This window comes from Schistosoma mansoni (assembly GCF_000237925.1).
Source record: "Schistosoma mansoni, WGS project CABG00000000 data, chromosome 2 unplaced supercontig 0193, strain Puerto Rico, whole genome shotgun sequence".
NCBI classification, from domain to species: Eukaryota; Metazoa; Platyhelminthes; class Trematoda; order Strigeidida; family Schistosomatidae; genus Schistosoma; species Schistosoma mansoni.
In genome coordinates this window covers 203,340-275,428 of record NW_017386002.1, presented here as the reverse complement: position 1 = coordinate 275,428, position 72,089 = coordinate 203,340, and the positions used below count along the sequence as shown (strand labels likewise).

General features: G+C 35.5%; 4 protein-coding genes across 4 annotated transcripts in view; 2 read left to right on the top strand and 2 right to left on the bottom strand.

Annotated features, from left to right (window-relative positions):
• The window catches only part of Smp_090440 (DEAD box ATP-dependent RNA helicase, putative), a 9,503-nt gene extending 6,222 nt beyond the window's left edge, over nucleotides 1-3,281 (bottom strand). Inside the window, exons 1-3 of the mRNA XM_018791517.1 lie at nucleotides 3,234-3,281; nucleotides 397-462; nucleotides 1-358 (exon numbers count right to left, since the gene is read on the bottom strand). The exon at nucleotides 1-358 is cut by the window's left edge and continues 191 nt beyond it. Of these exons, the coding sequence (XP_018645325.1) occupies nucleotides 1-358; nucleotides 397-423 (385 nt within the window). The 5' untranslated portion in view covers nucleotides 424-462; nucleotides 3,234-3,281. The remainder of the gene's footprint in view (nucleotides 359-396; nucleotides 463-3,233) is intronic.
• A 10,737-nt stretch (nucleotides 3,282-14,018) lies between these two features.
• On the top strand, nucleotides 14,019-14,981 carry Smp_090430 (voltage-gated potassium channel, putative; the record flags this gene model as incomplete). The annotated part of the gene is made up of 1 exon (XM_018791516.1): nucleotides 14,019-14,981. The coding sequence occupies one exon, from the start codon at nucleotides 14,019-14,021 to the stop codon at nucleotides 14,979-14,981; it is 963 nt and encodes a 320-aa protein (XP_018645324.1).
• A 6,197-nt stretch (nucleotides 14,982-21,178) lies between these two features.
• Smp_090420 (hypothetical protein) lies at nucleotides 21,179-33,494 on the top strand (the record flags this gene model as incomplete). Its single annotated transcript, XM_018791515.1, has 2 exons — nucleotides 21,179-21,186; nucleotides 32,063-33,494. The coding sequence occupies 2 exons, from the start codon at nucleotides 21,179-21,181 to the stop codon at nucleotides 33,492-33,494; spliced, it is 1,440 nt and encodes a 479-aa protein (XP_018645323.1).
• Nucleotides 33,495-38,380: 4,886 nt separating this feature from the next.
• On the bottom strand, nucleotides 38,381-66,882 carry Smp_171580 (Aromatic-L-amino-acid decarboxylase (EC 4.1.1.28) (AADC) (DOPA decarboxylase) (DDC),putative; the record flags this gene model as incomplete). The annotated part of the gene is made up of 12 exons (XM_018791514.1): nucleotides 38,381-38,656; nucleotides 40,193-40,294; nucleotides 40,340-40,438; nucleotides 41,685-41,775; nucleotides 43,142-43,209; nucleotides 44,573-44,734; nucleotides 51,473-51,616; nucleotides 52,158-52,292; nucleotides 55,556-55,669; nucleotides 56,697-56,810; nucleotides 60,124-60,332; nucleotides 66,807-66,882. 12 exons carry the CDS (start codon nucleotides 66,880-66,882, stop codon nucleotides 38,381-38,383), a joined length of 1,590 nt encoding a protein of 529 aa, XP_018645322.1.
• Between the last annotated feature and the right edge of the window lie 5,207 nt (nucleotides 66,883-72,089).

Here is a 72,089-nt window from a genome sequence, read left to right as displayed (position 1 = left end):
CAACAATTACGTGGAATTTAAGTCTTTTTAAATCACGAACTTGATCTTCGACATGTTGGCCACCTACCAAACACACCACCTTCAAACCAAATTTATCACCTAGTTCCATAAAAAGACACTTGACTTGAAGAGCTAATTCCCTTGTTGGAGTCAGTATCAATGCAAAATTATGTCTAGGCTTTGAGAGTAGATCTTGCAATATCGGTATGGCAAAGGCGGCAGTTTTCCCAGATCCAGTTTCTGCAAGCCCCACTATGTCTTTTTTACGAAGAGCAGCCGGAATAGCTTTCAGCTGTATTTCAGACGGTTTCACCCAACCAAGAGTTGAAATAACATCACATATTTCATTGCAAACACCCTGGAAATTTATGATTATGTATAGCTTTTAAAACCTACTAGTTCCTTGAAACTTTTAGAAGACATATTTTGAGCTTCTGAATGTCAAACTGAATGGTGTAGAACCTTTAGGATAAAGAGAATGTGACAAATTGAAGGTCATTATTGAATAATGTAAAAAATCTGGCCTATTGAAACACTAGCAAGTCTTCGCAAATGAGCTGAAAAAACCAAGGGGGGAGTAGATTCATTTTTACAGTGGAAGTTTGTTTATATAACAACTTACTTATAAGATTTTACACTAGAATTATTCACTATTTCCATGTAGTAATCTAAACGAGATTGAAGGTGGATGTTTAGCCCCAAAACTTAATCGATGAGTACATTGATTTATCAAGGAAATTTAAAGAACCCTGGTTTTAGATGAGGTGAGCATATGTTCTACAATCCCTCAAGCAATAAATATTCTATGAACTTATCTTACAATCCGTTTACTATGAGTACACTCCACGACCAGTGGATTGTGTTTCAATTAGAACAATCAGAGTTGGGTACCTACCAGCTTTAATTTTGGCGTTTAGCCAATTATATATATATATATATATATATATATATATATATATATATATATATATATATTACATGAACTGACTAATGTGCTATTTAGAAAAGTGTGATAACATAGGTCAGTGCACTTAGCACAAGGTTTTAAACACTTGATTTGGGCCTATGGAGAGTGACTTAAAGTGTAGTACTGTGGTACGGTAACTTGAACTAATGCACACGTGTCAAATCCTACGTTGCGTATGATTGACTTAAGTGTAGTTAGAAACAACTGTACAGCTAATTTGAGCAGGAGTGAGGTTATATTGTAAGGTCAAGAATTTACTGGTAAGGGCAGTTAAAACAATTTTGACAAGCGAAGATTGCTGGTGTATGAGTAGGTTGAGCGAAAGCCAGAGGTTGTCAAACTAGTATATGGCATCAATTCTCATTGTTTTGTGTGGCGCATATATATCTGGTGCCCCCTTGTACCAATATTTGTGTTTAAATAAATAGAATAACAAAACTGACTGCTGGACGGAATCGGAGAGGCAGGTGTACACTACCTAGTTCAGGTTGGTATGATTTTCTTAACTGGTGATTTAAGACTTTGAGTGACATGGCTAAAAATCTTTCGCAATGATGTAGATGCATTCATTCTTTGTCATCCCTTGGATCCCCCTACATTTGTAAAATTACTGTCAGTTTAAGAGGTAGACTGAAATAAACTACAGACTTTTTCTACGTAAGCATACATCTGTCTCTTACATGATTTACTTTATTGTACTGAAGGAAGTGGCTTTAATCGTGACAACAACCTTAAGTCCATTATTTTAAAATTCACTCAGCCGAGATGTTAAGGACAACTGGAAGCTGGCAAACATCACTTTAATCCTTAGAGAAGACCAACGCAAAGATTTTTGCCGGCTAGCAACTCTCTTCTCAATACCTTTAGAGGTTATGGAATCTCTGGTTTAAAAACGGCCTACATAACTAGTTACTACATATAAATTTCTTTTCGCTCTAACAGTGCGACTTCAAGAATTACGCCTGTAACCCAATCTGACGACTGTGGTAGATAAACGGACCACCATCCCTGATCTGAAGGGGAAGGTGAGCGTAGTATACTTTGATTTCGTTGGAACTTCGGACAGGATCGATAAAATTCCTTGTCAGATAGATAGACTTTAGGTTACCATTAATAGACTGGCTTGAATCATTTTAGAATAAATTGACCATTCCCTCAGGTTACAGAGTCTTAGCAGGATCATACTCTTCCTGAGACCGCTTTTCTGTTTGACTTACATAATTGACTCTTCTCAGCAAACATCCTCCATGATATTAATTCTTCCAGACGATGTTGGTCTCAAAAGAGTTTGCAACCAGGGTGATAAGTTGGCACTTCAGTAGGGTCTGATCCGACTCCAAAGTTGGGCTTACCTTTAACACTGAGGTGTAAAGACGTCCAACTGGGAAATGTTGTAAACTACACATGTAATTTAAAAGATTCTCCCTTAGGTGTGCCCCAGACGGAAAGGGTAAGAATACTCTGAGATGTATCCAAACCCCAGCCATGAAATCAGTTCGAGGACTGAGACTCGAACCTTCTGAGGAACACCTCAAGCCACGGGATCCTTACTAATTAGAGCCTAGGGCACTTTTGATTGGCATATAACATCCCAGACACTTCTAGGCACCATATAAAATACCCTCTCAGGCCTAGGCTCAACATAAACCTTGGCGGCAATAGCCAGACACTCGGAGTACAACACATTCCACTCCTTCCGGGTACTGAGGTCTCAGAATCCTCCATCTACTGAGGTGATCTAAGCAATTTTCCAGGAGTCCTGCATGGTGAAATTTGATATCTTCTGAGGAACTCACAACAGTATTTTATGAAAACTTACAAATATTTAACTTCTGTTTTACATATGCCGATGTACAGATTTGGGAGCATTGTTGATAGACCGTTACTAAATACAGAATGCCATCAAGTAAAAGCTTTTTTGCTACCCTAACAACCTTTAGAACAAATTTGATAGTGGTTATCAAGATTACGAAAAATATCATTCAAGACGAACAAATTAACTATACACAAACATACGATTCGTCAACACTAGAGCGACATGATTTTTGGACAGCTACAGATCACATTGGCTATCCCAGCCCCATTACTATAGAGAAAGCCGGTCAGATACTTATCACTAACAAATTATTTGTTCAAATATGCTTATTTGTTATCTATTATGCCTAAGATTTGCACTTATACAGATATCAAAAACATGTAAAAATGACATGTGACTCTGCGGGCGAACTGGTTACGTTTAAAACTTGTCGAAGATGCCAATACTTACCCTACTATCGCACCATGACGTATGGGCGTCCGCAAACGAAATTCTGCCAAGATCTCAAGGTCTATGTTCATTCACAATCTTGCTTTGAAAAAAGAAGACCAAAAGATTGCCCAGATTTCGATATCATCAGTAGATTCTCTTTTCTAACTAAACTTATAACCTGCAAGTGCTATCTTCCGTAATTGACGAGCAAAATTGTCACCAGCTGTTTGATCCAAATAGTTTCAAATGGTTCTAGATGAAAAAGAATAAGTTTTCGCTTAACGGGTTTCCGTATCTAGTAACAGTGGATCACTGATGCTTCCAGATAGCAATCTAGGTTAATTTAACGATAAAAGAGAAAAACCATTAGTAAATCATGGTGAGATGCTGTCCTTAGTCCTTAAGTATACGCAAGTTTTCTCTTGAGAAGTCTCTCGGATCAGCTCAGCCGGTGGCGAATTCCAGAATTTGACTACTCCTAAAGGTGAAAGATGTGGCTACAGCCCATTCCATTATGTTGCGTCTCTAGTTTCTGGATGTTGCTACTAGGATTTGTATCGAGACTGAGCTTAGGTAGGTGTTTAAAGGGATTCACAGAAGTCTTTACGATCCTATAACTCATTGGGAGGTCACATAGAGGGGGACTGGAGCGGTAAACAAATCCACAAAGTCAATGTTTCTGTAGGTCTTTGACGTTGATGCTGGCCTCAAACGTTTCACTGGATGCACCCTAGATGAAAGGAAACGGTCACACATCCTCACCAGAGCACTAAGGGTACGTTGTGCTGATCATTCCTTACAACTCCCAGCCAGCTCAGAATAAACGCTTCTAAATATATGGACAGTTTTCTCAATATATCTTCGAAACCCTTCACTTCTTACTTCTGATCTGATCGGATTGACATGCTTCGATTACAAAGTATTAAGTCTAATGGTGTTGTCAAATTCCAACTAATTGTGGCATCTTTAGTGGTGTGCTCAACCTGATGTGGTACACCAAGCAATAAACCCTAGGTCTGTTCTTTGCTTTGACATCCCACGTAACCAGTTAGTTATTATTGATTTTATATTTCCGGATATTTGTATTTTATGTGTATGTGTATCTTATCTTCATTAAAAACTGAGCAGATACCTACTTATTTACTTACACCTGTTACTCCCAATGGACCATAGGTCACCGATCAGCATTCTCCAACCCACTCTGTCCTAAGCCTTCCTTTCTAGTTCTATCCAATTGTTATTCATTCTTCTCATATCTGTCACCATTTCTCAGCGTAATGTGCCCTATGGTCTTCTTCTTCTCCTTTGGTCTTGAGGGTTCCAAGTGAGCTGCTTAATATTAAGACCCTTCCGCCTCCCACCCCTCAACGCATACCATTGTGGCCCGATAGCATCGAAGCCTGATTCTGTGACGCGGAAGATAACTTCTATGTGCGCAACTTTTGGCAGTAGTGAAGGCACTAGTGTGAGAATTTACGAGGCACGACACACCAAGTATGCCTACTAGTGATGTTTCTGAACCTTACGATACTTTATAGGTTATCTTTAAAAGTGGAGATCTAACCCACCGACAAAGTTTAGACCAGACTTCCCACAGCATGGAGTTGGAACAAGGCTTAACATCAAATGACACAAAATGACGTTGCAGATCCGTAAGGCCAGTGAAATGTAACTGGGCCCTAGTCAAGCTATTCGACAGTCGAATCAGTGAATATACAACAGTCAACCAATCATTGTCAAGTTCAAGTTTAACCAACACGCATCAATTTGACACATATCACGGACTGGCCCAAGCGACGGTGGTCGCGCTCTTCTTTGTACCTATTCTTACTAATATATTTCTGTAATGACGTCCTCGTATTATATCGTCTTCAAAGCAGGCATAGTAACTTGGCGCGATGAAGAGGTAAGTAAATGCTGGCCGCGTGGTGTGCACTCAACGTTGTTTGGATGGTCACACTATTCCTATCTTACTCGAGTAGTCCCCTAATCATTCGATACACATCTACTTTACTGACATACACTAGTTCTATTGTTGTTGGGAAATGAAGAAATGATGGTTATTTCCAACTCCGGTTTATGGTTTTAGAAGATTACAGTCATAGAATCTGAAGTCTTCACCAATACACATAGACCTTATCCGGAAAAAGTACATTAAGACCTCAGTTGAGTTAATCAAAAAGTTTGTTCATAGACGAGAACCTCTGTTTGACAAGGTGAAATACTGTTGAAAACAGGGTATGTGAATGGTACGGAGTGAGTAAATATAACATACAAAAGAAGCTAAATGCATATTTGAACAATACTTCCTGAGGCAGGTACCACTGCTGTTGTTATAACAAAATAAGGTGATAAACTACATAACATTAGGTAATTATTACAAAGAATATGCATTGATTCCTCGGCAGTTAGTAAAAATACTGCTGAAAACCCGGCAATAGAGTGCTGCCCAAGAAAAACAGAAATATCTCTAAAGCGAGCAGTCAGACGTCTAAAACAATAAACTTTCCTAACACTCAGGAAATCAAGTGCTCATCTCAGCAGATATAGATTCAGTCAATCCAGCCAAATGGAATCATTCAAAGGGACGATCGCCAGTTATTCAGGAGCAAGAATTCAAAATGATGAATAAAACAGAAGTAAAAAATCTTACGGTATTGTGGTAAATATCCAATACACTTACTATACAATTTAATATTCTTCGTTGTGTTTAAACCCATCTTAATAATGCAAGACGATCTCATACTGCGTACTTCAAGTTTGAGTTCTTGATTATGTCTTGTTAAAGTTTAAAACTTATTGGAATTGATTCTATTTCGTTATATCAGTTCAAATTCGCATCTAGCGTCGCAATTCAAGTAGATTCAAGTAATTTGGGGAAACTGCCCATCAATATGCCATCTAGGGAAATGGAAGATTATTCAGAACGCTTTGATGTTTGGTGTTTGTCATATAACTTCTGGAAAGATATCATCAGCTCGTTAGAGAAGTCTGTAGTTTCTTAAAGGACCCTGAATATCATGACAAACTTATCCTACCTTCATTCCAAAAACTAAAGAGATTGCTAATAGATTATTACAAAGTAATATCATTTAAAACACGTAAAAGAGCATGGTTAAACAAAATAGTTCATTCTTCGAACCAGACTATTAGAGATTTCATACTAAAGCTTTGAACACAAGCTTCTAAGTGCAATTTTGTTAAAGAGCTGCATATTAAATTTTGTGACCGCCTGACTCTAAATCGGTGAAGCAGCTCATTAAAATTCTCTTCAGCACTTTTTAGACCGCTGAAGACTTCTGTTTTATTGATGAGGACGTTAAAAATGAGCCGCATGATGCAGTTACGAGACAACGTGAAGATTAATTATCTTCCATAACGTAGAAACCTTGTAGTGGTACCGTGATCTCCGGTTTGGCCGTATGGTCGAAAACTGCGTTGTTTATCGATTGAACGGGCTTCGCTGAGTTTGTTCGTCAAAACTGTGGAGTACAGAGGGTTCTTCATTGATGTCGCTGCGTCAGGTTTGTCGTCAGCGTGCTCACCACTTTAGTGGCCCGACATCTGACCCCAATCATATCGTATGAATGATAGTTATCAGATGTTGGCTGTCGAAATATACATCCTGGCTACTCTCTCGTCCTAACTCGCATTAGTGTATAATGAAATTAAATAAGTTAAATACGAGAATGGATTTTCGAGTACATGTATTTTGGACATTAATTGGTCTGGATAGGCAATGAGAGGGATGAAGAGAATAGAAGAGAGCGAAGCAAAATGACGCGCGGTGGAGAATGAATAAAAGCCAAATCCTATTAATCAAGAGGGAATCGACATTTATAGCCAGATGAAAATAAGTTACGGGAAGTGTACGCACATATGCTCATTTAAAAAATAGTAAGGGTTAATAAGTGGATAATTAGAAAGGTCAAAACGGGACTCAAGAAGAATAGATACATTAGCCTGTCCATAAGCCAGAATAGGTTTTGTGAGCTTAACATAGTAATGGACACTAGAACATCAGACTTTCAAGAGGGGCAATCCCGATTTATTTAGACAAGTGGCTAATTCGAAAAGTACTTGTAATCCGCCTCTGTGTATTAAGCCCTTTTCTTTATGTGGTAAGCTGAATTTTCGTAGTTTATATCGATTTCGTTAGGTAGGTTGCCATATGTGTGAAAAGGCTGGACATATACAAAAAGTTTGCAAAAGTTTCAAGTCGTTTACTACTAAAACTATGCATGATGGTGGATCAAGGCCAAGTGATCTGGACAGAAGAATGTATTCGTTATCACTCACTACCGCCTGCAGCAGTACTGCTAAAATTAACTTCAAAGATGCTTATCTGCAAATTCCATTAGGCGAACCCTCTAGCGAACAAGCTACCATGAATACACCATCCAAACTATTCAAATAAAAGCTCCTACCATTCGGATATTTCAGGTTATAAATCTGATTATTACTGGTCTTTATGGCTGTCAGTCGCATCAAGGTGATGTCGTAATTCGTGTTCAAAATATTAAGTTGCATAATTAACGACTTTTAGAGCTACTTAGACTCTATTTAGGATGATGTGAATCTCGCTCAAGCTGTGGTCCGAGATCCTCATCCTTACTCGTCAATCCAAGCTTCTGATAACACCTTCAAGATTTGCTACGCCTGAAGAGATTATGATATCACCATGAATAAGCTAACGGAACAATGTCAACAACAGGGTAAGCTTATGTCCTTGAGGTTCACTTTCACCTTGAACGTTTGCCGCCGTTATAGAAGTGGCCGACTTCTGCGACGCAGATCAGTTCGTTGTCGAGCGTTTTCTTGAGTATGGGATGCGTGGAGGTGGAAGGTATGCAACGGAATTTGGAGTGGAAGATTTCCTCCTGTTGAAGGACGGTCTGGAACTAGCCGTTTCTGCAGCCGAGTTCTGCCCCGAGTCCACTTCTCTCTTCCCCTCACAACCTCGTACATGACTTGCCCTGGCCTTCTGACCACACGTACTTCAGTCTAGGGGCCATGGTTTGTTTTATAGTCTAGATAGAAGAACTGTTATCCAAACCCGTACTTTGTCAGCTCCCAGGGCTTAGACTGTGGTGGTGTGGTTCCCGGAAGAATCAGGTTGAGGTTCGTCCTCGGCCTTCTTACTACGAGGATCTCTATTGAGGACTGCTGCTCTAGTAAAGTGCCATTTGGTGTCGTCCGATAAACAAATAGGAATTTCTCGTCCCAAAAGTATCCACAAACCTTGTGCTAGGCCATCTGACTGTGGATAGTAATAGGGAGTTAAAGTGTTTGACGGCTAGTCGTCAGCAGAGGTCTTGAAGCTGGCTGTAAGTGAAGTTCTAACCATTAACTGATACGATTACATCAGGCAATCATTTCCGGGATAAAATCTCCGCCGATCACCTCAATGTTTCGGTAGTCGTTGATGGCATGTGAGGATTTCTGGTCATTTTGTAAACTAATGAACTACAACTAAACAAGTAGTTTCATTTATTGTACCAGCAAAGTCGACATGTATCCTGGACCACGGATATTTAGTCTGTGGCCATGAGACACATGGGACTTTACGGTTAAACTTCGCCGCTTGCTGACACTGTGTGCATTTGCCTACCAACTCTATAATGTCCCGGTCCATAAGATGCCAATCAGCATAACTTCCATCTATGGACTTCGCTCGTTTCACGCCAGGATGACCAATATGAAACTGCTTCATCGCCTTTGATAGTATGATTTATGGCACCACCATTCTCCGAACGTCAACCATTCGTCCACGACGCACAATGAATCCTGACGATAGAGAAGCTACTTCATATCACCGGTAAAAACCAGTGGACGATCAGTTGTTGGTGACGCAGTTCGTGGTTTTCAATAATGGTTGAATGGTTCCTAGAAGCAGCTAGTATCCCGGACGTTGACAGCGGAAAGCACGAGCGGCAGTTGTCAGGTAACAGTCTTCATGGTCTTCTGTCGACAGCGAGGCCATAAGCATATCTTACTCTGCCGTAGCATGTTTACTGATAAGTCGTAACAAGGCGTCTGCCTGGCCAAAATTTTGGTTGCATCGTTTTTGAATATCGAAGTCATAACTCAAAAGTACCAAAGTCCAACACTAGAGACGGTTTGCAGAATGGATTCAAATGCTGGATTTCTAGCAGAAAATTGTTGGAAGGAGCTTGTGATCTGTTGGAAGAATGAATCCTCGACCGTACAAGAAATCGTGTAAACAACAAACAGCAAAGACAAGGGCAATTACCTCTCCCTCTATGTGACTGTACTTCTTTTCCGTCCAATTTAATATGCGGGATGCGTGCATGATAATTTTCTCTGTTTCCCTCGGAAATTGATGTGAGATGATGGCATCCGCAGCTACGATGATTGATATGAAAAGATCGTAATGCGCTGATAATAAATCCTACCTAATGATCGTCTTTGGCTTACATAAAGCAGCTTCACATTCCTTAGTCCAATTCCAGGTGGTGTTCCTTCTCAGAATACAATTCGATGAGGAGCGGATGTCATGCACGGTTAGAACAAAAATTAAAAAGTAGCCAGCTAATCTCAAAAGTGACCGGAGAGCAGAAAAATTGGTGGTATTAGGTACCAATTTAATAGTTCGGATGTTTTCAGTGTCGGGTCTGCAGCCCACAGCATCAAGGATGTAGCCAAAGTATTTTACTGACTATGATAAGAACCGGCACTTCTCTGGACGTAACCAGAACCCATTGTCATTGATGCAACGGCCTTATTGCGTTCCTGAAACCGTTCTAAAGACTTGGCGGCAATTAAGAGATCGTTGTGATAAGTCGCGACCCCAGGATATCCGATAAAATGACATCCACCAATTCCTGGAAAAATAAATGGGTCGGTCTTAACTCCAAATGGTAGACGATCATATTGAAGTAAACCACGATGGGCATAGTGGCAAGTAGCTCTGTCGATTCCGCAGCCATCATCAAGGTCTAGCTTTTCGAAGAACTTCTTACTATCTAGCATGGTGGAAAAATCTGTGGGAACTGGCAGCGAGTAGTGATGTTGTTCTAGGGTTGCATTGAGGCCTATAGAGAAATCTGAGCACATTCATTTTGTGTTATTTACCTTTTTATTAACTGCATTAGGTGCTATCCAAGCAGAACAAAAAAATACGCATCATAACTCCTTGGAGTTGGAGGCGACCAAGCTGTTCATCAACTGGTAATGCAGCACATGACACTGGTCTCTTTGGAAGGAAAATAGGTTTAAGCCCTGGCTTCAACTGAAGGGTTGCTTTCGTAGCAGAGCAGCAGCCCAAAACATACTGGAAAAGTGCTTAAAAGCTCCGACATCAGCTTCGTTGCTTAATAAAGATTGTAACTTTGGTATTAGTCAACAGTTATTTTGAGTTCCATATGTTGTTCAACTGCAGGAATGCGACCTTTGCTTTACCAATCCTCTCCTTTACGTGTGCATTGGATCCTCCTTTTCATCAATGATGCTGTCCAGGCACGTAAAAGATTCGACCTCTTTCAGAGCTTTGCTATTAAGTGGTTCTATGCTTTTTTTAAAAAGGTGCTTTGATAATCTTGGATCAGTGAGATCACCATTCTATAAGTGCATTACATACTTCTTTGGATAACATCAGAATAACTCACCGAGTGTGTGAAACATTCTCCTATTCGTGTTTGTAGTACAGCAGCATTTCTCCGGTATCTAGCCTTTGCTGTCCAGCTTGTGTCCAATGGGTTTCTTTAATTCCGAGAAGCGCCAAGTTGTATCTCCTTATTTCCTCAGCTATTTGGCTGGTATTCCCGGTCTCCCACATTGTCCAGAGGTTCCTTGTACCTATAAAAATTGTTACTCTGGTTGTTAGAATATGTATCAACTCACATGACCTTCGAAGAATCTCGGCTTTCATCCTAAGGTATCATAATTCTTCCTTCAAGTGCCAGGAAAGAGTTTAAATGGTTTAATCTGTTTAATGTGGTTGGCGTTTTTCTATCAATGTTTTTGTCTACAGTATGGGGTTGCCCACCAAATGACCAACCCTCTTCCTTTGTATGGGCTTGGTACCGGCGGCAACTGTAGGAGGTCTACAGGTGGAGTTAGAACGCTTATAGGCCCAGCGGATTCGTGGAGATCTGAAAACAGGCTCTTTAGTTCTGGATTGATTTGGTTTTTTATTTTGACAAAATCCATCTTTTCGATCAACGAATTTACATTTTCGGCAACGATGTTGTTTAGACGGACAGGTTTGTACATAATGCCATGCGCCACAGTATCATTAGGAGGCAGGGAGATTAGTCTTCGTCCGTTGTACTGAGCTCAGATGTGATGGATCGACAATAACAGGAGCGGAGTCGGCTGAGTTGGATAGTTTTGGACTACATGAACTTCCGAGCGATCAAAACCACCACAACGAAACACTGAAATGTTGATATTCATTTGAAATATCAGTAAGAGTCTGTATTGGGCCTTAGTTTAATCGACGCAGTAACCGTGTTCCAATGTCACTGGACCTTTGTGATTGGGGACTACAGATGAGGATGAGGACTGTAAACAGATCCTCAGTTGGTGACATTAACCGGAAGCATTCGCATTCGCAGTTGAAGATGTCCACATGCGTAAGGAAACCAGCATCTTCGTCCATAACCCGTCTCAACACATCGATAACATGTGTTGGACAATGAGGAGTTATCTCCGAACTCTTGGCTCAATGACTGGATGTGTCCAAAAATGTGCGATCACGTTGGTTCGGATGTGAAATCAAATTACGATAGCTGTCTAGCTCCCGAAGTAGCAACCGAACCTTTCAAGCATCATTATGGTTGGTAAAATCAAGTTCATAGCGCCAGAACCACATGACAAAAGTGACATCCGCATCAGGATCGTAATGAAATTCGGCAATGGTGTTTGTGATGCCGTCAGTTGACGGTGTGGTAGTAGAACTAAACGTGCTTGCTTGTGTGACAGGCGTGATTTTCGTACCGGCTAACATCTGGATAAGTCTCAGCCGCAGCTCCAGAAATAATTTCACTTTTGAAGGATCCATGTTTGCAAAAGCCTCATCGTTACTGCTCCGTTTGAACATATTATAATATCACTTAAAACCAGCGAACGAAAAGAAGTCAGCAACAACAACAGGACAAGCTAAAATATTCTACTACGCTTCATCCCTGTTAACTAGAAGACCAGATTTAGCTGAGGTAAATGTATATTCCAAAAGCACTCAGAAGCACGAACAACAACAAGCAAACAACACAAACAACAACAAAACTGTCTCTAGGAGACATCTCATATGGAATACTAAAAGAAAGAACGAACCAACAGCATTTAAGGTTCTATCAAGTGAAAAATACAAATTGAACGTAATAATAGGCGCTTTTGGCACGAAAATGAGATCAAGTTTCCAAAATAGAATTACTGAGATGAAACGTTTATTAAGTGATTTCTAGCAATCTAGCATCCTTAACAAGATCTAAGTGTTTCATGAACGTCCACACTTTATTACCATAGCATACGTCCTCAAGATTTGGGTTTTTCAGAATTCCTTTTATTGGGTGTAGAGAAAAAAATGTTTGGGAAATCCAGATCACATTGAGCTAGTACTCCTTATTCGTAAGACATGCGTTAAGAAACGCAGAGAAAGCAGCTAATTATTTGTGTCAGTTGTCAAAATAACTGTCCCGTAACATTTGGTATCTGATATGGGTTGCAAGCAGTGAGTGATCTACCGCCCGGGGGTAAAATGTATATTGAAAAAATCGTTGCAAAGGAGCCCATCAGTCTAGAGGAATGTTGGCAGATTAAAGAAGAATGTCTTTTTTTAGTACTCAATATATATCAATTGGCTGGTAAAGGTGCACTGCAAATGATTACTTTGGTTGCAAATTTAAAGCTCTAAGGTGCACTGAACAGGGTTTACTTCTTAGACTGAGTACTCTTTCGGCTGCTCTTTTAGCTGCAGAATACCAATGAGAAGAAACACTAAGAGGTTCACAAATAGTAATGTCTCGATCCTTTTCAGTGGTGTCTGTAATGGATTATGTGTCTTCTTCATAAATTCATCTTACATATGCTCGACAATGTATTGGATATAGACTCAGTACTGATAGACTAACCTGATTTCACATATTCTCAACTATTAATACTTTAAATTTTTGAAATTAACCAGGTAATACACATTCAACCAAAAAGTACATTTCCAAAATTATGGAATGTCCAATAGTTTATAAAGACAACCTTTTTTTTAAATATTCTTGTTCCTATGGATTGTTGGTTACTCATGTTCATTGCACAATTTTTTTTTGAAGAACAATCTTACCAATAATATTCCTGAATATAACCTGAGTGCAAGAATCTCTAAGTGTATGTGTGCATGTGTGCATGTGTGTGTGTGTGTTTGTGTGCATATTTTTCAACTTTTAAATGATTTACTTAAACCAATTAACTGTTAGTTCACATATAAGACACACACACACGTACATAGATATATAAACTATTAAATTCTTTTTTACACTATTTTGTTATCTTATAAATCAATTGTGATACCATTTTCTATTTCGTTTATTCTTTTATTATTCCTCATTTATTTGATGAGGGTTACTTACTTACTTAGTTACTAAGTTACGCCTGTTACCCCCCCCCCAATGGAGTATAGACCCACTGACAAGTATTCATGGTATCAATATTTCGTTTATACAACAATATACTACTACTACTACTTATTAATTTCATCAAACAGTTCATGTAATTCCTTCAAATGAATCATACTCTTATCATACTACTTATATAACTACTTATTATAAACAAAAAATCAATGAAATAAATATGCAAGATAATCATTGTACAAATAAAGAGGATCTATCTAAATCAATTGAAGGTATTCAACCGAACCATTTAAACAAATGTAATCATATAATAGAAGATATAAACCATACAAATAATAATCGTAATGAATTTGATATAATGAAACGATCCAATTCCTGTATATATAATTCATTCTATAATTCTCGTTTATCACCATTGAAAAGATCTTTCCCTTGTGATAAATCATCATATCATGTTTGGAAACCAGTCTCAACATTCGTTACAAATTTACAATCGAAATTATTAAATCATTCAAAATCTGAACAAACAAATCAACTAGTTAATCATAAACCAAATATAAATCATCTTGGACGATTCAATGTTGGTTGTCCTACTGGTTGTAATTCATCGATAGCTGATGTTTCCATGAATGATGATTATGAATTATATACAGATATTATACAATCTACTGAATTATTATCCAATCATGAACACCAATCTATTCAACCAGAATTAAATGCCCATAAATCTCATATGAGATCACCTCAATTTATGGAAAATGATCATTTATCTAAGACATATACAGGAACTACAAAAGCTCCGGTCATTGTAAGATTAAACGTGAGCGGTACCATATTTCATGTCAGGCATAGTACATTAAAACATGATCCATTTGTATATGGTAAAATGTTAGAAGATGCTATATGGATTGATAAAACAAAAGAATATTATTTTGAAAGAGATCCAGAAGTATTTCGTTTTATATTAAATTATTTAAGAAGAGGTGAATTACATTTACCCCATGGTATGTGTGGTCCGATTGTTGAAAAAGAATTAGATGATTGGGGTATAGCATTAGGTTTAGATATACAAAGATGTTGTTTAGGTCCTGTTATGGAAAGTAAATCAAAATTAGAATCATTACATAGATTTGAAGAGAAATTAGAACCAGATGCTGTACGACCTGATTATTGGATACAGTAAGTAGGCTATATTTCTATGCTTATCAGTTATTGATTATTGAATGAAATGTTTTTAATGTTAATATTGACATCAAGTTTATGAGTACTACACTGATGTTTTATATAGTTGAAATCATGAGTCAATTGAAGCTACATCACCATGGGAAACCTGGAAGCACTGAACGACAGTTTCGTCCCAGTATGGGACTCCTCAGGAGTGTGCATCATGAGATTCGACGACATTGGTGAATGGTTGTTCAATTTCGTGGATTGATTGAAGTTAGACATTAACACCGTTGAATGGCGGCCGGATCAGTGGTTCTAGTGGTTAAGTGCTCTGGCGCAAGACTGGTAGGTCTTGAGTTTGAATCTCCTGAGGCGGGATCGTGGATGAGAACTGCTAAGTAGTCCCACAATGGAACGAAACGGCCGTCCAATGCTTTTCGGTTTTTCATGGTGATCTAGTTTCAATTGATTCATGATTACTAAAATCTCCACAAAACCCTCTTCTGATAATAATGATAATTGTCAACCATACCATACCTTCTGCCGTAACTGTACACATGTTTCAGATTCTTTATTACGTCATAGTTTCTTACTTACTGAGTTTCATATTGTTTTATCCACTGAACTTCCATGAATATAAAGGAACTAACTATTACTCTTCTTCTTCTTCACTGGTGAGCTAAATAACTTAATGTATATTACACATATAAAATCATATTTGTAAAATATTTGATTTATTTATGCAAATCATCAGTAGGTATTTAAAAAGGTAAACGTACTTTCAAATGAAATGAATTCATTTCATCTAACAATGTTACTTTACTATGGTTTATTAAGGTTGTGAATTGAATGTAATAATATTATAAGAATTAATGGTTGAAGACATTATTGGGATTCAGGTATATTCAACTAATGAGCTTTGAAGTAGAATAAAACACATGTGCTGGATCCCATTGGCAGTTATTAACTCCATTTAACTAAAACGATGAAGTTTGAATTCACTTGGTATTGTTTGTTTGGATCTTCCCATCGATGTGTTTCGGACTGCAACTGGTCAGTCTCTAATTGGCGTATGTGCATACTGTGCGTATTGCCTCGATATACCTTAATTCACAAGCATGGTAAGCCGAGATGGATAGTGGCTAGCAGTGGAATCCAGGACGCGCGTTTCGTCCTATTTGGGACTCGTCAGCCGGATGTACCTGCATCTCAGAGTTGATGTTCACTCTGGGACTCGAACCCAGTACCCTCGCTTCAAACGCCATCGCGTTATCCACTCGGCCACTGAGTCCTGATAGTCACTTGCTTCTGCGATGGGGTGAAGTTTGAATTCACTTGGTATTGTTTGTTTGGATCTTCCCATCGATGTGTTTCGGACTGAAACTGGTCAGTCTCTGCTTACCTAAAACTATGAAGGTAATCCAATTAGGATAGATATTTACGAAAAGAAACTGATAAACTGGACCCCTTACCAACATATACAAAAAAACAATATAAGTGTCTTCGATAGGGTTGCTAACCACACACCTAATCCCCCTTTATCCGGAGTCGAAACAAACAGTAGCTTTGGGAGGACTCCAAGTAGAGTTATTTAACACGAACTTTGTTAAAACTATTTATTGTTCACTTCAATTTATTTCACTGATAATTTTGATAGTTTGATCAATTAGTATCTGTGTCCATTTGGGTCAAAAATGTAAACAACGTTAAAAAAACTGACTAGTTTAATGTAATATATCAAATAGTGGGAAATTATCAGCCGGAAATCAGTCAGTCAGTCACAACGTAGAGTTTCGTACGTACGTACAAAGTTCTCAACTAGTGAAGTTTCACTACTTCATCAATCGATTTGCCATCCTTAACTAGTACACGTTTCCTAACAACTGCATTACTTACCCGGTGGTCCCAGGATATACGAGCAATGCTTCGAGGACACCTATGATCGAATACTAGTAGCCTACGAATATCTTCTACTCTTATCGGCCATGTTTCACTGCCATAAAGTAGAACGGAACGAATTGCTACCGGAAATCAGCACCTTTTCAATAAAGGGAGTTGTTTCTGTAACTAATCAGTCTGTAAAATAAATTTCTATTTCGAATCAATTCATTTCAAATGAAATATTTAGTAGAAATTCATTCAGTTTTAATGTTTGAGATTAAACGCAATCGGATTACCATACAGTATCAAACTATCCGTTAAGATCGTTTGATAGTAATACATAATACTGAATACCTTTTAGAAGAGATCATTATTTATTCAACTTAGATACATCTAATAGTTGAATTCATGAGTTAATTAAAGCTAGACTACTATGATAAGCCTGAAAGCACTGGATGGCCGTTTCGTCCTATTGTGGGACTCCTCAGCAGTACGCAACCACGATGTCTTTAAACATAAGATGTTTGGAAATAAATAAAAATTCTGATTAATCATATTAGTAGAAGTAAATGGATATAATCTATCTGATATCAAAGTTGAGGCTTTTGATGTAGGTAAGAACCAATGAAACGAATAGGATATATAAAATACAGAATACTCAAGCTTGTAGACATTGTAATCATGAGAGATATGATGACTGACATTATGAATACAAGAATAGTGAAAATGACAAATGTGAATTCATTAGTTTTGTGGATTTTCTTGAACTGTTTACAACAGAGAAACAATAAGGTTAATTTTTTTTAAAACTAACGTACATTCTGCATATTATATAAATGAGATGATGAACCACTGAAAACCTGAAAGCACTGGACATCTGCTTCATCCTAGTATGAGACTCCTCAACAGTTCACATCCACGATCCCACATGTGGAATTCGAAACTCAAGATCTTCGATCTCTCACGCACTCTTGATCTCCAGTGCTTTCAGATTTTAAATGGTTGTCTAACATTGGTCGGTTTATGATCTCAATTAAAACTCAATAATGCTCACTGGTGACTAGCTTCGAGAGGAAATTCTCCGAGTTCTAGTGAAAAGTCGTGACCAGTGGAGTTCAAACATGTTGGATGTGAGGCAGTTACCCACCGAAGACAATCAAATATGGTCGGTTAGTATCATGGATTTGTTGATGTTAGACATTAACACTGTTGGATGCCGTCTCAGCAGTGGTCTAGAGATTTAGCGTTCGCGCCAGATTCTGGATTTTGAATCCCACGTGTAGGATCGCAGATGCACACTGTTGAGGAGCCTTATACTGGAATGGTCCTACATAGATAGATTTATGTTCTTGTTTTGTCCAAAGCACGCCTCATTACTGTGCTTTTCATATGATCTATTTGTGTAGTTTCTTATGAATAACCCAATTTATTTGCACAAATTTATTTTGATGAGAGAGATAATTTCACTTTTCACATTGTGGTTAATTCACTTAGAGTTGTGACGATATGTCAGTTTGTTTGATGTAATTCGGTCAACGTTCAGGGCTGGAAAAATATAACTAATTTTTTGTTTTAAACATCTTAGTCCTGTAGAAGGTTAGTCCACTAGTAGTCTTCCTAAAGTTGACACTCAAAAAGGAGAATATAAATCGGTGTATTGGCTTTTAATAAAAAAAAAGAACTAATCCATAAATACTGTTTACAATGATTAGATCCCAAACATATTTACTTACTTACTTCTGTTTCTCATAATGGAGGAGCATAGGCCACCCAAAAGGATTCCTTTAACAAGATTACATAATAAAATGATTTTGTCTCTGAAGATCTTAGTAAATACAAAAAATCAAATGGACATTTTGAGTCAGAAACTTTCATCAGCATAAAATGTTTCAAGTTAAAGAAACTAATTTATATATCCAATCGATCCATATTGATTATGAAGAAGTAGCAATTAGAAAATATGTTAGTTAAGTATATGGGTTGGAGAATGCTGGTCGGCGGCCTATGCTCCATTGGGAGTAACAGGCGTAAGTAAGTAAGTAAGTAAGTAGGTAGGTAGGTAAGTAAGCAAGTAAGTAAGTAAGTAGGTGTTAACCTGATATTTATTGAAAGTTTCTTTTTCTCATGGGTTGAACATAGTCGTTGAACATTTACTTGGTGGTTTATGATACTTCAAAATTGACCTTTCAGTTGAATATTCTGATATAAACTTATAAAATATACAATAGTATTAAAACAATCTAAATATGAAATATACATTAAAAAGAAAAGAACTGGTCAAATATATCAGTGAATAGTTTCAGTGGCAAAACATTTTCAACCAAAGGGATTATGAATAACTATCAGATTTCTGTGACATCTAATGCACTGATAGACTCTCGTAAGCTTATCCTATCAGGTACGGAACACGATGATGAGCGAAAATAAATTAGTTGTAGGCTAACCAAAAGTCTACGAAACGATCATGAACAGTGGTTGACAACGAAAGTAAAAGAGATAGAAAAGGCAGAGGTTGTAGGTAACACCATACAACTCTTCAGACTTATAAAAGAAACCGGAATTAAGAAGTCAAGTGTAAGTGAAACGATCTCGGAAAAAGACGAAACTCTGATCGGCTCTCAACTCAGACGTTTAGAATGATAGGCGTAACACTTTAGAGAACAGTTTACTTGGCCTTCAGCTACTCTACAACTACCCACCACTCCCAAACAATCTGAATGGAACGTTGAAGTAGGTCTTCTGACTCTAGTTGAAGTTCAAAAGGCTATAGCTAATCTGAAACTAGGAGGAACAGCTGTTCCAGATGTATGGTGGTCCAATTTGGCAATTAGGTTGATTAATATTTTAAATAAAATTTGGAAGTTGGACTTAATCCCATCTGACTGGTCACAGTCTCTGATTGTCTCAATATATAAGGAGTCAAAATCATCCTGTAATAACCATTGAGGTATTAGTTTGACTAATATAGCATCTAGAATACTAGCCTCAATAATTATCGGGCGCCTAACTATGACTCGTGGACTCCAAGCAAGAGAAAATCAGGCTAACTTCAGCACTGAATAACGATGCAAGGATGTTTGGGATTCATTTCTCTCCCTCTAAATGAAAATTTTCGCTTCAGGACTGGCCTGTGTCCACACCTGAACAAAGGGTAGGAAGTGAAGTAGTCGAATGCGTCGACAACTTCACTTTTCTTGGAAGTCTGATCAGCCTTAATGGATTGGTGTCTGATGAAATCTCTGCATGGATTCAAAAAGCTCGTTTGGCTTTTGCGAACTTATGTCACCTATGGCGAAGACAAGATATCGGTCTATCAATGAAGCGACGAGTATACTGTGCAGCAGTTCGTTCTGTTCTACTTTACGGCTGTGAAACATGGCCATTAAGAGTAGAAGATACTCGTAAGTTACTAGTATTTGACCACAGATGTCTTCAAAATATTGTTTGTGTCTGCCAGGGTCATTGAGTAAGTAATAGTGAGGTTAGATACTAGGGTATTAGAGAGTGGTGATAAATCAGTTGGTGAGGTTGTAAATCTTCATCGATTGAGATGGTTAGGCCACGTGTTACGTATGCCTGAACACCGATTACCACCACACACTATACTGACTAGTATTGTAGACATGTGGAATAAAGTTATTGGCTGCAAAACCAAAACATGGTATCAATCCATGAAGTCACTGAATTCTGGTGTGAACCATGTTGGTAGATGCAGACTACTTGGTTGGGGTCTTCGTGACAATCATAACCACTAGTGGTTGAAGACTATGTGTGATATGGCTCAGAAACGATAACAATGGCGTAGATGTATCCACTCTCTGTCTTTCCTTAAACTGTGAGATTAAAATTGCTTCATATCTTCCTTACACACAATCTTTCTTTTATATATTACCATCGTTAAATTAACTACTCCAATGAATTTGGTGTTCATCTTGTTGTGTTAATGAGATATGGCAACTTAGACTAATGCATACATATATATGTGCGTGGTACTACATTGTAGATGATTGACTGACTGGAAAAAAAAACAACCCTTAAATGTAATGAATCTAACAAGATATGATTCATGAATCTAATTCGATTCGAATATTGTAAGACAGTGTGTTAGTTGATTTTTAATATTGTACATTTGAAAATCCGGACACAAAAAAAGGAGTACAATTTCTAATTTCATTATCTCACTTTCTTATATCACTTGAATCTAAGTCACTTTTTTTTTTGTGAAATCATATACTTAACATGAAAAATTAAACCGCCTCTTTTTTTGTTTTTCTACAATCATGTATAATTATGTGAGGGCGGTAGGGGGGGAATCAAATTTCAACTTTAACTATGTTAAAGTGATCATTTTGAAATTGATATATATATATATTTTGGATCAAGTAAAATATTTCAACCTATTGAAGTGATTACTCATAATAGATTTGTAGTGTGATCTACTTATATCCATATAAGTAGTATATGGTGATGGTCAGACATAGAATGTATTTTGGCAGAAGATAGAAATGAAATGAAGCGCAATTGGTAGGAAAATGCATGAACAATGAAATTAGAGAAGATGATTTGATGATATTTACAGAAGGAACAGTGAAGATTGAGACAATTGATTGATAGTTTGCAAATTAAAATCATGAGTCAATTGAAGCTAGACCAATCATGGAAAACCTGGAAGCACTGAATGGTAATTTTGTCCCATTGTGAGACTCCTCAGAAGTACGCATCCATGATCCCGCCTCACGAGATTCGAAACCAGGACCTATGAGTTTTGCGCGTGAGCGCTTAACCAATAGACCATTAAGCCGGCCGGCATTCAACGGTGTTAATGTCTAACTTCAATCATAATAATAAATATATTTTTTTATTATATCCCAATGTGTAGAATAATTCTATTTATGACGTTTCGTGACCTAACGTAAGTAACCTCTTCAGAGTAAATAAATAACCGATCATTAAATTAACACAAGTTTAAATAGTACAAGGGAAACAATGCAAAATATTTTAGTATAATAAAAATAATAATGGGTCTGAATATGCTTTCTTGGTCAAGGTGAATTTTTATGCTCTATCACTGTATTAGTTCGTGTGCTAGAGTGTGAGTATGAAAAATGTATACATTTGTGATATGATGTAGTAGTTTGAGATTGTGTGTGTGTGTGTGTGTGTAAAAATAATAATTTTTTTTTCTGGTTAGCGTTTTTTAGCGAGTCGCTTTTCTACGGAGTTGGGTCGCTGACTTCATACCCAACCCTCCTCCTTTACCCGGGTTTGGGACCGGCAGTAGCCACCGGAGGAGCTATAGGAGGAGTTAAAAGTAATAAATAAAGTCAAATGTGGTTGTCTGGAAAAACAGTCCAGGTTGAATGAATATTCAGATCAACTTTCCTATTAAGAGCAGAAGGATTTAACAGTATGTGAAACGCTTCAGCTATTCGACCCTCTTGGTTGTTGTGAAAGGCTTTCTGAATAATTTTGATATTTTTAATATCAATTCGGTGATTATTGAAAAAAAGCATGTACTGCTATTTCTGATTTAACCTTTAAATTTTCCAATTCAATAGGGTTATTAGAAGATTTTCTTGCATAACTTAAATGTTCCTTGACACGAGTCGGGATCTCACGAGAGAAGACTCTCCAATGTCAAACGCATCACTGTTATATCTCGAACTTAGGCTCTTAGTATGTCGCGTATAACATGAGTATTCGAACGCTAGAACCTTCTCAAGTCGCAAAATGAGAAGAAAAAAGACAAATGGAAGGAATGTCATTCCATACAGTGTCAGTTATGGTACAAAACTTTCAGGTATTTATAGTTTTTAGTAAAAACGAAATCATCATTATAGTTATCCAATCCGCACACAGGGGTTATTAGCTTTTGTCCAATAGGGAAGTTACGCAAAGTGATTCTAGAATATTCTTCCAAAATCTGATTGGGTAGAATATGTTCGACTCCTTCTGAGCTTCTTAGAGCTTTCTTAAGTTCACCTTGAACTGCTCTCATAATCACACTCGACAAAACCTAATCTGTATCCACAATTTTGAGTGGAAGTAAACGGAATTTTATCTTTAATTCTAACTAAAGCGTTTCTTAAAGTGTTAGTTGTGTTATAGAAAGCTTTAATTTTGTAAGTTTTTGCATTGTTTCCTTTGTACTATTTAAACTTGTGTTAATATAATGTTCGGTTATTTATTTACTTTGAAGAAGTGGCTTACATTAAGTCAGGAGACGTCAGAAATACAACTATTCTACACATTGGATGCTGGCTCAGTGGTCTGTCGGTCAAGTGAAGAAGTGGCTTACATTAAGTCAGGAGACGTCAGAAATACAACTATTCTACACATTGGATGCTGGCTCAGTGGTCTGTCGGTCAAGTGCAGTGACCAGTGGAGTTCAAACCATGTCTGTTGTGAGATATCAACTCACTGAAGACAATTAGTGAGACTGGTTGGTCCTGGGTTTGAATCTCGCGAGTGCGGGATCGTGGATGCGCACTACTGAGGAGTTCCATAATAGGACGAGATGGCTATCCAGTGCTTCCAGGTTTTCCATGGTGGTCTAACTTCAATTGACTCATGATTTTAACATTGTGATATAACGGAAAAAATATATTTATTATTAACTCTCTATCCATTGCCTAATTTATTTGAAACTATCGATTCCAACCTTGGTATGGATACCTACTATTGATAAACTTATTGGCTTACTTATTTAAGCCTGTTACTCCCGATGGAGCACAGGTCAATGACCAGCATTCTCCAACCCACTCTGTCATGGGTCTTCCTTTCTAGTTCTATCCAACTTTTGTTCATTCTTCTCATGTCTATCTCCATTTATCGGTGCAATGTGTTCTTTGGTCTTCCTCTTCTCCTTTGGCCTTCGGAATTCCATGTTAGGGCTTGCCTTGCGACAATTGATAATAGGTTATCATTATTCAAATTAATCAGGGTATATCGGTCAGTATCTTGATTTTGATGAGCTACTAGTTCTAAATAAGGATCAAAATTTTAGTGTTCATATAAGTAAATAATGTGATTATCTAGTCCAGTGGTTTGTAGTAATGAAATCATCATGGACTGTGGAATAATTTAAAACTAGCATATATTTATTAGCTGTCTCATTGTTTTAGTATAGGACTACCAAACAGTATACTCTGATGACCCTAGATTTATTCGGATAAAGGACAATTAGGTTATTTGAACCACTAAGCCGGTATCGCATGGTTGATATCTTCAGTTTCCATCATTATCTGATAAAGGACTGATAATCCATAACGGCTAGTAACAGATATCTTTCTCCAGTGATGAGTTGATGTCAACGACCACAACGTCCAATTAGTGTTCCGCAAATTCATCTCAAAGCTTAACAATGATAAACACATGATAATTTCATAGGCAGGGTATGAGAAGTTCAAAGCAATGACAGAGCACGGATCCAGTGCTATATGGTTTTTGTGATCCTATAGTGAATATGATTTCATGATGAAAATTCGGACGTTCCATGTACCTATAAAAATTGTTGCTCTGGTTGTAAGAAGGTGCATCGGCCTCATGACTTCCGAAGGAACTCGGCTTTCATCATGAGACGTCATAATTGTTCCTTCTAATCCCAGGGCAGAGTTTGAAAGGTTTGAATGATTTTTTCTGGTTAGCGTTTTTTTAGCGAGTTGACTTTCTACGGGATGGGGTCGCTAACCCCATGCCCAACCCTCCTCCTTTACCCGGGCTTGGGACCGGCAGTAACCCCCAGAGGAGCTACAGGCGGAGTTAAGAAAAACAAGAGGTCATGAATAATAGGGAACTAGAATCAGGTAGCTAAATTTCAGAGGTCAAATCATGCTTTGTTTGATTTACTCTTGTGATAAAAGCCACAGATATGTAAAAACTGTCAACTAAGAACTATTTTAATTACAATAATAATTTAGATACAAATACACTTTCTCGATGAGTTCTAAACGGCACGAAGCCAATGTTTAAAGTTTTGTGTAAACATCCTCTAATCACCTAACATCTCATCATAGTGTACATGATATCGAATCCCTCAGACTGATGCCTACATCAGAACTTTATTGATAGAATTCAATCAGCACTGAAGGACTAATCAACTATGATATCTATTACTACTCAGTTACTGATCAATTGTTTATTCATATTCAGTTTCCTAAAATAACAAGGTTTACCTTTTAATGTAACATTTTCAAAGTTATTAATCACAATGCAATTTTAACTGTCAATCATAGTTCATAACTTAGATTTGGTTTCTTAGTTTCTTACCCATAGTTAATCTCAAATGGTTGGTTATTTAGTAACCACTAATAAATAATTTCAAAAAATCATATACAAAGTAACATCTAGTTATCAGTGATCATTGAATTACCTTCCTTGTTATGATCCAATGGACATTCATTTGTTTACCTTTAATTAACTAAATACAACACCTAAATATACCATCTTATCTTAACATAGTGCACTCAGTGTCGAACCACCTATACTAGTGGCCATATTGCAACTTGACCGATAGTATTCGATCAGCACTAAGAAGGACTTGACACACATGACATTGATCACCACCCAGTGATCAATCAATTGTGAAGGTAAAGTGTATTTAGTACTATGAATTTATTGTATTTCATCGTTATATTTTATAATATTTGGTACTGATGAAAACCTATTTCATTAGAAACTATTTACAGATGTGAACATTTCTGAAACTGAATTGTGATAGAAGTCAAACAAATGCAGTAGAGCAGTGCGTATCCAAGATCCCTCTTGTGGGATTCGAACCCTGGACCTATCGATTTTGAGGAGTCTCATATTAGGACGAAAAGGTTGTCCAGTGCTTTCAGGTTTTCCATAGTGGTCTAGCTTTAATTGACTCATGAATTCAACTATTAAATTACTAAAATCTTCACAAAACCCCTTTCTGATAACGCGATGGCGTTTGAAGCGAAAGGTACTGGGTTCGAGTCGCAGAGTGAACATCAATTCTGAGATGCAGGTACATCCAGCTGAAGAATCCCAAACATGACGAAACGCGCATCAAACTGGATTCCACTGTTAGCCACTATCCATCTTTGCTTACCATAGGTCACTAAAGCTTTAATCAACAAGATTATGATGATCTTGATATAAAAAGAAGTAAAATGTATATTTACATCCTAAATTACAAATTAGATAATTTAATTGAATGTCACTCAAGACTTAGTTGCTAATTCAACTTTCAAGAACTTACAATAACAAAACACTTCTGTATAATTATTCTTTTATTATTATTAGTAGTAATAGTCGTTAGATCGATTTCTATGTGTGGTTCATTCATTCATTTAAATACTTCATTATCTCGAATTTACGTGCTATTACTATCATCCAAAAATGTGTGATAGATGCGTACGTGTGTGTGTGTGTTCAAGTGATCACATTTATTTGTGCTAATTTGTGCTTTATAAGAATGAGTGAACTATCGAGAGAGCAAGAGAGAGAGAGAGGGGGGGTGGGGGGGGGTGGATAGAGAATAGTGAAATTTCCAACATTAAATAACTTTAAAATTTTACAAAATTCACTTTTAGTGGGTGGTTACAACAAACAAACAAAAAAAAAAAAATTTATTTTTAAAAAAAAAAAATAAATAAATTTGCATTGGAAATTTTCAGTAATTTTCATTTTGAAAAAACACAAAAAAAAATAAAAACCGAAAAAATGAAACAAACAAACAAACAACCAAAACAACAACTTGGTAATTTGCATAAATAGTGAACTAACTATTTAAAAGTGTAGTTCAATGATAATTAGTGGAATCAATTTGGTTGAAATTGAATTTTCGGTTTTTTAAAAAAATTTTTTTTAAATAAGAAAGAGAACAAGATAAAATTGAAATAAATTAACTATTAAATGTTAGTAATCATAGTTACATACTTACGCGTGTCAACCGTCGTGGAGGAGCATAGGCCGCACATCAGTATTCTCCATCCAACTCTGTCCTCGACAATCCTTTCAAGTTTATTCCAGTTAATATTTATCCTTTGCATAACTGTTTCTATTTTCTGTCGTAATATGTTCTTTGGCCTTTCTCTTTTGAACTTCCCTTCACCATTCCAAGTTAGGGATTGCCTCATGATACAGTTTGGTGATTATCTTAATGTATATCTGATCCACTTCCAACGTCTTTTCCTAATTTCCTTTTCAGTTGTAATCTGGTTTGTCCCCTCCTATCATAGTAGAAACATTTTATTTAATAAAAAGATCTTTTATAATGAACAGTTGTATATGGTTACATTAGTAGGTTGACGACAACTGGTAAGTGTTTCGTACTTATTAACACTTTCAATAAGTGATATATGAAATTTTGTGGAAACCTATTCTTCCAATCTGATTTGAAGTACTTTACAATTATGCATGTTACTATCTAGTCATTTCATATATATCTGACTCGTATAGCCTGAATATTTACATTGAATGATATCTGAGTAGTGGGAAATGTAATGATTTTGTAGTTTGTACTTTCATACATTCTTATAGTTTTGATTGATTTACACTGCTGAGGATAGAACAACTTGACATTCAAACATTAAAAACACAGAGTTCAGCAAACGGATCTCTTTCCAACGAATTTATTATCAATCTGTACAATCGTGATCATGAATCAATTGAAGCTAGATCACTATGGAAAACCTGGAAGCAGTGGACGGCCGTTTCATCCTATTATGGGACTCCTCAACAGTGCGCATCCACGATCCCGCCTCACAAGATTCCAACCCATGACCTATCAGTTTCACGCGTGAGCTCTCAACCTCTAGACCACTGAGCTGGCCGGCATCCAACAGTGTTAGTGTCTAACCTCAACCGATCTCTTTCTGTTAAACTACTAGTTCTATGAGGACATATGAATAAGGAATAAATATGATAATGTAATCGACGGATTATAATACTGGATTACGTAATATGAATAATAACAATAAAATTAATAAGTTAGCAACGAATTATAGTATGAATGAAGTCAGATAATTGAAATGTTTTTGTTAGAAATGGGGGGGTTAGCACTCCCAGTTACCACTGGTGGTAATTAAAGGTAATTGAAAGTAATACAAGTGCAAAGGTAAATGGAGTGATATTAGAAACAATTATGAATAAAATCATGAAGATATGGGATATAATTAAAAGGAGAGGGGGATATTTTCAAATATGACATAGAATAATCATAATAATAGAATATGGCCAAAGTAACTATAACGATAAGATGTACTTCATTTGTACTCACAATTCTGGCTTTAGATCATGGATGGTAGAAGCTTGCACTGTTTTAAGGAATTAAATAAGCAGAAATCTAGGTAGATTTAAACGAATTGTATGCACAAACTTAAAATCGACCTGTAGATCGGTAGAATAATTTGAGTCGATAAGATGTTCAAAAATAGAATTTCCTAATGTTTTTCTCTCATCCTTATAGAACCACACTGGGATATGTTCTCGTATCTGAGTTGAAAGCGAACACTGGTTACGCCCCTATGTATCTTGCTCCTCAATTATTATTCATATTACGTGATCTAGTATTAGAGTCTTTCGATCAAATCATCATGTTTATTCCTCATTCACATATCCTCATGAAACTAGTACTTTACTTCGCTTAACTCTTATCATTGTTTGAATAGCTTAGTTTTAACATTATGCTTAAAACCGTAGAAGTGACCTTTCACTATACCACATGACAATGTCAAACGTTTGCACTAAACATTAGACTTTGATTCTCAGTGTTTTGACGACCTAAAACAAATTTTTGTTTACAAACAATACCATCTTTGTTTCAGTCAGAAAGCTTTAGTTATCACATGATGCATATGATATCTCATTTCATTATTCCGATAGAATCACACATTTCTTATATTCTGAATTACTTCAAATCAATTCATTCTTTGCTTTACTTGAACGTCTATAATCATATAAATACACTTGAAACTAATACATTGCCGAAAAAGTAAATACAATAAGGAATATTATATTATTTTATTTATAATTGAAATCATGATTTAATTGAAGCTAGACCACCATGGAAAACCTGAAACTACTGAAAGGCCGTCCCGTCCTATTATGTGACTCCTCAGCAGTGCGCATTCACGATCCCGCCTCGCGAGCGAGATTCGAACCCAGGACCTATCGGTCTCGCGCGCGAGCGCTTAACTTCTAGACCACTGAGCTGGCTGGCATCCAACGGTGTTAATGTCTAACTCCAACCAATCCATGGAATTGAGCGACCGTCCCTCATTGTCTTCAGTGAGTTGATATCCACTGGTCACTGCTTCTCACTAGAACTCCAAGAAATACTTCTAGGAAATTTTCATTCACATGAAGAAGAAGAATTGAATATTATCAGTAGGGAATTTCGTGGAGATTATAGTAATTTAATAGTTGAATTCATGAGTCAATTAAAGCTAGACCACCATGGAAAATCTAAGCAGGATGATGGATATGCACTGCTGATAATTGAATATTAATCAATCAGCTACATGCTAATAATAAGCAAATATCAGAAATAACTTTACAGGCTATCCCTTGTTAAACTATCAAATATTCATAAATGAAGTTGGGATTCTAAGTTTTATTGAGTATTATATGATCATTGAATATTGGCTAATTACAGCATACATTGTTAATTTCACTTACCTTACAAATCAGGTTTTCCTCTTGAACTGATAAGACCTATTTAGCTTTTTTCTTAAACTCATGGTAAACATTCAAACGTAGCATACATATAAACTACAATATTACTTACTTACACCTATTCCCCTTCATGGAGGAGCATACATAGGTCGCTCACCAGCACAAACTACAATATACATTTCACAATTGATTAATCACTGGGTGGTGATCAATGTCAAGCGTGTCAAGTCCTTCTTAGTGCTGATCGAATGCTATCGATCAAGTTGCAATGTGATCACCAGTCTAGGTGGCTCGACACTGAGTGCACTTTGTTGAGATAAGATGGTATTTGGAGGTGGTCTACAGGAAACCTTGGACCCGGGTTTCGTGCTACTTGGCACTCGTCAGTAAGGTGAACCTGTAATCTTGAGGGATAGCATTCGATCAGCACTAAGGACATGACACGTATGACATTGATCACCACCCAGTGATCAATCAATTGTGATTACATCTCGGTCGTACAGGAGGTCGGTGGCGGCCCAAATAGTTCAGTGGTAACGTCTCTGACTGTGAAGGTGGGTCATACGGGATCGATTCCGTGACGGAGCACCAGTTCCCCCAAAATTACAGGTACACCTTACTGACGAGTAGCAAATAGCACAATACCTGGGTCCAGGGTTTCCTGTTGTTCACCTTCACACACCATTTTATCACAATATACATTTCTCCAGAATATATTCAATCAATGATCATGGATTCTTTAGTTTATACATTACCATTGGATACATATTTGTGTGTGATTATTTTTTGGAACTAAAAAAAGATTCTAAATAATCATAATTGTAAAGAATGTAACAAGATTGTAACTTTTACACAATTTGTATAGAAAGTTTTTTTAAAGGATTAAGATAGTTTAGCTGTTTATTATAAAAACATCCTCTATTCATTAGATTTTGTTTAGGACTTTCGTTAGGTTACAAAATTTCACTGTAAGAGTTATGATATACATAGAGTTTATCATATTAGTTGGAAGGCCAAAGAACACATGACGGTGGGAAATAGAAGCAGATATGAAAAAGATGAATGTTAACTGGAAGGAACTGGGAAGGATTGCCCAGGATAAGGTTGAATGGAAACTTCTTCGACATTATGGAGTTGCTGAGAAGATCGTTAACAATATCCAGAAGTCATAAGACGGACTACAGTGCAAAGTCATGCATGGAGGACAGCTGACAAATGCATTTCCGGAGTCAGACAAGGCTGTCTACTCTCTCTCTTCCTCTTTCTTCTGGTGATTGACTGGATTGTAAAGACTTCGACATCTGAGGAGAAGCACAGAATACAATGGACATCTCAGAACCAATTAGACGATTTGGAGTTCTCAGATGACCTAGCCCTCCTATTTTATACACACGAACAAATACAGACGAAAACAGCAAATGTAGCAGCAGCTTCTGCATCAACATACACAAAAAAAGATGTGAGATTCTCAGATACAACACAGAGGTCATCAATACAATTACACTTGATGACAAAACTGTTGAAGGTGTGGAAACATTAACGTATCTGATATCGACGAGTCCGATAGTTTGATTACGTTATTTACATTGACATTAATTTTGATTTGTGGTAGTGAAAGCATTATTTGATTAGTCATTGAGCATGGAATTACAGACAATAACTAGTTAATATGGGATTTCCTTTTGTTATTGACTTCTACTCTGAACTCACTAAGTGCAACCTGCTTGTGATTGTGTTGAATAAAATACTGTCTAGTGTTTGCTCCAGTCGTATCTTGTTTGAAATAATGCAGTCTATGCACAGCACATCGATCGAGTGCCAATTTCAGCTTCTCTTATGCGAATTATTTATTTCAAGCATGCTCGGTTTATATACCAGAGAGAGAGAGAGAGAGAGATCGCATCATACCATAAAACAGTAAATGATATTTGTATATGATCAAACCAAATGCGGTCGTGAACGTGAGAGACAGCAATAAATAAATTGAGTATAATTTAGGAACAGTAAATCGAACAGTAATAATTCATAGGTCAAAATGAAGCTTATAATAAGATGAATATAGATATACACAATCTAATTACTCAATATAAGCAAAGATGGATAGTGGATAGCAGTGGAATTCAGTTTGACGCCCGCTTCATCCTATTTAGGACTCGTCAGTTGGATATACCTGTATCTCAGAGTTGATGTTCTCTCTGGGACTCGAACCCAGTATGTTTCACTTCAAACGCCATCACGTTATTTACTCAGCTACTGAATCCTGATATCACCCTGCTTGTGCAATTGGATGAAGTTTGAATTCATATATGCTAATTAGAGGCTGACTAGTTGCAGAAGTAAATGTCAATGAGAAGATTCAAACAAACAATACCAAGTGAATTCTAACTACTCAATAGTTAAATAGCAATAATATATATATAGAATAATCGTCCATTCATAGATCCTGGAAGTTACCTGTACTTACATCTTTACTAGGATATAACATTTGAGAAGTTTTTTTTTTCTTTTTCTATTTTTATGACAGAATATTGATCTTCTTTGTTTTCCTTTGCTGTTTGTTTCTTTGTATAGATCATATCGTTGGCAATCATTTCGTGAAAAAATTTGGTCTGTTATAGATATATCACCAAGGTTAATTAATTCACGTTTTACTACTAATAAACATAGAAGACATTATTTACCTAATGAATTATTCCCTAATGAATATAGTTCAACAAGTGATCAATCTAATCCAAATGATACTAGTTTAAATTCAACTAATAATCATATAACTAATCCTACGGATCATTTCAATCATGATTATTCTATAGATAATGAACAATTGAATAATAATAATAATAATAATACTCCATCTGGATGTAGTTCCGAACCGAAATCGTTTGAACTACCAACAATGACATCCATGAATTTATGTTGTCATAACAAATTCAATCGGTCTAATAATAAATGTCCTGCTATATTTAATTTATATTCATCTTCAACTAATCATGAATCTGTCTATTTAACATGGTTAAGACGTTTTTATTTTATTTATGAAACATTAATTATTACATCAGCTGTTGGTGTTTTCATGTTATCGACTGTGAAAGATTTTCGAGTACCATTCCATTTGAATATTACTGAATATACTGATTTATATAATGAAACTATATCAGATTATAATAATCATATAGAAGCAACTATTAATTCTAATTCATATAGAACTAATAATAGTTATTTTACTTTACCATCTAAATGGCTTGTACAAATGGATATTTTCTTTTCTATAGCTATTACTATTGATGTTATTATACGAATGATATTTTGTCCATCAATTATGTTATGGTTCTTTTCATTATCAACATTAATTGATATTTTATCATTAATACCATTCTATTGTGAATTTATATTTTATGAATTAGTTTATAATAATAATAATAATTCTGAAGCTATTTGGTGGTTAATTCGTGTACTTCGTGTAGAAGAGTACTTTGTCGTCCTGAAGGTATTTGTGGTATTACGTTTATTTCGTTTATTAAGACGTCATAAAGGTACACGTGTATTATTTTATACTATACGTACTACAATAACTGATTTATCTATTATTATTTTATTAATATTAGTTAGTGCATTATTTTTTGGTGCTGCAATTTATTTTGTTGATTCAACATTTTCTGATATACCTAAAGGTTTTTGGTGGGCATTAATTACTATGTCAACTGTTGGTTATGGTGATTTAGTACCAAATAATACATGGGGTTATATTGTTGCTACAGCATGTATTATATTAGGTACATTATTAATGTCATATACAATACCTGTATTAGTAAATCATTTTTTATTATATTATGCTCATGCTGATCAATTATCTATGGTGAAACAATTACATAGAACAGCTAAACGTAAAATACGTAATAGAAAAATGTCACGTTATTTACAAAAAGCATTATTAAATGCTAAATCAATTGTTAATGCAACAATAACAAATGTGAATAATAAAACAATAACAGAGATACATAAATAAATCATGGTTTCCTAGTAGTTATACAATCACCGATCACCGATCACCACCCCTAATATTCAGCCCTGTTTTCATGTTGGCTAAAATCTTTAAATGAACAATCAACAAAGTAGGAGGGGGGAGTGTATAAACAAAAATCTAAACTTACAATGATGTTTCAATGTACCCTCTTGGAGGAGCATAGGCCATCCACCAGCACTGAATGTAACAATACTTAAGATCTTTGTGTTTATCACTTTTTCTTTATATCTGTCAATTGGACCCCTTTATTAGTAAGTAATCTCATTTGTTTTATATTGTTGAATCAATTTATAATGTAATCTTTCCTAACCTCTTTATAGACATATATATATATATATTGACTATATCACTATATCATACGAATGTATAGCTGAAGTAAATGATTTCGTAATAAGGAAAATTTTTTTTTCGCACTGAATTCTCTCTCTTTTTTCTTATTCAATGATACTATGAATTATTTTAATAGATTGTTATATACAATCACCAATCCCCACCTCCCCACCCCCCTCATATTCAGCCCCTGTTTTCATGTTTGCTGAAATTTTTAAATAAACAAGCATCGAAGTAGGAGGGGGGAAGTGTAAAACAAAAATCTTATCCGACAGTAATATTACAATGTAACAATACATAAGACACTCATTAACCATAAAAAACTATATATATATATATATATATATATACATGTATATATTTCGCTTAGATACTAAATCATGACTTTCGAATATTGTACATTGTATCCTCTTATTAAAAGAGATAAATATTCATTTAAACTTTATTTCTTTTCCTTAAATTTATCAAATTTTTTAATTTTTCGAAAATTTTGTTTCTGTGCTCATTACGTTTTTATTAGAAGTTCAATGATTTTATGTATGTATGTATGTATGTATGTATGGATGGATGGATGGATGGATGGATGTAGTCATGGCAACAATGTATAACCAATTATTAATCAGAATGTAATGTAGGATTTGTTTTGAATAGTCCGTTTTGTAGCGTAGAACATTAACAATGTTCAATATATATTATGATCAAGATGATTGAATGCTTCTGTTACTTTTATTTGTTTATTTATGTTATGTAATGTATTTTGAATAACTTTATAATAGAGATAAATTAAAATTGTTCAATATGATAATTATAGTTGTTACAGTATAAATGTGTTATATTTCGAGATTTAGATTCTTGTTATGCTGTGTACTACTAGACTACTTGAACGATCGAATCTACAACGTCGCAAGAGAGAAGACAGAAGACTAGTAAGTAGGAATGTTATTCTCAAAACAGTGTCAAATATAGTACAAGAATCTCATGTATTTATAAGCAAAGTTGGATAGTGGATAGCAGTGGGATCCAGGACCCGCGATTCATCCTATTTGGGACTCGTCAGTTGGATCTACCTGCATCTCAGAGTTGGTGTTCACTCTGGAACTCGAACCCAGTAACTTTCGCTTCAAACGCCATCGCGTTATCCACTCGGCCACTGAGTCGTGATAGCCACTTGCTTGTGCGATGGGGTGAAGTGTAAATTCATTTAGTATGGTTTGTCCTGGATTCCACTGCTAGCCACTATCCATCTTTGTTTACCATGTTTGTGAAATAAGGCTATATCGAGGCAATACCCACAGTATGTGCATATGCCAATTAAAGACTGATTAGTTGCAGTCCTAACACATCGATGGGAAGATTCAAACAAACAATACTAAATGAATCATGCATTTATAGTTTTTCTTGGCTGAAAGTAAATCGTCATTTCGAACAGCCCATAAGCACACGGGGGTCAGTTCTTATTCAACCAATAGGGAAGCTACACATCGACGTTCTCGAATATTCCTCTAGCGGTGATTGGATGAAATGTCTTCTGCTCTTGAAGTTTCCATGAGTTTGCCAACGAGTCGCCCTTATAAAATGGTTCTGTCCAATGATTATACTGTTTGCATTAACTTCTACTTATAAGGATATACTGACGTCATTGAGGTTTCTGTTGTTTAAACTATTTCTAAATGTTTTCCCATATCAAATTGTTCATCCAATTCATCGTTTCACGTCTCATCGTTTCTGCATTATCGTAATTGCATGAATTGATGACCATTTTTAACACCTTTTGATTATTCAGTAAGAATGATAAACTCAACATTTTTCTTCACCTAACTATACGACATAGCATAGTCGTTGATTATTTGAATTTTGATAACCGATACGAAAAATTAGTTAAATTAGACCTGAAGTTTATGGTTTTCTAATCATATAATAAGATCGACGCAGAATAGCGCTAGTTTAAATAACATTAGTATAAAATAACTGTCCGAAACTTCCTAATTCTTGATGATTGTCTAGCCGAAATCGTTCCTTGATGTAAACTACACAGTGAATAACCTCCAGAAATCATGTTTTTGGCAAAGATTGTATTCTGTAAAATATAGCGCATTACGATCTAGTTGTTCACATATTTAGGTATGTGAATTTTCAATTAAGCTATTGTTCTGATTTACAGGTTTGCATAACTATTCGCCATCTTTTCCTTCATTGGTTCATCGGAGAAGATACAGTCCGACAGCCAATTAGCAACGTCATAGCGAATTAATTAACGGAAATATGGATGAACCGATTGAAGTTAAAATAAGGAATCTTAGATTTTTGCACAAAATAGATTCATCTATGTTGGTAAGTAGGCTTTTAGCATAACACCTAGCGTCAGCTCGTGATAAGAACTTTAGCTCTGATTCCTAACCGTAATTTCCAGCCCTAACTTCTAATCCCAACATCTCACTCTAATTTATAATGCTATCTTTGTAGTTAAGAAGAAAACGAGTAAGGACAATCAAATGCATTTGACACGAAAATTACAAACTATCTCACGAAAATCTGATAACCATACAGTAAACAGTTGGTTTGTAAACTATCGATCAGTTGTCTCAATCTTGACCGTTCCATTTGCAAACATCAGTCCATCGTCTCTGATTTCATTGTTTATGCATTTTAATACCAACTGCGTTTCGTTTTCGTTTCTTCTTATCGATCTTGTAGTGAAATGCATTCTATTCCTGACCGTTGTTATATACTACTTATGTGGATGTAAGTAATATATACCACATATTCACATCAGTGAGTAGTTGAATTCTCTCAAGACCACTTTAGTAACTCCCAAAGGTGGCCCGTAGATCATAGTCTCATAATTATTAGCCAAGCAGTTAGGATAGCTTGTCCATAAAGTCAAACAAATAATAACCGGACTTACTTCTTAACGTATCCAGGTTATATTAAGTAACCAAACATATCAAGAATATCAATAAGTTACAAGTCGATTTCCCTGTATGTCGGACGTTAGGACCAGCGGTCATTCACGTATCATTATAGTTCACTTAGCTGTCTTACTCACTATATTTCAAATTTGATTGAATTCAATTAATTTCGTGGTGGTCCATACTTTTCCAATGTTCAACTGGTGCCCAGTCTCCTGTATTTTCAGGAATTTTTGCTTTCAACTAGTAGGTGAATATTGAATATAAGAGTGTCATTTTCATTGGTAATTTAACGACAAACACTTGATTGTATCTCCCATCTGTTTATTTATTTATTTTATTTATTTAAACACATAAATATTGGTACAAAAGGGCATCAGATATACATGCGCCACACAAATCTCATTTGATTTGTGTGAAGGCTGTGATACTGCCTGAGTGCCCAAGCTGAAGCATGTGATTCACTTAGGGGGCCACACCCCGAGCCTTCGACCTAAAGGTTTAATCCATAAGGCAGCGGAGCATCGTGAGGAGATGCAGTCCCATGGTAGCCGGTGACCAACGATTGTTTCATACGCCATTTGTTCCCTCAGAATACTGGAACCCATGTGCAACATTGGTTTGGAATCAGGGTTTTCCAACTCCCCTAGGTGGACTATCAGTGTCCACCAACTCAATTAAAGCGTCGGACATTTGCTTTTAGTCCTCTCAATTTTGTAAACAACACCCGTGGCACGAGAATGCAGTGAGTAGGACTTGTGTGGCAGGGGCTATATACGCGTGGCCATGTGAGCATTTCGAGAGGGAGAGCAAACTCTCCCCACTCTCGGCCGTACCAGGGTATTTGGAAGCCATCTCTTTATACAGATATAAAATATGAATAAAATGAACCTAACGACTTTACATTAAATCTCCAGTGATAATTACATTCATATTACTCCATTTAACTTTAAAATGAACCGAAAGTTTTCTCTTTATATTAGATACTACTCATTTATTAAATAAACAGTAGAAAATGGATGAATAACATTACGCTTAAAAAAAATAACAAACATATTTTACAGTACACTGTTCAACTAGTATAATGTAATAAATAAAATTACACAAATATTACAAAGTGAAGAAACAGTTTAATTGTTCACATGGCAACAACAACAACACCACCACCAATAACAACAATAGAAAGTTACGATAAGAGTTAATGATACATTTAGACATCCATAACTATAAGCAAACAAATAAACAAACAATTCGAATGTCATTTTGGATTATAAATAAACAAATGTAATACATATATGTATACATTAGAACTTTTGTTTAAATTAGAGTAAATAGTTTCTCAGCGCTGATTTTGAATCCCTTTGCTACGAATTTACAAATATAAATTGTTACCATGACAATAACACCACCACCACCACCACCACCAAAAGCAACAAAAAGTTACGATAAGAGTTAATGATACATTTAAACATCCACAACTATAAACAAAAAAACAATTTGAATTTAATTTTGAATTATAAATAAACAAATGTAATACATATATGTATATATCAGAACTTTTTTGTTTAAATGAGACTGAATAGTTTCTCAGCGCCGAATTCAAATCCCTCCGCTACGATTTTTGATTGATTAATTATTATTTTCATTATTTAAAAGCATTAAATTAATATCTTCATGATTACATTGTTTATTTTTAATTAAATTTGATTGTAATAATAATTTTTTACATAATTCACTAATGACATAATAAGCATAATCAATATGATGTTTATTAGGTGAATGATAACAAATAGCAAAACGTATAAAATAAAGTGGTTTAGGTAAATGTAATTCAGATGATACTAAATGAATTCTACCATCAGCTTCAATATTATGATATAATTCTTTGGTTAATTCATTATTATCCTTTGAAGAAGAAGAAGAAGAAAAGAAGAAAGAAGGATACACATTGAAGTGAATGAAACAAACAACCAGATATTATGAGCAAAGATGGATAGTAGTTCGTAGTGGAATTCAGTTTGATGCGCGTTTCGTCCTATCTGGGACTCGTCAGTTGGATGTACTGGCATCTCAGAGTTGGTGTTCACTCTGAAACTCAAACCTAGTGCCTTTGGCTTCAAATGTCATCGTGTTATCCACTCAGCTACTGAGTCCTAATAGCCAGTTGCTTGTGCAATGGGGCAAAGTTTACATCCACTTGGTATTGTTTCTTTGAATCTTTTCATTGATGTTTAGGACCGCAATTGGGCAAAACGCTTGTCCTGGAGTCCACTGCTAGCCACCATCCATCTTTGCTTACCATGCTTGTGAATTAAGGCTATATCGAGGCAATACCCACAGTATGCTCGTATGCCAATAAGAGACTGATCATTTGAAGTCCTAAACATAAATGGGAAGATTCATACAAACAATACCAAATGAAATCAACAGACAGTTTACTTATAATTATTGTTATAAGTGGCTTTCATCATTATTATATTTTTGGTACAATATACAATTTTCAGAGCAAAGTATTTCAACAAGTTTCCGTTTCATATTGCTTGATCGATCCTGACGATCAAATATTGAGTGGTTGTCAGTAAGCAGTTAGTAGTCCAGGAATGGAAATCTGAATAATCTATATTCTTTTCGGTAAATATTGCCAGCAACCACGATGTGTTTGATGGGACACTTTTGTAACTTGTACAGAGAAATGTTGAAAAATCATCGCAAACGCACCTGAATAGGTTATGAGACTGATAGAAATAATGATGTGTTGAAAGAAAAAAAGAAATTAGATAACTTGTTATAATATCCAGATGGAAGGAACTGGTAACCCCGCTATTCATGCAGGCCTCCTTCAGTAAGGTATTTTGTTCATTATTCATACTTGAAGGTATCTTTTGATAGTTTGAATATGTCTCAATCAACACTAGTGACTGGCTTCAAGAGAGATTTCCTGGAGTTCTAGTGAGAATGAGTGACCAGTGGAATTCAACCAGGTCTGTTGGGAGATTTCAACTCCTTGAAGATAATAGTGAATGGTTGCTCAATTTTGTGAATTGGTTGAGATTAGATATTAACACCGTTGGATGCCGACTCAGTGGTTCTAGAGGTTAAGCACTCGCGCGCGAAACTGATAAGTCCTGGGTTAAAATCTCGCGAGGCGGGATCGTGGATGCGCACTGTTGAGGAGTTCCACACTAGGGCGAAACAGACTTCTAGTGCTTCCCGATTTTCCATAGTGATCTAGCTTCAATTCACTCATGGTTTCAACTATTAAAAATGTTTTTTTATCAAATAAATCATTGTTTTGAAAGTAAGTTTTACACGAATATCGATTGTGTGCTTTGACCGCACACACACACACAGACCAGTCGTGAACGATAGGATCTTTCTCTCTACTCTTTGGTATTTTAAATGGTACATTTATTTCACTATACAATTTTATGTTAAACTAACCTTAATTCGAAAGCAAACTAAGCCCATTAGAACTTCAGCAACAATTTCAAAACGATCATCAGCTCTTATAAGTTCTTCAAAATAATGAGCCAATTCTATATGCTAAAAAAAAGAATTTGCCTTCATCAATAATGAATTACAACTTACATTACGAATATATGCTTGTAGATTTTTAACACCATATCTTCTTAAAGTGAACCAAAGTTTCAATGATCTAAATTTCCGACCCAATGGAATTTGCATATGCTGGAGGGGGGAAAGGGGAGAGGGGAAAGGGGAGGGGAGGGGAGAAAGGGGAGGGGAGAAAGGGGAGGGGGAGAAATTGATAACATTATTTATTTACATAGTTAATAACTTTAAAATAATATGATAATATAGTAAATTGTTGATGGAATTTAACTCTATCAATGTTTTGATTGTAACTAAGAGGTAATCACTCTTTCTTTTATAATAAATCGTTATTAACTATGCATGTAAAGGGGTTTCGATGATTAGTAATATCATTCTCATTAGAATAACTCTAAAAAAAATGTTGAAACCTGACTTAATTCTAACTTACATCTAGAAGATTCATTTTGTTGTAACGAAATAGTAGTGAGATAGTCTGTAATCTGGTTTTAAATACCTTAAGTTGTCCCCAGTCGTGTTCTTGTTCACTGAATTATTTCCAAGCTACATCATGTAGATGTTTTGGAAACTACACTAAAGTTTAAAATCAAGTTCTAAATAAACTATACTATACCTCTATTCTTATTCAGTTGTTAAAGATAGAGTTTCCTACAAATTCATCGTAACCTAATGCTTAGTTAAATTTTTTTAATTGTTTATTGAAACACATAAATATTAGTACAAGGGGGGTATCAAATATATATGCGCCTCACAAATCTCATTTGATTTGTGTGAGGGCTGTGATACTGCCCGGGTACCCATATCGAAGCAGGTGGTTTGCTTAGGGGGCCACACCCGGAGCCATTGACCTAAAGGTCTGATCCATAAGACAGTTGAGCATCATCAGGACATGCAGTTCCACGGTAGCCGGTGACCAACGAGTCCATGTGCACCATTGGTTTGGAATGAAGGTTTTCCAACTTTCCTAGGTGGATCATCCATATCCACCAACTCAGCTAAAGCTCTGCGAATTCGCTTTTCGTTCTCTCAATTTCGTAAACAACAGTAATGCCACAAGAAGGCAGTGAGTAGGACTTCTCTGGAAGAGGCTATATACGCGCGGTCATATGAGAGTATTTCGAGAGCCAGAGTGAACTCTCCCCACTCTCGGCCGTACCAGGGCATTTGGGGGCAGAAAGTCAATACTTATTAATATGAGACAAACTTGATAACATTCCATCATTTTGTAAATGTATTAAAATAGAAAAAAGATTCTCGGTAGTTGAGAGATTGACTGGAATTCTTGTCTGAGTCCTGTTTACTTTCAATATCAATTATCATCTGTAGGTATAAAACTTTAATGATGTAAAAAGGAAGTTCTTACTCGAAAATCTATGGTTGTTTGTTGATGTTTATGCTTCAAATATGGTGGATCAACATGAAATGAATTTTTTACCCAGTTCACTTCCCGATACCTAGAAAAAAAATAGTTAACTGATTAAAATCAACATTTAAAGTATGTAAAAAAAAATGAGATCATTCCATATGATACTTAGTAAAATGAAAAGTACTGTCATGGAAAATGATAATGATAGACGTACTCCCATCGTAACATTTACTACAGATATAACAGAGTAGCTTAAATGCTAAGTAAACGCTTCAGTCATTTGATACCACCTCAGTTGCATGCCTGCAACGGTGTCAGCAGAACGGTATAAATAAGGACAACCGAACGTTTTTGAACTCAAATTACAAGACATCTTAGCAAAATCTGAGAACTATACAATAAATACTTCATTTACAAAACGTCTATCAATTGTCTCAGACTAGAGTGTTCCTTTTGCAAATATCGGTCAATCATCTCAGATTTCTTTGTTCTTTTGTTTCCATTCCAATCAATCTTTGTTCTCGTTCTTTTTTCTTTGATCTTTTTAACCATCTACCGTCAGACATTTCACTTTTGATTGATGATACATACTACTTATATCATTCAACATTAGTAGCATATACTACAACACAACTAAACACATCGTTTATTAATAACTGAATTACTCATACAAGATATTACGATGGATCATGAACATGAGATTGTAGCTGGACAATTTATGCAAATAATTTCCATCCTCATAAAACTATTGTGTCAGAGTTTGCTGACATAGATGTAGCGCATTTAAATTGGTTAGTTTCCCTTAACACTTTTAAAGCAGAGTTATTACATTATATTAATTTAAAAAAGCAGTCTTCAACTTGAATTCACTTAGTATTACTTGTTTTAGTCTTCCCACTGATGTTTAGTACTGCAACTGGTCAGTCTCTGATTGGCATATGTACATACTGTGGGTATTGCCTCGATATAGCCTTAATTCACAAGCATAGTAAGCAAAGATGGATGGTGTCTAGCAGTGGATTCCAGGACAAGCGTTTCGTCCTATTAGACTGATCATTTGCAGTCCTAAACATCAGTGGAAAGATTCAAACAAACAATATCAAGTGAATTTAAACTTCAATCCATTGCACAACCAAGGGCGGCTATCAGGACTCAGTAGCTGAGTGGATAAAGCGATGACATTTAAAGCGAAAGGTACTGTGTTCGAGTTTCAGAGTGAATATCAACTCTGAGATGCCGGTACATCCAACTGACGAGCCCTAAATAAGACTAAGCGCGCGTCAAGCTGGATTCCACTGCTAGCTACTATCCATCTTTGCTTACAAAGGTTTTCAACTAAGCTTATTGAAAATATAATCAATTTTGATGGTATGTCACTTTATGGTAAATACACAGATATTGATCATTATCGAAATATGAAGTTAGTTACTGTGTACTTTCAAATGTGAACTTACCATACAATTGAACAATCGAAATTAATCAGTAACCATTTATGTGGATTGAATACAAATGACATAGCATACTAAAAAATAAACAGTAAAAGTGATTCTTTTTTAGTTCAAGAAAACTGTATGGACAAATTTTAAAAAAATATGGAGAATCATAAAGCAATGAAATAAGCAAAGAAGATAGTTTTACTCTTTCCAGTCCCCGAATGCCCTAGTATGGCTGAATGTGCGGAGAGTCCATTCTCCCTCTAGAAATGCTTTCACATGGGCACACGTATACAGCCCATATTGATCTTGGAGTTCAGGTCTCTCATTATTATGGTCGGGTGCTTTTCTGGTTATTTCTCTATTATTATATATTGTAATGAATGTGAGATTATACTGAAAATAATATATTTAATAGTTCGAATGTTTAACTGATAATAAGAAATACAAAAATGGTCAGTCTCTGTTGCTATATGTGCACTCAAAGAGGAGTACCCTGGTATTGCCACTTAGTTACTAGAAGATAATAATAGTAGAAAAAAAAATCAGATATAGACAATATAATTAAAGAAGAAGGAATGGATTCACCTATTCCTACACCAGACAACATCGCATATTGAGCTAGGTGATGGTTCGCTATACGTAATACATAATTTAACTACCTTAAACCACAGAGATTCACTACCTCCACAACCAATTTATCACATTCATCCAGTACCATTCATCTAAATTTAGTATTACTCACTCCATAATTCCAGCATATGTGATCAGTATTTCAAATGTATTTAGAATCTAAGACTAGTAACCTACGAATATCTTCTATCCTTAAAATTCATGTTACACAGCTAAAATGTAAAACACAACAAACCGCTAAACATTAATCTTGTATAGTGATACATCAGATACTACTGATTGTTTGTTATGGACATGCTCAAACATGTAAAATCTTGAATCTTACTTCAGTTATTGATAATAATGCCCGAATCTTTATATATTTTATTCAACATAATCCATGCATTATTGATCCATTATACAAGTTCAAAGCATCCATCGGTAACAGAAACTAGGTGAATAAGTCAAACTAAACTGGCAACATGTGTGCAAATAAACAGAAGCCTTATTAACAACTTCAACACATAAATTCATTTAGTATTTTTTGTTTAAATCTTCTCATTGATGTGTTAGGACTGCAACTGATCAGTCTCTAATTGGCATATGTGCAAACTGTGCGTATTGCCTCGATATATCCTTAATTCACAAGCATGGTAAGCAAAGGTACCGGGTTGAAGTCCCAAAGTGAACATCAACTCTGAGATGCAAGTACATCCAACTGACAAGTCACAAATAGGACGAAACACGCGTCAAACTGGATTCCACTACTAGACACTATCCATCTTTGCCAACTTCAAAACTGTTCACATAGAAATAATGGAATAAAAAAACTACACTTACTTCGATTCCATCCATCAAATATCTATATTCTGGACATATGAATGATGAACCAGCATATGCTGCATCTATATGTAACCATATATTGTATTTATCGCAAATAGGTCCAATATCTTTTAATTTATCAAATCCACAAGTTGATGTAGTTCCCAAAGTTGCACAGCACTTAAACAATCAGAAATAAAATATTGTGATGAGTAAAATTATATTAAAGACTTCAAAAAATTGGATAAAATGCATTTAACTTAATGATCAGCGATCACTGGTACTTACTTACTTACTTAATTACGCCTGTTAACCCTCTTCGAGGAGAATAGGCCGCGCACCCGTTTTCTCCATTCATTCCTGTCCTCGACAGTTCTTTCAAGTTCTTTCCAGTTAGCATTCATCCTTTTCATATCTGCCTCTATTTCCCGGCGTGATGTGTTATTTGGCCTTCCACTTTTCCGCTTCCCTTCACCATTCCAAATTAGAAATTGCCTCATGATGCAGTTTGTTGATTTCCTCAATGTATGTTCCATCCACTTCCAATGCCTTTTCCTAATTTCCTTATCAGCTGGAAGCTGGTTTGTCTTCTCCCATGAAACGCTGTTTCTGATAGTATCCGGCCAATGAATGTTGAGTATTTTGCGTAAACAACTATTTATAAATACTTGTACCTTCTTGACGATAGATTTAGTAGTTCTCCACGTTTCAGCTCTGTACTATAGAACTAACTATTTTGATGTTCGTATTGAAGATTCTCACTTTGAAATTAGTTGACAGTTGTTTTGAGTTCCATATGTTCTTCAATTGTAGGAATGCTGTTCTTGTTTTGCCAGTCCTCGCTTTTACATCTGTATCAGATCCTTTTTGTTTATCAATTATGCTTCCCAGGTCGATGAATGTTTCCACCTCTTCCAGAGTTTCTCCACCAAGTGTGATTGGCTTGGTGTTCTCTGTGTTGTATTTGAGAATCTTATATTTTCCTTGGTTTATATTGTGGCCTATTGATACAGTGGCTACTGCTACATTAGTTGTATTCGTTTGTATTTGTTCGTGTGTATGAGATAGGAGAGCTAAGTCATCTACGAAGTCCAAATCATCGAATTGATTCTGTGCTGTCTATTGTATTCCGTGCTTCCCCTCAGATGTCGAGGTTTTCAGTCACAAGAAAAAGGAATCAAAGAATCCTTATAAACTAGTGGATAATGTTAGTAATTAGACGACATACAAATGTATCAATGCAAGTTTTACATAGCAGATGGTAATATGTTTTATTTGTTTAGAACTGAAACCATTCACATCGTTTTGCAATGAATCATGTTCATTAAGACGGTTCATTTTCCTAAATGTCTTGTTAAGCAACTAGATATTAAAAGAATCAGACAACTACAACCTGATTTAGGCATCATCGATATTGATCAACTAATAAGAACAGTATTCAACTGCTAATGTGTGTTTTTATTTCTTTTCTAGAATTCTTAGGCTTCTAAGATGAATTTGAGTCTCAGCTAACTCTAGCAGTAACAGACCTATTTCATTTTATAGCACATACAGTGTCTATTACAAATAGTCGGTAAGCTAATACTCAACTCAAAATAAAATGCTCATTAAGTATTCTAACAATTACATATTTGAACGGACTTTTGTGGATATTATAGTAATTTAATAGTTGAGGTCATAAGTCAATTGGAGCTAGACCACCGTGGAAAATCTGGAACCACTGGAAGGTCGTTTCGTTCGATTGTGAGACTCCTCAGCAGTGCACATTCACGATCTCGTCCCCCAAGATTCGAACCCAGGACCTATCGGTCTCGCGTGCGAACGCCTAACCTCTAGACCACTGAGCTGACTGGCATCCAACGGTTTTAATGTCTAACTTTAACTAATTCATGAATTTGAGTGTCTGGCTTCAAGAGTTATTTCCTGGAGTTCTAGTAAGAAATAGTGAACGTTGGAGTTCAACCACGCCTATTGTGAGATATCAACGACCTAAAGACAATGGTGGACGGTGGTTCAATTTCATGGATTGGTTGAAGTTAGACAATAACACCATTGGTTGCCGGCCGACTCAGTGGTCTAGAGGTTAGGTGGTCTAGCTTCAAATGACTCATGATGTCATCTATTAAAATTAGATATTTGTTGATTGGCTTTATGGTATACTGAAATTATGTTTCAGTAAAATACAAAATGATAGAAGATCTATAGATTGAATCTGGTCATAAAGGTAGATAGTTGAATTATTTCAATCAGACTTTATACTTAGTCATTGAGTAAAATATGTTTAGATATTGGAATAAGAATTTTCCTTCAAACTCCTAATGCTTCCAGTGAATGAATATGAGAAATGTTTCTTAAAACCTGGGTAGTTCACACATTGTTTAATGTTCACTTGATGAATCACAATAAATGATAGCTGATATTATCATAGATTAATGAATTATTCATTTAGCCAATGTCATTTGCCTATACTGTTCTTGTCAGTTTAACAGCCTGTACCTTTATATTTATACCCAGTTGTATACACCATTACTCAACTATTGACAATCAAACTTTTCATTAGTTTAGTTCTTCAAAAATAGTTTTACAATGACGTTAATCTAAATTTTGTTTAAATACATAAATAAGTATGAACAATTTAAATATTTAAATTTTAAGAGATTAAACTTCCTTTCCTTTTTTTCTTTTCTTTCTTGTTTTATCAAATAAAAGAGAATAAATTAGAAGAAACCTTCGGTATATGTTAGTCATTTAAGATAAAAGAAAAGAAAAAGAAAAAAAGAATGTTGAAGTGATTTTAAACTTCATCCCATTGCACAAGCGATTGGCTATCCGGAATCAGTAGCTGAGTGGATAATGCGGTGGCGTTTGAAACGAAAGGTACTGGGTTCGAGTCTCAGAGTGAACATCAACAAGTTTGAGATGCAGGTACATCCAACTGACGAGTTCCAAATAAGACGAAACGCGCGTCAAACTGAATTCCACTACTAAACACTATCCATCTTTGCTTATTATGTTAAAAATAGTTTCATTAATCAAACATTTCCTTGTACACTAATCTGTAGTTTGTTAGTAATAAATGGTAATATTGATAAACCGTTTGGTGAATTATCTCTAAGATCAGTTAAGTTTCTATGTTAACAATAGTGTAATTATAACTCAAAATCAAGAAGATTGTGTTTTATTATAGTAAGTCTATAAGTGATGAGTTAAAAAGGTCTATCAGAGGGGGGTTTCATGGAGATTTTAGTAATTTTATATAGTTGAAGCTAGACCGCCATGGAAAACCTAGAAGCACTGGACGGCAGTTTCGTCCTATTATGGGACTGGCGCGAGACTGATAGGTCCTGGGTTCGAATCTCGTGGGGTGGGATCATGGATGAGCACTTCTGAGGGGTCCTACAATGGAACAAAACGGCCGTTCAGTGCTTTCAGGTTTTTCATGGTGGTCTAGCTTCAATTGACTTATGATCTCAACTATATAAAAAGCTCTAATTGAACAAGGTTTCATGCAAGTTGTCGATTTTTTTCTAGCAACTTGTGAATGTGACAGTGAAAGAAATGATTTCAACAAGGTCAAACTCTTTCTTCCTAATACCATAGTCTGGTGCATGACTGTGGTTGAAATAATTACACTTGAAACTATACAAGTCATAGAAATAATATTCTGTCGTTTAGCAAAAGGATCAACTTATACTAGTGAAAAAGGACTGTTATGGTTAAATGGAAAAGTAAATTATGCTTTCAACTGACTGTGATCTTTTATTCACCATGACGTCCATTTTCAATTCAATATGGTCATTACTCTAAGCAATATTTGTTTCATTTTCGGTAGATTTTTTAAAAATAACATTGATTTATAAGCAAAGATGGATTGTGGCTAGTAGTGGAATCCAGGACGTACGTTCCGTCTTACTTGGGACTCGTCAATTAGATGGACCTGCATTTCAGAGTTGATGTTCACTCTGGGACTCCAACCCATTATCTTTCACTTCAAAGGCTATCGCGTTATCCACTCAGCTACTGAGTCTTGATAGCCACTTGCTTGTGCAATGGATTCCACTGCTAGCCACTATCCATCTTTGCTTATAATTTTTGTGAATTAAGTCAATATCGAGACAATACGCGCAGTATGCGCATATTGCAATTAGAGACTGACCAGTTGCAGTCCTAAGCATCAATGGGAAGATTCAGATAAAACATTACTAAGTGAATTCTAACATTGATTTATTTCAGTGTGATGTTTATTCAGAATGATATTTCTTACATTAATTCAGAGTAAAGTTCGTAGCCTGGGTATTTGTAATAATGCTGCATATTCCCCCAAATGTCTGATAATTGTTTAGTAATCAGATGTGAGTAAGGTCACACTCCGGTTTATCTCTAAGGTCAAATAAATCTATATCACCAGTCTTCGTGTTTATATCAGGCGTCTTCAGATATTAAGCAGAAGCCATTTAAACATTCAACAGACATAACAAGTACCATGAAATGACCCAGAAATATCAGCATCCATACTAAACCATGATTCATTTGAAAGTGAAAAAGAAACTAATTTAGTTTTTTTTTTAAGATTTCTGAAGCCTCAGTGTATTTTTAGTAAGTGCGAAAACTCTTTAACTTGTATGTCAATATAAATTCAGTATACATAACTGCACTTAATCCATTTCATACTTCTTATCTCAGAGTGCTATAAGTGGAGCTGAAACAGGCGGATGATTGTATGGAACACCTACTTGACTGATAAACATAACAAGATTGTTTACAATGAACAAAGATCAAGATTATTCATAACGATGCTTTAGTTAGTGGCATTCGACAAATGGAGGCTATCCATAATGAGTCAGAATGACCAAATAAGAAGTAGATTTACCCATGATACTGAATTAACTACTTAACAAAAGTGTAGCTCGTTGTTGATGACAGTATGCATTATAAACTAGTAAACCTTTCATGGAACTAAAAGTCAACTGTCTAGGTTTATGATCAGAAAGCAAAGCAAAATGTTTCTTCAATACTACATGTTGGTCTGATCTAACTTTCTCAGTTTGAGTATATTTATGTTCTACTGTAGTCACAGTTAATGAAGGAGATGCGATTGTTTTGTCCTTGTCAAAGCGATAAAATAGTGCCATATTCAGAAGCTTTAGGAATGACTAGAATTTAAAGACTGTGATCTTAATATGTAAACAGTAAATCAAACGTAAATAACGACTTACTGATAAAGTTATTTTAACCACGTAACATCCTGAATGAAAATTTGAAGTAGAAACATACTACTTTATCTATCAATTATCTAAAATATTGATTTCTAATTCAGCCACCTCTTATCACATAGCTTGTATAGTAACAAAAATGTGAAACAAAATAACCAATGTTTCAAATGACAATAAAAATTTTACATACCTGGAAACATGGGTCGATTGAAGCTAGATTACCATGGAAAACCTGGAAGCACTGGACGACTGTTTCGTCCTATTACGGGACTCCTCAGCAGTGCGCATCCACGATTCTGCATCACTAGATTCGAACTCATGACCTATCAGTCTCGCGCCAGAGCACTCAACCGATAGACCACTGAGCGGGCGTCCGATGGTGGCGTGCTGCTGAGGAGTCCCACAATAGGACGAAACAGTCGTCCAGTGATTCCAGGTTTTCCATGGTGGTCTCGGTCAGTCAATCACAATGTAGAACTTCGCACGTACGTACATCAGTTCGAGTTGCCATATTTACATTAACACAGAGATGCAGTTGTCGATTCAAATCCCATAGTTGTAGAAGTAGTAAGAGTATTAGCAGTAATCGGAAGATGTTATTGAAGATGTTATTCAAGGAGTATAATCCAGTGAAATAAATTTGAAAAGAGGAAAATGATGTAGACATGAAGAACTCAGAAGATTAGATTTTGGTAGAACACAAAAAGTAGATGCACCTTCGCCACTGCAAACGAAACGTAGTTGGAAAAAATGAGATAAGACTCATTGTATTGTGCCTTCCGATGGAAATCTTTAGTAAAAGGCCAAAGATTTATCTGCAAATGAGGAGGAACCAGAAAAGAGCTAGCTTCATATGACTCATGATTCCAACTATGCAAATACTGAAACCTTCACAAAACCCTTTCTGATAATAAAAATTTAGTTGGAAAGAAAATCACACAGCCACAGCTGATAATAACATAACCAAACGTAAATTTATATATTATAAGCAAATGAACGAAGGGAAGAAATGAAAGAGCAGAGATCGAAGAAAAATGAAATAACGTACAGTGAAGAACGGGAGTGAGCCAACGCAATATGATAAAGCATCATTCAGTATTTATAGTTAGACCAAAAAAATAAATTGCATACATGTAATGTATAGTGCAAGCAATTAACACACATACGATCATATAAAAACAGTGAATGATAAGATCAAAATATGGCTTAAGACGAATGAATAAATTGATGTGTCTGGAAACTAAAATAGCCTGTGTGCATCAGTGGATCATGGGTTCCCAAACCAGAATGAAAAGTTAATGGTCATTTTTTTTAAAAAAAATATGAGGGTTAATTATGGTGACCAACGATTGATTCATATGCCATTTGTTCCATCAGAATACTGAAGTCCATGTACACCATTGGTTTGGAATCAAGGTTTTCCAACTCCCCTAGGTGAATCATCCGTACCCACTATCTCGGTTAAAGCTCCGGACATTCGCTTTTCGTCCTCTCCATTTCGTAAAAAACACCGGTGCCAAGAGAAGTCAGTGAGTAGGACGTCCCTGACAGAGGTTATATACACGTGGCTATGTGAAAGTATTTCAGGAGTGAGAGCAAGCTCTCTCCAATCTCGACCATACTAGGGCATTCGGAAGAAAGTAATAAGACTAAAGTCAACATGGGAATTTGGACACACAAAAAACACTTATAAAAGAGAACTTACGAAAAATGGAAACAATCCATTATTCACATCATCTTCAATAGTTTGCTTCAATATACTTGTATTCATTTCATAACGTTCATTTGATTTGATTGCACGTAAATGAAGCATTCCTATTAATCCAGCTCGTTCAACTGAACTATGTGCCTAAAATTTCATAAATAAACTTTCAGAAAGTAATGGATGCAAAATGAAAATATTGACGATATATTGACAAGTATTTTAATATACTTTGAAAAGGGGTTCTTCATTTGAATTAGATTAGTAACTGATGCAGTTAGTCAGCAAAATACTTATACAGTTTCATGAATAAACACTACCTAACGATATGTGATTAAATGGAGACAGACATGAGAAGAATGAACAACAATTGGATAGAACTAGAAAGTAAGGTCCAGGACAGAGTGGGTTGGAGAATGCTGGTCGGTGGCCTATGCTCCATTGGGAGTAACAGGCGTAAGTAAGTAGGTAACGATATGTGATTACAGGAATCATGAAATTTCGGTTAGGTTGGCTCACCAATAATTAGATGACCTATTCTTACTTCACGAATAAACATGCTCATCGAAGACTCTTGATAATCTGTGAACAAACAACCAATTACTATTATGATCGAAATATCAACTAGTTCAAGACTGAAGAAAAGTTTTAAAAAGAAACAAGTAACACTATAAAATGTTTATCTTACCTGATCCGAATAATAACCAACAAGCTTAGATAAAGCTTCATAAGTACTTGCATTGGGATGGATACTTTGATATTGTCTAATAGCTTTATTACGTGCAGCCAATAGAGCGACTAATGTTGATTCACTGCAGCTACCCTACATATAGGTTTATAATGAAAAAACAACATATTATTATTTTAAATCTCTTAAGAGAAATAATAAACGACTGATGCATTTACTTGGATTGCATTTACTTCATGCACAGTTACTTACTTACTTACGCCTGTTAACCCTCTTCGAGGAGCATAGACCGCATAACAACACTCTCCATCCAACCCTGTCCTCGACAGTCCTTTCAAGTTCTTTCCAGTTAGCATTCATCCTTTTCATATCTGCCTCTATTTCCCGGCGTGATGTGTTATTTGGCCTTCCACTTTTCCGCTTCCCTTCACCATTCCAAGTTAGTGCTTGCCTCGTGATGCAGTTTGTTGATTTCCTCAATGTATGTTCCATCCACTTCCAATGCTTTTTCCTAATTTCCTCATCAACTGGAAGCTGGTTTGTCTTCTCCCATGAAACGCTGTTTCTGATAGTATCCTGCCAATGAATGTTGAGTATTTTGCGTAAACAACTATTTATAAATACTTGTACCTTCTTGACGATGGACATAATAGTAATCCTCCACGTTTCAGCTCCGTACAGCAGGACTGTCTTGACGTTCGTAATTGCGTTTATTTAGTAATCTTTGAGATTTTTTGTTAATTTATAAACGGTGCATAATCTAGTTGAAAGATTACACCGTCCAGTTTATAATTTATTTAATATGTTCACCAATACATGACTAATTTTCATTCATTTTAAAATTATACTAATCACTGTATGATAGGATATTTAATTGTAAATGGATAAAAACTTTTGAATTTCAATGAAATTCCTCCATTTCTAATTGTTTTAAGGATGATTATCTTCTTTGGATTAAACAGATATTTATTATACTTGAACTCATTAATCAATTAAAGGTAGATCACCACAGAAAACCTGGAAGCACTGGATGGCTGTTTTGTTCTATTGTGGGATTCCTTAACAGTGAGCATCCATGATCCCGTCTCGCGAGATTCGTACCCAGGACCTATCAGACGTCCAGTGCTTCCAGGTTTTCCATTGTGATCTAGCTTCATTTGACTCATGATTTCAACTATAAAATTACTAAAATCTCCACAAGCCCCCTTCAGATATTTATAAATTGGTAATAAATTTAACTGTTAAACTTTTTCATTTATTGAGTTTACGATAATAAACTCCCTCAAAATCAGTTACAGTTTCAACTGTCTACTTTTATGGAAGTAAAGAATAAGTAGTATAGTTAAACGAATATCTCATTTTTGTAAAAATCCCATAGGAAATAACCTTGCTAAAAAACGTCAACTAGAATCGAATTCAACATTGGTATTGATACCTATAAACCAATGATTGTCTTTAACCCTTCAATAGTTGATAAGTTATAAATAAATTCAGAAGAATTTTGTGTAATGACAAGATTTTTATCCAGACACTATCAGCAACATTCTATTGTGGGTGAGAACAAACTAGATTCCAGCGGAGGAAGAAATGAGGAAGGAGCTCTGGAAGTGGATAGGATACACGATGAGGTAATCACAAGACAAGCCCTCACATGGAAACCTGAAAGCCAAAGACGAAGAAGAGGACCCTAGAACATATTATGCCGAGAAGCGGAGACAGACATGAGAAGAATGAACAATAATTAGATAGAACTAGAAAGGAAGGCTTAGGACAGAGTGGGTTGGAGAACGCTGGTAGGCGGCCTATGCTCCACTGGGGTAACAGGCGTAAGTAAGTACAAGATTTTTTGAAATCAATGTAATATTTTGAAGAAAAGTGATTAAATCACTTGATGTTTGTTTGGTTTTACCCGATTACTTACTTAATTATGCCTGTTACCCATCGTCAAATAATAAATGTATTTAGGTTCCAAGAATCTGAAGAGGTGCCAAATTATTAACAGATTAGAAGAAAGGAGATTTCTTTATTTGAGAAACAAATTTAGGATAACTTATTCTTCTAATTAATTTTCTTATGTTGATAAAATTAATCTTTAGTCATATAACGCATATAAGACGGTAATCTTCTTTTGGATCCAACGGTCCGTTGTTCGAGTATTCAATGGTTCTAGGTCGAAAATAACTAAAATTGTGGCTCAATAAAACATAACTGACCATCCGAGTCGGGTATTATACGATAACACAATATCATGGTTTTATTTTAAATCAATCCAAGTATAGTTAGCAGAGATCGATAGTGGCTAGCAGTGGAATCTAGGACGTGTGTTTCGTCCTATTTGGGACTCATCAGTTGGATGTATTTGCATCTCAGAGTTGATGTTCACTCTGGGACTTGAACACGGTACCTTTGCTTACCATGCTTGTGAATTTAGGATATATCGAGGCAATACGCACAGTATGCACATATGCCAATTAGAGACTGATCAGTTGCAGTCCTAACAAATCGATGGGAAGATTCAAACAAACAATACTAAGTTGAATCAATCCAAGTATAGTTGAAAAAATTTAAAATTGTAAGTAGTAAGATTATTTACCAACTGCGTTTGCTAATCTATTAAGTTTAAATAAAATGAGTCTGAATTTTCATTTCAGTAAACTCGAATTATATTTCATGGAACTGGTAAATTGTGGAATAACCAAAGTTGATCATTAATCATAAGTCACATAAACACTTTAAATCCTCATGATTCCCTAAATAGGTACAGATAATACTGAAGTATTTATTATTCCATAGATTTCATTTAATCTGTTTCCGTTTTTCTTTCTATCTGCTATGGTTAATCATTAAGTTCATGAGTTCTTAATAAAGTTTTGTTCTCTGAGCTGGATGGTTTGGTCGTGGAGCATTCATCGTTCTTCTGAACGACATGATCAACACAAACTTCGGGTAGACTTCTATCTGATGACGTTCAGAAGAACGATGAAAGTTATACGACCAAACTATCCAGCTACGAGTAAAAAACTCCATCAAAATCATTTACCTGAGCAACAAAGCGTCTCCACCAGTTCATGAGTTTCGCAGCTGAATTAATACCCTTTTCTATTCACTCATCTTTCTCGTAAACTTAAAATTAAAGAATGAACGATATACTCGATTCCTGTTGTGATAGTTAGACTCTGATTTACATTTTATTTTGATACGTTGGTCACATCCATAACTTTACACTGAACAATATGGTTTTTTGTATCTAACTGATTTAGAAGTGAACTTGTAGTTCAAATAATATTGATGTTAATTGAATCAATTTACTGAATTGGTGTATAAGGTTAAGTGCTTGACCTTCCAGGAATAACAACAGAGACTATAAAATTGAAATAGAGATTTTTCTTATTTCTTACTTGTATGACTCCACCACTGTTTTCACCAAATAAGAAGTGTTCAGGTAGACTCAAGATTTTTGCCATCCAATCAATCATAACAAGTTCAAGTTCTGTGCAAGCTGGATTTGAAACCTTCAATGTTAAGAAAAACCGTTTAGTTTGAAGTAATATAGTTAGAAATTTTAAGTAAAATTTCAAAAATATCAGTTAATAGTGAGTCTACATCATCATGTAGGGTAATTAAAACGATTGTTAAACGATCTTCCTCATCGTTCATCAAGTAATTCTCTTTTTAATTACTGTTATTATTATCATTGACTAATTTTTATTTTAATAGTTGAGATAATGAGTCAATTGAAGTTAGACCACCGTGGAAAATCTGGAACCACTGGAAAATCGTTTCGTTCCATTGTGAGACTCCTCAGCAGTACGCATCCACGATACCTACAAGCGAGATTCCAAACAAGATCCTATCAATTTCGCGCGCGAGTACTTAACCTCCAGATCACTGAGCTGGCCGGCATCCAACGGTGTTGATGTATAACTTCAACAAATCCACGAAATTGAGCAACCATTCACCAATGTCTTTAATGAGTTAACATCTCCCAACAGATCCGGTTGTACTCCACTGGTCATTGCTTCTCACTAGAACTCCAGGAAATACCTGCTCACTAGTGATTGACTTCAAGAGATATTTCGTGGAGTTCTAGTGGGAAGTAGTGATCAGTGGAGTTCAATCACGTCTGTTGTAGAGATATCAACTCACTGAAGACATTGGTGAATGATTGCTCAATTTCGTGGATTGGTTGAAGTTAGACATAAACACCGTTGGATGCCGGCCAGCTCAATGGTCTATTGGTTAAGTGCTCTGGCGCGAGACTGGTTGGCCCTGGGTTCAAATCTCGCGAGGCGAGATAATGGATGCGCACTGCTAAGGAGTCCCATAATAGGACGAAACGGCCGTCCAGTGCCTCCAGGTTTTCCATGGTGGTCTAGCTTCATACGACTCATGATTTCAACTATGATGGTGTTTTGTTGATGGATATTGATATTTACTAAGGTGTTAGTCAGACATTTAATCTAAGCAGTTCACTAGTGTCGAATCTCATGAAAAATATAAATTTCAATTTGGGAAAAATAATTTTTCTCCGGAACATACCCAAGTAAATCCGATAGATGAGATGCCATCAGCAAGTATGTCAGCACATATTGAAGTGTATGAACAACCACAAGGAAAATAAGCATGAAAATGAGGATGTTGCCAATGGGTAACCTGAAATATGGAGAGTTAATAATCATCTCTTAAATACGTGGATGATAAAATAAGAAATTTATTAGTGAATATAAAATGAGTAATAACGAGAGTTAAGGTACATAAATCTACGGTACTAGTAGAATTCCATCGATGAATATGTAATATGATCATTAGTTTAAGTATGTCAATAACGCGTTCAACAGGTTTTGATATGAATTGGTTTTAGACAAACGACAAGGAACTCTGCTCAATCTAAGTTTCTTGCTAGACGTATATATATTTTCATTGGATATGAATAGCTTAATGATAGCACATCTGACAGTGACACTGAATGGCACCGACTGAAATCAGAAGTGGGAAGCTGGTTAATTTAAAAGTGAACGTATGTCTTCCTGAAGAATACTAGAGCACATGGCAGACTCTTTCCAAAATGTTGATCGCTTAAATATCAGAAGGAGGTTTTGTGGAGATTTTAGAAACTTTATATAGTTAAGATCATGAATCAATCAAAGCTAGATCACTATGGAAAATCTGGAAGCAGTGGACGGCCGTTTCGTACTGTCGTGAGACTCCCACCTCGCGATATCCGAAACCAGGACCTACCAGTCTCGCGCGCGAGCACTTAACCGATAGACCACTGAGTCGGCCGGCATCCAACGGTGTTTATGTCTAACCTCAAGAAATCCATGAATTTGCGCGACCATCTTCCATTGTACTGAGGTAGATACCTGTCTCCACCTGGCATGGTTTTGCTCCACTGGTCACGACTTCTCACTAGAACTCTAGGAATTACCTCATGGAGCCAGTCACTAGTGAACTGTTAAGTATCATTGGATGATTCATCCTCCTCCCCATATATGTATGCACTTAAATCTTATTATTAGTTTTTGTTCTGTCTTGCTTTGCCCTTATACAACATGACTATAAATTTGCCTACGTAATTGCTTGCCCTTGCTCTCTAATGCTTACTCATGTGTTTGTAGCTTCTTGGCCTGCATTATTTGATAAGGAACTGTTGTTGCAGTTTCTGTTTGCCTTCTGATTTCATTCACTGTTGAGATATTATAACGGTGATCGAGGTGAAAGATTAGCGAAACACTGCTCTGCATATCGATGGCTATTTCATTTTAAAATGATCATGTAAATGACATACTTAAATTACAGAACTTCCACAACTATACCTATTATATTATGTCATTGATCAAACATGCAGGATGACTGTAAGTTTCGTCAGAACTCCATGTAATATATCTACCAATTCAATGCCAAGAAAGTCAAGACGATTTGTCTAAACTCTTAGTTTCATCCTTTTTACTCAAACTTTCTAAACATAAAATACGAAATAAGATATATAATAGAACGAGTATTTTTAGTGCTCACTTAATTAGATCAGTAATTCGTAGCCCCCAAATGCTCTGGTACGGCCGAGAGTGAGGAAAGTCAACACTCCCTCTCGAAATGCTCCAACATGGCCACGTGTATATAGCCTCTGTCAGGAAAGTCCTACTCACTACCTTCTCGTGCCACAGGTGTTGTTTACGAAATTGAGAGAACGAAAAGCGAATGTTCGGCGCTTTAACCGAGTTGGTGGACACGGATAGTCCACCTAGGGGAGTTGGAAAACCCTGATTTCAAATCAATGGTGCACATGGGTCCCAATATCCTGAGGGAACAAATGGCGTACGAATCAATCGTTGATCACCGGCTACCATGGGACTGCATCTCCTCACGATGCTCCACTGTCTTGTGGATCAGACCTTTAGGTCGAATGTTCCGGGTATAGCACCCTAAGAAAATCACCTCCTTCAGTTTTGGCACCTAAACAGTATCACAGCCCTCACACAAGTCAAATGAGATTTGTGCGGTGCATATATATCTGGCGCTTCCTTGTACCAATATTTATGTGTTTAAATAAATAAATAATTATCATTTCATAGTTGAAAGCGTGAGTCAATTGAGGCTAGACCACCATGGAAAACCTGGAAACACTGGACGGCCGTTTCGTCCTATTATGGGATTCCTTAGCAGTGCGCATCCACGAACCCGCTCTCGCGAGTTTCGAACCCAGGACCTACCAGTCTCAAGCCGAAGCCCTTAACCGATAGACCACTGAGCTGGCATCCAACGGTGTTAATGTCTAACTTCAACTGATACACGAAGTTGGGCAACCATTCATCAATTGTATTCAGTGAGTTCCTATCTCACAACAGACGTGGTTTTGAACTCCACTGGTCCCATCATAAGACGAAACGGCCGTCCAGTGTTTCCAGGTTTTCCATGGTGGTCTAGCCTCAATTGACTCACGCTTTCAACTATACTTACTTACTTACTTACGCCTGTTACTCTCAATGGAGCATAGGCCGCCGAGGCTTTCAACTATGATAAATACTAAATCTCCACAAAACCCCTTCTATAATAAATATCATTTCAACATTTAATATTATTCTATAAGAAGAATAATTAATGTATACTTTGAATCAGTAATAAATTACCGATTTTCTTAAACAGGAAAATCAAGTCTAAAGTTATTGATTCCCTTGGAGAATCATGGACCAAAATGGCAAATGAAAAGTTAGAATCATTTTTTTACTTCAATTTTTTTTTAAGAACTCCTATACAACTCGTAAAGTTCGAAAATAGATCTATTTTATTACGAAATAGGGCAAATATATAACATAAAATTGATCCTGATAAGATCCGGATCTTTTCTGATCTTATTAAAGAAAGATTGAAAACAAAATGGTTTAGATATATGGATGAACTTAACAATGTGAATATAGCATATGAATGATTAATCCATGAATAGGAAAAAATCGTCTGTCTTTCACTCCATTCACGAAGTTTATTATTTGAAAGTGATTGGATAATTGTTAAGTCCGAAAGTCGTTTTCTGATCATAATTATCATCAAAACTTTAGATTTTTGTCATTTCCATAAGGAACACATGTAAGACTGAAGAGAAAAGCCAGCGGTTACTTTATTTCAGTCGTTGAAATTCACAAATTCCATTTTTTTAATTTTTAAGCATGTAAAAATGAACCAAAATGGAAGCTTAATTCTATAGCACTGTTGAAGAGTTCTTTAAAAGAGGACGAAACAGGTGTCTAGTACTTTATGGTTGTTGATAGTTCGCTAGTAGATTTAAGAAATCACCTTCAAACGCTATTACTGAAACATTAAATATTGAAACGATGGAAAAGATTTGACGCTAAGGTGATCGCCTTTATCGGTGATGTTCTCTACGTTTAAGATGACTTAGTTGCGAAGTTTGGTTCCTTTCAACTCAGAGAATTAAACATCACCAAAAACGTTTAATATTTTAGTTACTTACCCCCGGCATTATCATATTTTCTACATCATTCATAATTTCTTCCCAACTTTCTGGTTCATTTGGTGCTTCATTCGGTAGTAATTTAGCTAAATAACCTGGATGTACTTCCGGAAATACTCTTCGTTCATCAATATTTTCCAAATAATCAGCTACATATTGAATCATTTTTGTTCCATACTGACGAAATTCATTGTGATTCAGAAATATATCTGAATAAAAAAATACAAAGATACTTAATATTGATAAGCAAAAATGGATAGTGACTAGCAGTCGAATCCAGTTTGATGCGCGTTTCGTCCTATTTGGGACTCGTCAGCTGGGTGTACCTGCATCTCAGACTTGTTGATGTTCATTCTGGGACTCGAACCCAGTACCTTTTGCTTCAAATGCCATCGCGTTACAAAGATACTTCTAAAACTTGTTGTTATTGCTAAAAAATTCCTATTATTTTGAATAGTGTCTGACAGGAGATTTCAGGACGTACGTTTCATTTTGTTTTAAATTCATTAGCTTCATGAGACCCCATTTAAGTGATGTAGTTTACATTGGGATTCAAACATAGTACTATCAGTTTCAAGTACAAGTGTATTTACTATCGACTTAGTCATTCTTATCGCCAAATTAGTTAACAAGTATGATAATTACATTTAGCTGATAAACACCAAAATATAATAGACGTTTATGTTATCTAGAATATCGAGGAATATATATTTAAGGACCTCATATACTAACAGCTAATGATTAGATTCCGTTGTGAATATCGACAATGGCAAACATGCTAACCCTTACGAATAATAAGAGATTACAAACTGTCTGTCAAACTGTATCCGTAATTATGTTCATTTCTTTATGGTGTCAAGATAATTGAAAGGATTGGCCAGGACATGGTTGGGTGGAGAATGTTACTGTGCGGCCTATGCCCTCCACGAGGGGTAACAGGCGTAAGTCAGTAAGTAAGTAAGTAAGTCAGGTTAATTCTGTTATTTCGGAAATACAATCAGATTTTAAATGAATTATATTTGAATTATAAGTATGTGTACTCCATTTCAAATCACATATTTGGTTTTCTAGACTGAGACAATTTGAACATAATTAAATGATCATGATTTCAACTACATAAAATTACTAAAATCTACACAAAACTCCCTTCTGATAATGATCCTATGCTCACTAGTGACTGGCTTCAAAAGGTATTTCCTGGAGTTCTAATGAGAAGCAGTGACCATTGCAGTTCAACCACGTCTGTTGTAGAGATATGAAGTCACTGAAGACATTAGTGAATGGTTGCTCAATTTCGTGGATTGATTGAAGTTAGACATAAACACCGTTGGATGCCGGCCAGCTCAGTGGTCTAGTGGTTAAGCGGTCGCGAGCGAAACTGTTAGGTCCTGGTTTGGAATCTCGCTTGTAGGTATCGTGAATGCGCACTGCTGAGGAGTTCCACATTAGGACGAGGTGGTCGTCCAGTGCTTGCAGGTTTTCCATGGTGGTCTAACTTCAATTGACTCATGATCTTAACTATATAAAATTACAGATTAGTATTGATGTTTTACCAATAAAAACTACTATTGAAACATACTTTAATTGTATAAACGTTCCATAATATACTACTTACCCATTATCTCTATGTAACTAATGAATAAGAAGTTTTCAATGAAGATTGTGTATTTTTTTATGATTCAATTATTAGTTCTGAGTGAGTTGAGTATTTATACTTTCAGTTTCTTGTCATGTCTTATCAATACATAGAAACATAATCAGAAACCTTCGGCACAACTTTAAAAAAGGAATGCAAACTTTTTTCTCTTAAACACCTTCGCATACTTTTTTTTTTCTTTCTCGATTGATGTCACTCATTTACTTGATTTTAAACTAACTGGGTACTTTTAAAAAAGGGAACTTAATAAAAACAATAATCATAGCAATACTACTAGTGGTAGTAGTAGTAGTAGTCATAGTGATGAGATATTAGAATAATACTACTCATAATATGTATATGTTACTTAGATAATCCGACATTACATAACTTATACTTCTATCTTAGTATGCTCTCAGCTAATAATTTAAGACATGAAATAATGGGCAACTATACAATGATAATCACTGTCAACTCACCCCACCCTACCCTCATAACTCCTACCGTACTTCCCCTGTTTCCTTCATTCCTTACTGAAGATTGTCAACAAGAAAACATTGACCTACATGGTGACTATCATCTGAATGTATGACAATTAACTTCTTATGAAATTCTAAATATATGATTCTGTAAACTAGTATGTCCTGTTGTACCAAATTAACATAATCAGATCGTGTAATCATAACATAAGTTTCAGTGTCTCTATACAGATGGAATTAAGAAAAGAACATTTTTTTCCATCTAAACTTGTAACTTTTTAACATAATTCACTGCTTTTTTTAGAACAGATTAAGAATTTAAAATGAGATGTTTTTTATTTAGTTACCATGGCAACTGAATGATCGAGTTAATGAGTATGTTAACAACATAAACAATAAATGAAACTTGAAAAATTCTATTGTCTACATTTATACTTATATTTATGTTTAACTGTAATCGGTCCTTGAGGTTAACTATGGAATAGTATTTATTTAATGTATTAGTATAGCGTATATAGTGGGAACCAAGATAAGCCCTCACATGGAATCATGAAGGTCAAAGGAGAACAGGAAGATCAAAGAACACATTACGCCGAGAAATGGAGACAGACATGAGAAGAATGAACAAAAGTTGGATAGAATTAGAAAGGAATGCCCAAGACAGAGTGGGTTGGAGAATGCTGGTCAGCGGCCTATGCTCTGTTGTGAGTAACAGGCGTAAGTATGTAAGTAAAGTAATATAGTGGGAACATTGTGAAATAATTCCTTGATACATGACTATTGTTCAAAGATCATCAATCGATTATGGAGAGAATAATCAGAAAATCTGAGATAAAAATTGAATATTTATGTTATTTAGATTTAAAATTACACGTAACACAATCTTGATTCAATTATTGAAAAGATCATTATTTGTATGCAAAGAGATCTAATGGTACGAAGTCATAGAATCTTGATAGGTAGATAATAATTTCAATAGTTGAATTTATGAGTCCATTGAAGCTAAACCATCATAGAAAATCTGAAAGCACTGAACGGCTGTTTTGTCCTAGTATGGGACCGTGTATGCACACTTCTGAGGAGTCTCATACTAGGACGAAACGGCTGTCCAATGCCTCCAGGTTTCCCATGTTAGCCTAGTTTTAATTGACTCATGAATTCAAATAATTGTATATTCGTGTGTTATTTTACCAAAATAAACGATTTTGGTTAGCTAGTTCATTATGTTATTTTAATACCTATTCACTTGGATAGCCTGAATAAGTTATTCAGCACTTAACTTTATTACTTTTATACAATGATTGTCATTTTAGCTTATTAGGAATTATTTCACTGTTGATACTTTTTCAATATAACAGACTACTCATCGTTCTCATTCACATATTAATTGTGGTAGGTAATCATATTAAAGTACTCTACAGTATCATTGTTCAACCATAATTTGCCACGTATAACCTTTTCTCGGGGTTTATTTTCATATGAATAAAAGATTTTGATCTCTTTCAAACAAATCTCACTGTGTCTTGGGATGGTTGGATTGTCCCCAGGAATACAATAAGCTGATATTATAATAAAAAATGATAATTTGACTAAGTAGGTCAAGTATCCATAAACAAGATAGATTCGTTTAAATGACAAGCATGGCAATATGATTCTTTTTATGTAGCTTTACACAAATCACAGTTCTCTTTTAGATAATTATAAACTTTGAAGAAGCATTCACCTAAACAGTAACTGGATTCCTCTAGGAACCTTAGTGTAGGTTCCCTCTGGAGTGTTCATCCACAACCTCATCAGGGACAGAAATTAGTACCTGAAGGTTTCACAGGAATTGCTAACCTCTAGAACACTGATTCAATAGACAATAGTTTATTCGCTTAAATGAAATAGGTTCGAGATTCTACGCAACCATATCCCATTACCGCTGATTTCCACCTGTCACACATCCAACATGGATCTATTCCGTTCATCACGGCTTCTTATTAGAACTTTGAAAATCGTTTGTTTATTCTGCAATAGTCATCAAAAATTAGTTTACTATATGATGACAAGCGTGGACTAGTGATAGGATTGAAATAAGTTCATTAAAGTTTAATAAGCACCAAGACCTAGAAAAATATGATATTGGTTAGTATTCTTTGATTCATTCATTTAACCGATAACCGTATTATTTTTCATACTTAATAGAAGCAAGTAATATCATAACGTACTTCAGCAAATTGATTTCATTTAGATAAAAGAAAACTAAGGTTTTGAAAAGAAAACATTCCCCTATACTAATAAGTTTTATGTGGAAAATTTCATAATTAGTCAAACTGAGTGTTGTAAGCAAAGATGGATAGTGGCTAGCAGTGGAATCGAGGACACGCGTTTCGTCCTATTTGGGACTCGTCAGTTGGATGTACCTGCATCTCAGAGTTGATGTTCACTCTGGGATTCGAACCCATCAAACGCCATCGAGTTATCCACTTAGCTACTGAGTTGTGATAGCCACTTGCTTGTGCAATGGGGTAAAGTTTAAATTCATTTGGTATTGTTTGTTTGAATCTTTCCATTGATGTTTAGGACTGCAAATAAGACCAAACACGCGTCCTATAATCCACTGCTAGCCACTATCCATCTTTGCTTATAATGCATGTGAATTAAGACTATATGGAGGCAATACGCACAGTATGCATATATGGCCAATAAGAGACTGATCAATTGCAGTCCCGTACATCAATGGGAAGATTCAACCAAACAATACCAAGTAAATTTAAATTGAGTTTTATTTAAAAGTCTATTCTTTCTCTTTGAATCTACAACAAGTTTAACTATTTTCCAAGTTGTAAAATAATTATTATTCATTATCTCAGATCAAAATTTCTTTATCCATCATTCCATGGTTATACTCTCATATAAGCATTTCATTCATATAAACAACAGAATTATGATTCTTGTTTGAGTATTAAAAACATGAAGTTCAGCCAAGAGATCCCTTTTAAACGAATTTATTATCAAACTGTACGATCGTATGTATATGTATATATTTGCACAATGAATAAACATGATGATGTCATTATTAAGGTTGTAATGCTAGATAATGTAGTGTAGCTAACATATATAAAAGATTGTATGCAAATAAAAAGTCTTGGGATCGTGGAGTTAAAGTTAGACATTAACACTGTTGGATGTCGGATCAGTGGTCTGGAGGTCAAGCGCTCATGCGCGAGACTGATAGGTCAGAGGACGGGGTCGTGTATGCTCACTGCTGAGGAGTCCCACAATGAGACAAAACGACCGTACAGCGCTTCCAGGTTTCCCATGGTAGTCTAGCTTTAATTCACTCATGATCTCAACTATTGAAATTATTATAATATCCACAAAACACCTTCTGAAAATAAAGAGTAATTAGAATTCCTCTTTCTGATTAATGGAACTTAAATTAAGAAATTAGTCAGTTGCCCTTTCCATGTTTGTTTTCTGTAAATGAACCTCCTTAAGGATCCATCACTCCTCCACATCAAACCAGAAATATTTTGTTAATAATGGACTCGGTGGAGACTCCATTGCCATTCGATCTCTTTGTTAATATATTTTATTGTTGGAACTAAACTCGTTATTAAAGGTTCAATGTAACAATATTTGTTTTTGAATATTTAGTCGGTATCCCTACATTTCAGTTGTCAAATCCAATATTATCACATTAGTAGCATTAAATTTCAGCTAATGGTACCCTGGTGAACAGATAATTAACTCAAAGCCCACATAATCAATAATCCATTAAAAAGTTATTATTTTGCTGCTAACAGTATTGTCACGTGGGAAACCTCATTGATAAAGAAGGAGGATCTGATGCAGATGCAAAAGCGAGGGTTGGCAAAACAAGGGCAGCATTCCTACAATTGAAGAACATATGGAACTCAAAACAACTGTCAACTAATTTCAAAGTGAGGATCTTCAATACGAACGTCAAGACAGTTAATTCTACTGTATGAAAGTGAAACGTGAACAACTGCCACTAAGTCCATCGTCAAGAAGGTACAAGTATTTATAAACAGTTGTCTACGCAAACTACTCAACATTCACTGACCGGATATCATCAGCAACAGTCTTTTATCGGAGAGGACAAACCAGCTTACAGATGAAGAGGAAATTAGTAAGGGACATTAGAAATGGATAGGACATACATTAAGGAAATCAACAAACTGCATCACGAGGCAAGCACTAACTTGGAATGGTGAAAAGAAGTGGAAAAGAGGAAGGACAAAAAACACATCACTGTGGGAAATAGAAGCAGATATGAAATGGATGAATGTTAACTGGAAGGAACTGGAAAGGATTGTCGAGGACATGGTTGGATGGAGAATGCTGGTGTGCGGCCTATGCTCGTCGAGGAGGTGTAACAGGTGTAAGTAAGTAAGTAAGTAAGTAACAGTATTGTTCCACTGTTTTTTAATATTAAACTTCATTACAAACAGTATTCAACATAAGATAATCATTTCTATCATATATTCTAATAGTAAGACAACGAATAACATTAATCACAGAAGAAAAAAGAAAAAAGTAAACTTTACCAATCAACTTACCATCACAATCAGTAATTTCAGTAGTACTATTATATTTTATTGTTTTACTCGAACATTTCCCATTGAGTAAATCCATATTTTAAAATTATATCATCAATAAGTTATATTCATATACAAAAGGTTTACAATAATAATTAGAAGCTTTTATAGTGTTCACAGGCCTAGGAAAGATTGAAAAAGAGAGAGTGTGTGTGTGTGTGAGTGTGTGAGTGAGTGAGTGAGTGAGTGAGAGAGAGAGTACTTGTCTACAAAATTGTCATATATTGGGAAACACATACATACACATGTATCCATATACATTCATTGTTGTTTCTTCTTCTTCTTCTTCTTCTTCTTCTTCTTCTTTTTTCTTTATCTTTACCATCTTTTATTTAATCCCTTACAATAATGTAACCAAACTTATGGATATTCATGATGGATTTACATCTAATACATGATAGGCAATACTTCTAAATCATCACTGTTATATTATTGTGGTCTACACAACAATCCACTTTATAAAGATGCCTAATACTTATTGGGAATAAAAGGTTGGAAGTGAGTCATATATTTTTTTTTGTCTTTTACATAAATAAGGGAAAGACAAATTTACTTTGGTAGTGTTTGTATTGTGGAGAAAGAAAAAATAAGTACATTATGAAAAGTGCGGTTTTCCCTTTGGAATATATATCAACAATGTCATTATATTCCCTATCTATTAAATGAAATAGATAGAGATTAAGATATACATTAGAAAGATGATGAAAAGAGAAGTGTAAAGTTGGATAAAAAGCAAAAAAGAAAACGAGGGGTGCGGGATGGGAGGAAGAGGGAAACAAAATTTTTCAGGATATAAACAGAAAGATATTTATTTCTAAAAATAGATTGTTTATAAATGAGAATAGGATTATGATGAGTTGAATAGATTTGTATTGGTAGAATAGCACTAAAAATAAATTAACATGGTTCTGGAAAGAATTCAAACAAATAGAAATTGTTTATATAGTTGAGATCATGAATCAATTGAAGCTAGACCACCATGGAAAATCTGGAAGCACTGGACGGCCACCTCGTCCTATTGTGGGACTCCTCAGTAGTGCGCATTCACCATCCCGTCTTGCGAGATTTGAACTTAGGACCTATCAGTCTCGCGCCCGATTACTTAACCTCTAGACCACTCAGTCGGCCGTCATTCAATGATGTTGATGTCTAACCTCAACCAATCCACGAAATTGCGCGACCAATTTCCGTTGGGATTCAACTAATTATTTGTTATGTGCAGAAGTTTCAACATGTGTGATTTTTTTCTTTAATAGCATAGATGGACTCTGGGCCTAATTACTGTGAAACTTTTGATTCAGATTTAATCTAAAGAATAACCGCAAAGAATGGATTGATACAGTGGTGATTTAATATAGCAAAAGAACTTCAAAAGAAATAGAAAGAATCCTCAGCCATTACAGTATGAGTATTCTTTTGAATGAACAATACTCTTAATTCTAAACTAGTAACAGTCAAAAGTATGATATCAAAAGGAGGACAATAAGACTGTGTCTAAGAGTTCAAATGCGATAATGTGGCTAAGTTACCATGGCAGTTGAATGTGGGAGTTATGGTGGACCAAATAATATATGAACTTAAAAATGATAACAGAGTTATTAAGCACCAAGTTAAATGTTATAAACATAACAAAAATTTAATGACGTTACTTAATTCAACAAGTTTGCGCGTGTTCTGATTGAGTTCGGTACCAAATTCCACAATTATAGATGATTGAAGATTCCAATAACGTTGATATCCACCCAGTGGTATAACCAAATGTAGAATATGACATATTCCAATTATAGTCTATAAATATAGACAGTATTTAGTTTAGACTTGAGTTAACAAAATCGCAATTGGATGAAAAACAAGAGGTGTGTGTGTGTAAGTGTATAACAGTGTATTTGTTAGCAATTAACAGAGTATGTCATACCATGTATGTAACACAACGGAAGAAGAAGTGTGCTCAAGGTCATACACTTAAACAACATGCACAATCATTTAATGATAAATGTACATACAGTGAAAAAAATTGACAGAATAAATACAAATAACATCAAAGACTATTTAAAAAATATGTTTGTCAGGTATAACACAATAGAGTGAAACAGTGGAAACTTTAACAAAAGAACAAATATCAAGGATTGTTGTCAGGTGCTTACAATCTAAAAACTATACTATTAGTCATTAAAACAAACTAAATGTACATGCTTTACATCAGTAGCGTCTGGAATAGACTAAGTTAAAATATAGTGATAGAATAATAATAAGAAATCATAATATGGAAGGAATATAATCATTCGAACGTTCATTTATGGGTTGAATATATGTATATTCTAGAAGGTTATAGAAACAAAAATATTTTTTTCTTTCTCTAAACAGAAGATAGATTATGCATTATAGATTATATAGTTGAGATCATGAGTCACTTGAAACTAGACCACCGAGGAAAATCTGGAAGCACTGGACGGTCGTTTCGTCCTATTGTGGAACTCCTCAACAGTGCGCATTCACGATCCCGTCTTGCGAGATTCCAAACCAGGACCTATCAGTCTCGCGCGTGAGCACTTAACCACTAGACCATTGAGCTGGCTGGCATCCAACGGTGTTTATGTCTAACTTCAACAAATCCACAAAATCGAGCGACACATCCACTATTTTCTTCAGTTAGTCGATATCTCACAACAGACCTGATTGAACTCTACTGGTCACTGCTTCCCACTAGAACTCTTGGAAATACCTTTTGGAACCAGTCACTAGTGAGCATATGATAATGGACGACCGTCCAGTGCATTCAGGTTTTCCATGGTGATCTAGCTTCGATTGACTCATGATCTCAACTATTACAAATTACTTCGGTAAATCCCAGAAGTAAGAATTAAGATATTAGAGCCTTTGTAGTGAATGAGAACATAGGTGAGGACAATCAATTGTGTATTTAGTACAACTTACAAAGTTGCTTAATAAAATGGAGAAAGCCATACTCTGGTACTTCATTTGCAAAATGTTGATTAATTGTCTCAGTCTTCATTGTTCTTGAACTTTCACATCAATTACTTTCTGTTTCTGTTCTTCTCTTCACGATCTTCTCAATCTTCTGCTACCAGATATTCTATTCCTGATTCATGATATTTACTACTTATGTCGATATAAGTAGCCCATACCACACTTTGACTAAAGTTTATAGAAAGATAAAAACAAAGTCTTATGTAATAATTTTGCAAAAATATGGTCATTAGGGTAATACAAGATTGGTAACTGTTTATTTCTACATACATAAATTTGGTTTAAATCGATTTTTTGTTTTAACAGTTTGGATAAAGTGTAACGGTTTTGAATTCGTTTGTTTGTTGATTATTTTTAAAGATTTCGCAACTTCAATATCATCCCCACTATCGAACGAATGACGAGTAATCTCACTGTTGAAAGCCTTTTTACCATTAAGTCTGAACCTTTGTGGAATATGTTCAGAAGTGAGGATAGAAACCCTTCTTTCTGTTACTCCGATGTATGTGCCTTAGAATATACATGTTAACTAGTAAGCCCTATTGGATATAATATAAACCGGGTATTTGTGAACAAATAGGTTGCAAGCGATTGAGGAGAATCTATGAAGTAAATGAATTCATGTAGTTCTACTACGATATTTGTTCTTTCTTTATTCAAGTTTATACCTGGAAAAAAGTATGAAATGCTAATTCTGCTTCATTCACATTCCTAAATCCTCAGAAGACTTTGAAAACTGTAAAACAAGTCGGAGATAGCATTGTACTCAGTAAATTCTGGATATGTAATTGACTTTATTGGCACAAGAATCTTTCAGAAAGGTTTTTCTACAAAGAGAGATAAACAGATGAAATCCTATACACCTTAGGAAATCAAAGAAACACTAATCACCCTATGGCAACTAGTAATGAAAATGTAAATCTGAGTTTCATTTTACATTGATTCTCATCAGCTACTTACAATCTGTAATCATAATTACATAATAACTTCAAATTACTTACGTAGATAAGTTTTGGTTGGTAATTTGTAGTACCTCTCCTACAATTGAGTTTGTTTACGGTTAGTTTAGTTTAGCCCTTCTATTAACTTATTTTACAGAAAATGTTATAAGAACAATTAACAGTTTGTCTATTTCTTCGTATTATTATTATTATCACTATTATATTTGATGAAGATGTAGGCTTAGTTACATGTGATAGAGTACGCACATATTCCTCACTTTACCTTAAGTGTTTATTTGGTTTAATATCGTTCTATCCGTCATTCACTTTTCTGTATATGAATGGGCTTGAATCGTATTGATTGATTCGATTCGACTCTGAATTCTCCTCTGTACTTGCTTGCTCATACCGCATTAGCCTTTCTGTTCCAATTCGCTTGATGTGTTTGTAGCCTTGTTATATAGGCTATCCAATAATAAACTGTAGTCTGTGCCTCATCTTGCTTTCTGAATTTCATATACCGTTGGGATTTATATAGTAACGGTTATCAGAGTGAATAATAGACGAAGCTTAAGGAATTATCTTGAAGCCAAATTGAGCGACACATCCACCATTGTCTTCAGTGGGTTACTATCTCACAACTGACCTGGTTGAACTTCACTGGTTACTGCTTCACACTAGAACTCCAGGAAATACCTCTTGAAGTCAGTCACTAGTGAGTATATGTTGATGAAGATCACAAGGGGTTGTTACGGATATTATAGTAATTTTAATAGTTGAGATCATGAATCAATTGAAAGTAGACCACTATGGAAAACCTGGAAGCAGTGAATGTCTGTTTTGTCTTGTTGTGGGACTCCTCAGCGGTGTACATCCACGATCTAAGTTTTCCATATTGGTCTAGCTTCAATTGATTCATGATGTCAACTATAAAATTACTAAAATCTCCACAAACCCTCCTTCTGATAATATCAAAAGTGTATGATGACAATGGAATAAGATTTCTTTTCCAACAAGAAAACATACTTATAGGCAGGCTATTCAACCACTGAAACCTAGGGCAGTGCTCATCCACGATCCCGCCGTCCAGTGCTTCCAGGTTTTCCATGGTGGTCTAGCGTCAATTGGTTCGTGATCTCAACTAATAAAATTACTATAATATCCACAAAAAACCCCTTCTGATATTAAATTTAAATTCAGTTTTCTCAAAATGAAAGAATAATTTGATAAAATAACCATACTTTCAATTGAAGTTATATTTAAGTACATTACAATTTTGTTTTTGTTTTTATTTATCCTATGTGTGATTCCTTAA